The 72,089-nt window shown below is 43.9% G+C and overlaps 1 long non-coding RNA gene across 1 annotated transcript; it reads right to left on the bottom strand.

The window, feature by feature from the left end:
* Nucleotides 1-20,180: 20,180 nt before the first annotated feature.
* On the bottom strand, nucleotides 20,181-41,445 carry LOC139069584 (uncharacterized). Its single transcript, XR_011520260.1, has 3 exons — nucleotides 41,325-41,445; nucleotides 21,629-21,761; nucleotides 20,181-20,330 (listed from the first exon to the last, which is right to left on the bottom strand). It is a non-coding gene; the product is annotated as an uncharacterized lncRNA (long non-coding RNA).
* Nucleotides 41,446-72,089: the final 30,644 nt, after the last annotated feature.

Here is a 72,089-nt window from a genome sequence, read left to right on the forward strand (position 1 = left end):
ACTGGCGGCCGAGCAAATTATCCAAATGTGGCATACTGTTTTCATTTAACATGTGCAACTTAAAAAAACTAAAACTTTGGGTTTTTTGCACTCACGTTTGAACCAATAATTATTTTCTTGTTCCGCAAATGAGAATTAGAAATGTCTGTCTGTCATAACTTTGTTCTATCAAATAAGAAACATCAGTTTGCGATCAAACACTACATAAAGAAGGTAGTGCAGCGATAATTGTTTAGCAGGTAGTTTGGACTACATGTGTGTCCCAGTCTAGAGTTCTGGCTAAATATTTACTAGGTGCTGCTGGTGGTGATGAGGGTTGAAGGCATTGGCCTCGTGTGTGTCTCTGGTTCAGCAGCAAAAGAAAAAAAAAGAGATGAAGGAAGGCTCAGATTGTAGAGTCATCTTCATCAACTAATGTTGTTAGCAAGCCACTGGCGTTCACTGCTGACCCTTTTACCATTTAGGGGTCCTTGGACTGATAGGAGTGTTATTGACCCAGAGGCCGTGTGTGGCATGTTTGGGGTCTGCAGAGTATATCCCAAGCTTTAACCTATACAACTGAGCCAATTATAGCTGTGAAAGGCCAAACAATACAATCCATCAGTCAGGTTTCTTGGGTAAACAGGAGTGGGCGGCCCATGTCCGGGTGTAAACTACTAATCCCGGAGAAGTTAAGGGTCAGCAGAGCTGTTTGATTGTCTAATTGGGGGTTGGCTTGACTCCACGTGTGTGAGAAAGAGTGATAAAACGGGCGTAGTGTGTATATGCATGTTTATATATGTATATGTATTTTAAACTGTGTTTGTGTGTGCATCTGTGTGTGTTTGAATGTGTGAACCTGTGTGTACATCACGGCTCAAACACCGCAGAGGCACAGACACCTAATGAATGTGTGTTTGTTCTTCAGACCCCACACACGTTTGTTTATTTGAACATGGATAGTGTTCCTGAGATGTTTTATCCTCCCCATGTTTGCCACTTAACACTTGCACCACAGGGTTGGCCTGCTCGCCCGTGCGCCTGAATATGTTCTGTTTAATATTAAAGAGAAAATTATACATATCAACAATAAAGGCAGATAAACAAAATGAGTTTGTATTTGTCAGCGCTCCGTTCTAATCCCAGTTGCTCCGGCGCTGACGGTGCCATGGGGCAACGAGCCAGTGGAAGATTGGCGGTTGGTTTAGTGTCAATGATTTGGTGATGTGGGTCAGAGGCAGCAGCAGCAGTGGTCACTGCACAGTGGCTATGAGCTCAGGGAGACCACCAGGGAGAAGGGAGGCCTTCAACGTTTGCCTCAGCTGTCAATCACCCACTCAAATGTACCGATTGTGAGAAAAAAACAAAAAGATGCTGATCCTCATTCCCTATTATTATTCAACATTTTAATAACCAGGAAGAGAATCCCATAGAGATTAAAATATATATTTTTCAATGGAGACCTGGTGAAGATGGGCAGCAGCAAGCATCACACACAAAAAACGTCACGAGTATAAACAACATAAAATGTAGTGGCAACAATCCTAAGCAATCTAAATGAAACAGCTACATGTGGTGGAATTGGCCTAAAAATATCTTAGATTAAGTTTAAAAAAAACTCAATGAAAGCAATTCTGTCATTTGTTATAATTGTATTTTACTCAATATACTATTGTTTAATTACATACATTTTAACCCATTCATTTGTATGAATTAATTTTAATTGCCTGTTCCAGTTTTCATCCAATCAAACGAGCTATGTATTAGGGGTTAGTACTATTTGTACAAGTGTATTATTGTACAATTATGACACATTCTCTACAATTTCTGGTTTGTTATTATGACTTCATTTATTTATGTATGTAGCAGCTCCAACAGCATTTGTAGTGATTCCTGGTGTTTTTCTTCAGGGAAAATTATTTTTAAAATTCTCTATTTCACATGCTGTGAAGAGTTTCCCGAATAATCTCAGTGTACAGAAATTGTGTGTCATAAAGCATGAAGGCCAAAGATATGTCCTAGTCCATTAATTATTTGGTAAGCTGCACAGAAAGAATCAAGATGTCATGAGCCGGGGTATTGTGTGACTTTTTGGAACTCTCGTAACTCTTGGATGTTTTTGAACAGCCTACCTCAGGTCTTGCTTCGCATCAGGAAACCCCACCCTGAATCCGTAGGACTCCACATCGGCTCCTCTTCTTCATTCAGCTATCCACCCATCCGGACCGACTCGCTCTCCAGCTCCGAACCTCCCTCTTGGACAAACCCCCGGCTCACTACCTCCCCTTAAGCCGGGCGTACACTGTGCGACTTTTTCACTCATAGCACTCAGCTTCAGCTCAAACTGTACGACTTCCTCGCAGAGCAGATCTCACGAGCCAGGCGCTCACACTGTACGACCCAGTTCTCGGATGCGACCTGACTGCTCACACTGTACGTCTGGTAGCAACACGTCGGCCCTAAAAATATGCTAAAAGTAGCAGTTTTTACACAACACATAATTTGCCTGTTGTTCTTCGGGAGTGCTGCAGGAGGACACACATGGATTTATGGGGTTGGATGAGGAAAACGAAATAAAGAAAGTAAATCTGTGTTTGATCAGTTTAATTTGACATGAACACAACAAGCACGCTTTCTTGACAATCGTTGTGAGTAAAAAAACGTGTAGAAACAAAAACGAACAATGTGTGTTATTAGGGAAACAGCGGGGAGCGGTGTTGATGCAGGATTGCGCATGCGCCGTGAGCGGTTCTGATACATTTTGGGTCGCAGCTGCTCGCAGCGCCGCTTCAACAGTGCGATACCCTCTCGAGGGACGAGCGAAATATTAAACACGCCAGAAGTCCGTGCGACCTCACGACTGCTGATCGGCAGCTGGTCACGTGGTGTTAATCGCCTCTCGTAACCCCCTGTACACTACACAACGCTCGGCGCAAAACTCGCCCTGATGTCGTGGATTCTCGCACGACTGGAAAATCGGCTCAAAAAAGTGAAAAAGTCGCACAGTGTACGCCCGGCTTTACTCACCTAGTCTCCTCGACCTCTGTAAGTCCCCACTCATTACTCCCCTTCTGGACTACATCTCCCAGGAATCACCTCTGTTATCCACCCCTCTAGACGTTGCCTTCCTGTTCCTTCACCTGCTAGACTTCCAGTGCGCCCTTAGTTAACGCTTTCCTTTAATAAAAGATTGTTATTTTTCCTTCAACCGTTGTCCTGTACTGATTCTGCATGTCTTGGGTTAGACTCATGCCCCAAACCATGACAGAATCATCCGGCCAAACCGCTAACCCCGCAAAATCAGTTCTCACTGACATCTCCCACTGGTTATCTCAGCAGGAACAGACCCTCCCTCTGCTTATGGAGCAACTCGCCACTGCCAACCAACGCTATCAACAGTTGGAGACTATGATTCGACAGATCCATAACGGTCTGTCTCAACCTCGCTAGCCATCTCCTCTAGTGGAACCATCATCAGCCACTACAGCAGCCGCTGTTTCCCCCAGACCGGAAGTCTCAAGTCCCATGGAGGGCACCCACTTCCGTTTAGCTCCGTCTCCTCCATCAGTGACTTTTTGTGGTGAATTTAAGGAGTGCCACAGTTTTCTGCTACAGTGTAAATTGACTTTTGAACGGTGTCCCACAGCTTTCGCCTCTGACTCCGCAAAGATTTCCTACATAGTTGGGCTTTTACAAGGGAAAGCGCTGAGGTGGGCAGAGGCTAAGAGCCACAATGACGCATTTTTACATGGACCTTTAATGATTTTTTATCCAATTTTAAATTGACTTTTGGAAGCTTTGAGTCCAGCTCGGACATCAGGAAGATGCTGTGGACTCTGTCGCAAGGCAGGAAATCGGTGGCAGAAATGGCGGTGGAGTTTCGCATTCTGGCGGCCCGAACGACCTGGAACGAGGACACTCATCGCAGCTTTCTTCGAGGCCCTGAACGATCGGGTTAGGAACCAGTTGGCCCTGTGCCCCAAACCCGGCTCGTTGGAGGAGCTCATCAGACTGGCCATCTCCATCGATAAACGACACCTCGAGTTGAGACGACAAGAACCGGGACCAAGTGCGTCATGTTCTCAGGAACGGTTTCCAGGAGCCATCAACAGAGGAACCCATGCAGATGGGTAGGACTCAACTCTCTCAGGAGGAGAGAGAGCATCTATTGAGGTCTGGCCTTTGCTTGTACTGTGGTGTATCTGGACATTTTGCCAATAACTGCCCGGCTCTGTTAAGAGGCAGAGCCCGCCGGTAAGACTGGGACTGCTGGTGAGCGGTAACTCAGACTCTGTTAGTTCTCGGTGCTCTTTTCCGTGCTCTGTGCTTTTTAACTCAAGGCAGATCCAACTCGAGGCCCTTCTGGACTCGAGCTGTGAGCAGTCCTGCTGGGCCCCCAACTGGTGGCTGAATGAAGGATTCCCACCACCCGGTTGACCACTCCTCTCTCAGTCTCCTCTCTGGACAACCAAAACCTCCACCATCACCCACCAGACTGTTCCCCTCCGTCTTATGGTGTCAGGTAACCACACTGAGTCCATGGTTTTTTACGTGTTCCCTTCTCCTCCATCGCCATTGGTGCTTGGTCATTCCTGGTTGGTTCACCACAACACCATACTAGACTGGAGGGAAAACAAGATCATAGGTTGGAGTCCGGAGTGCTCCCAACGATGTCTACGTTCTGCCTCTCCGACCACCTGTGGGCCCACAACCCCTACAACGGACAACATAGACCTCTCTGCTGTGCCTCCTGCTTACCATGACCTTAAGCAAGTATTTAGCAAAGACCGTGCATCTTCTTTACCACCTCACAGGCCTTTTGACTGTGCTATTGATCTGCTACCAGGAGCCCCTCTGCCATCTAGCCGTCTTTATCACCTCTCCAAGCCTGAGAGAGAAAGCATGGAGTGTTACATTCAAGACTGTCTAGCCGCTGGAATCATACAACCGTCCTCGTCTCCTCTGGCTCACTACCTCCCCTTACTCACCTAGTCTCCTCGACCTCCGTAAGTCCCCACTCATTACTCCCCTTCTGGACTACATCTCCCAGGACTCACCTCTGTTGTTCTCCCCTCTAGACGTTGCCTTCCCGTTCCTTCACCCGCTGGACTTCCAGTGTGCCCTTAGTTAACGTTTTCCTTTAATAAAAGATTGTTATTTTTCCTTCAACCGTTGTCCTGTACTGATTCTGCATGTCTTGGGTTAGACTCATGCCCCAAACCATGACACAAGAATTCTTAAAGAAAAGTCTGCAGAAATGTTTTATTTAAAACATAATATAAATGTTTTCTTTGAATGTGACAAGCAATTGAAATATTGTACATGTTAAAAGGTGCAATATGTAAGAATAACATTCTGTCCATTTCCCAACCCAATAAAATCACTTTCTCACTGCCATTTTGTGAGTTTCATGTCTTGCCAGTTACAGATCAGCACCGGAAGATTCCAGTCGAGTCCTACACAGTAAGTTGATAAGTAGATAAATACATTCTAATATCTGTTTTTAGCACTTTTTGGTATTACGGTAGGGAGCACTTACTGTAGTTTTATTTCTCGTTTTACATGAATATATTTTATTGCTTGCTTTGCATGTTTTATATGATTACATTTTAGCACTGTTTCATTATTTAATATTATTATTTTACTGTCTATATGATTTCATTTATTACTTATTTTCTTACTTTTGTCATTTATATTAGCTCTTATATTTTCATATTTTTACTCCAGTGTTTTCTCTGTAGGGGCCCTCTGCCCCGGGGGCGGTGGTCGACTGCAGCTTCCTGGGCGCCCTATAGGTAGTGTATAAGTGGAGGTGGGGGTCTATGCTCTCCCTCCTCTGAGCGCCCTGATTTAGTGTGGAAGACCTGATGCTGCCGGGGCAGACGGCTCCTCTGATGGTGTTTCCTTGCCTTACCTTACTTGGCTCATCTGGAGTCAGCCGAATATAAATTTTTACTGATGTGTGTGTGTGTGTGTGTGTGTGTGTGTGTGTGTGTGTGTGTGTGTGTGTGTGTGTGTGTGTGCGTGCGTGCGTGTTTGCATATGTCTGTTAATGTTTTTAAATTGTTATGGGAATTTGGGGTCATTTTGTAAAGCACTTTGAGTAGCACTTTGCATGAAAAGCGCTTTATAAATAAAATCTGATTGATTGATTGATTGATCGATTGATTGACTACACCTGTTACGGTAATATTTCTCCGTCATTACAGGTGTGGCTATAACGTTCTTGCTGTTAACTTGTTGTTATATTTTGGCTCATTTAAGGAAGTAAAATGCCACAAATGACTCGTTTTTCACCTCACACAAACATTTCACTGTAATAATGAGTTGTTGGTAATTGAAAACGTAGCTTGAGATATTTTTAGAGCTATTTGATTCAAATTCACCATTAGCATTGTTAGCTCAACGTTAGCCTCTGGCCTGCTTCACCCAATATTAGAGTGAAACGTAAGGATGCCGTGGCTTGTTGGGGGTACAAGAAATAACTTCTGGGTTGCTCCTGTTTACTGGCTTTGGTTCCTTAACACAACTCTGGAACTTTTTGCCAAATCACAAATGCCAGTGCTGCAGCGTTAGCTCAGCGCGGACTCGGCAACCTAACAAACACACGGATTGTAAGCAATAAAGCCTAGTTCATACTTCCCATCAGCAAGTTTGCACTCACATGCATCGATGGAGATGTTTTCCTGTTATACGTCTTTGTTGGTGTGTCAGTGATGTGAAGCAATTCTCGGTCATGTCAACAGAGGATGTAATGCTTTTCTGGGGTACTCTGCCATCATTGCAGTCACGTCTCTGGTTTATTTTGGTATGTATTTCAGAGACTTTTTAACACATTTCTCCATCATTCTCATCCACCTCTTCATGCAATCAGCACCTCCAAACGCACGTTTCCCATAATTTATCAGTTGCTTTGAATGATAGTTAGAATATTGGGCTGTAGTCTATTCGTCCTTGCTCGCCTGTTGGAGAACCTCTGCGACCACATGGCGTTGCGTGTCTCCACACCTCCGCAGACGGAGAAGCTGGCAAGAGAGAAACGTGTTTCAACCTTCCTTTCAGTATGATTGAAACTTTAGACTGTTTTGTGATTATTTCATTGCAGAACATATTGCTCCATTAGCTAATATGATGTTTTATGTGTAATAAAAATAAACTGTGTTGTGCATTGTGCTATGGGTCAATTTCGACAGGAGTTTCTTTAAATTTGTGTTGAAAAATCCCATACGATGAACTTGATGGTGGTGTGAAAGTTAAAAATGTTCATGCAAATGTTATTATTATTTTCTTTAATAAAAATAATAACATCACATAACATAACATTTGCAAGAACTGTGTTAGAAAAGATGGAGCGTGAGATCAACAGGCGGATTGGTGCAGCGTCTGCAGTGATGTGGGCGCTGTACCGGCCTGTCGTAATGAAGAAAGAGCTGAGCCGGAAGGCAAAGCTCTCAATTTGCTGGTTGATATATGTTCCTACCCTCACCTATGGTCACGAGCTTTGGGTAGTGACCAAAATAATGAGATTGCAGATACAAGTGGCCAAAATGAGTTTTCTCCGCAGAGTGTCTGGGTTCAGTCATCTGGGAAGGGCTCAGAGTAGATCTGCTGCTTCTCGACATTGAGAGGAGCCAGTTGAGGTGGCTCAGGCATCTAGCTAGAATGCCTCTTGGATGCCTCCCTGGTGAGGTTTTCTGGGCATGTCCAACTGGGAGAAGACCTAAAGGAAGACCCAGGACATGCTGGAGGGACGAGGTCTCTCGGCTGGCTAGGGAATGCTTTTCCCGGAGGAACTGGCCCAAGTAGCCGGGGAGAGGGAGTCTGGACCTCACTGCTTAAGCTGCTGCCTCCGCAACCCAACCCTGGATAAGAGGCCAAAAATGGATGGATGAAAGAACTGTGTTTAAATTTAGGAGGTTAGAGCTTTGGTTTCAAGTACATTGAGTCATTTTTTATTTTATTTTATTTTTTTTTTTACTTTTTGGCAAAATGATAAAAGTGCTGCTGGATTTGATCCCTGGATGCAACAGATGTTTCTACTGGTGGTGATATTTATACAGAGACTAACTTGATATTTTAAATATCTAATGGCTGGGTTATGAATTATAAACTAACATCCATCCAAAAAATTGGAACTGTTTTAAAACATCAGCAAAATTATTTATCCAAACGTAGGCCATAAAATAATCTATTTACATAAGTCAAAACTCAAAACAATTCATTTATGTATTCAAAACACCAAATCAATGACCAACTGATTTTCTTCTGTTATTTTCATCACATTCATCCTTCTATGAAATAAAGATGCCCACAGTTTTTTATGTGGTTTGATTTTATGGGTCTAAAAACAAAGTTTCTGGGTTTTGTCCTTTTGTTTTACACATCTGCAGCCACATTTAACTTAAATGGATTTGCATGTCCTACCACACACTGTATTATGTGGTGTGTGGGGCAAGCTGCCCTTGTTTAGCATGCCTTTAATTCTTACCAGCACTTGCTGTTCATTGCTGGTGATGTGATGGTTCTCGCCGAGAGTCATTCCTCCTCTTTCAGTTGCCTGAAACACTTCAGCACAAGGCCTTATTGCCCACCCAAAGAGGTTACAGGGATTCTCGACTGCCCTCTCTCTGCCTAAGTGGGTGGTCTTCTGGGGTATGGCTGAGGCACAGGTGGAGCATTGTAGTGGTGCTCACAAAAATAACCCCCCTCTCTCTTCACCAAAAACCCTTTTGCTGCTTTTTTTCCATGCATGCTCTGTGGAAAGGTAGACCTAATGTTCCAGAGCTGCTCATTAGATCATTAGGACACTAACATAGACAAACCTTGGTTTGGATCTGCAAGAAGAAATCGGAGCACATTAATCACTTTTCAAGAATTTCCAGTCCCTTGGCAAATTTGACCAAATAACTTATCAGTAATAAACAAATAGATCAGTGAGTAAATAAATAAGATACCCCCTCGTATTCTCAAGCATTCCCAGGCTCTGTTTTTTGTAAATGATCCGAGTTCTGCTGAAGTCCTTTCATAAAGTTTACATGGGAAGTTCAGTGCACCCTATCAGTTGTTTGGAACCCTGCAAACCACCAGCAAGATGTTGACATATGGCAGCTCTGGTGTAGTGCACAAGGCATGGATTAGCTGGGACCATAATAAACAGGAGCATAAAGGGAGATCTGTGCAGGGTGCCCCGTGAAGGTTGACTCTCCTCAGACCTCCTTGTCTTTACATCACCGGGTCTGTCTGAAAAAGTTCAACTCCCTGGGTGGGATGTGATGCAGGATGTAATCAGGCTCATCCCATACAACCGAGCAATGTGGATCCATTCTGCCAGCCACCTGCTTGTGTGTGTTAACACAGTCATTTCTTGTTAAATGTCCGAACCACACTGATGAAGGTAGACAAAGACTGCTTGTCTTGATAACTCCACTAAATGACACAATTATCTTATCATACAGTTAACAACTAAGAGAACTACAGCAGGTGTTCCTCACCAGTTTCTACAAGAGTGCACAAAGACCTGCCTGTCTGCTGCATCCACCTGCATCTCATTTCAGAGGAGTCTTCCTGTCAGTTCAAGAATAATGTAGATTTTGACCCAAAGAGCGAACTTTAGCACAATAAAACATTTTTTTATCCGGATCACAGATTAGTAATTTTTACCACTACCAGCAGGCAAGGCGGGTTTAGTGACTTGCCCAAGGACACTTTAACTGCCATGTGTATCATGTCATTGTTTTAGATTTGTAAATATTTTTCCTAAGTTTCTGTGAATTTTTCTGTTTTTTGCCTTAACTCATTCACTGCCAGCCGTTTCTTGATCGCTAACGGCCTTCGCTGCCAGCGTTTCTCACCGTTTTTACAGTTTTTTTAAGAGTCACAGAACGTTGCGTGCTAGGATGATGTCGACGCCAAAACAACCAAAACAAAGCGGAGAGATTCACCTCTTACATCAGGAAGAATCCGTGTGTTTTCAGTGTTATCCGTTCTTTCATAATCCGTTGTCGAATTGTGATCGGCAGACGCTTTTCCGGTTCGCGCCTCACTTTTTTTACAGGAACGGCCAAAAACGATCTCCTAACACATTGATGTTCTGCTTCCTGATCACGTGACGTGTGACGTATGCGGATGAAGATCGGCTTCAGGGCTGAGATGTTTGTTCTCTCAGCACGGGGGCGCGTTCCGATTTTCAAACAGTAAAAAATGCAAATGACGACTTTAGTCGTCAATGGCAGTGAATGAGTTAATGGTCAAATGCGGAACCATTTGTATTCACTGTTTCGAGGGGGACATTTGTACTGATGCACGTCATGCTTAGAGAAACAATTAAGAAGGGTAAGCTCCGTTTTGTTTGCAGTATTTTGAAGATTTGAAGAAGTTTCTTTCAACTTGTAAGATCCTCACAAGAAGATTCATTCCCTGTCAGTTGTTTGCAGTCAGCGAGGTATGTTTATAAGCTGTATTTCACTTCCTCTGTATTATTTTATATTGTCATCTCTGATATGAGAGTTTATTTCCTTTTATGCTTATGTACACTGTTTAGTTCAACGGTGGAGTTTGATTAAAGTGCTGTGAATAATTAAACCCATCAGTAACAGAAGAACTAAGGCTTCGTGTATTTCTGGAGGGAGTGACAGACAACAGCAGTATTCTCTGGCAGGAGCCAGGATCGACCCCACAACCTTCCAATTACTGGACAACCCACGCTGCCTACTGTTGTCTGGCTGCAGGATCGTGCCCTGCTCAGTAGGTAGTTGTGTCCTTGGGCAAGACACCTCACCCTCCTAGCCTGTTGGTGGATGTCTGAGGGACCAGTGGCACCTGCATGGCATCCTCGCCTCCGTCAATGTGCCCCAGAGCAGCTGTGGCTACGATGTAGGTCAAGGTCAATTTTATTTATAGAACGCATTTACAGCAGCAAAGCTACACCCAAAGCACTGTATAAGGTACAACAAATCAACAATAAAAACCTAAAATAAGATGAGGACACAACAGTCATAATCTATAATAAAAACTGTTAAAAACTATTAAGATGCTCAAGTCAACCTGCATTAAAAGCCAAATTAAAAAAAATGCAAATTGAAAATGTAGCTCATCATCATCAATGTGGGAATGTGTGTGTAAATGGTTGGAATGATTCAATGAAAAGTAAAGTGCTTTAGCGTCCTCTGACTCCAAAGTAGTATTCAAACACAGGCCATTTATCAATCATCATTTAAAAACAGAAAAAATCTGACATATTTAAAGAGACTGTGTAGTTTTTACTTTTAATCTCTGGAAAGATCCATCAAAAAAATCCATTGAAAATAAATTAAACAATGTTCAGTTGTTGAAAAATATTGGCATCTTCGTAACACCTAAATAGTGATGGGTCCAGCAACGCTGACCCACTGGTGCATGTATCTGGCTCATTAGCGCGACACCATCATTTAGGAAGTAGTCATTTTTGACCCCAATGGCCGTCCGTTGGTAAGGTATTCGAAAACAAAAAAAAAACTGCTTTCTTCCAATGATTTGGGTACTGGCCCCTATTGCCAGGGAAATGGACTTTAAGACATTGTGCGACTAAACTAAGATTTAAATAAATCTACTATACATCTCATAACTTTTGGATTGTGACCCAGCCACATTGAAAACTCTTTCAAGAATGTCATTTAAACCAAGTCAGTGTGATTCCTACTGAAATCGTTCATGTTTCCTTCCAGTTTTATGCTTAATTAGGTGCCAGCAGTCACCCTGCAAGATAACGGCTTACGTAAAGAGCAAGTCACCCCCTACAAGAAACTTACGTCACTCCCACTTCATGTTTGAAAAATGCAACAAATGCTGTTGCTTGGCAGACCAAGAGGGCGGAGCCGCTAACAAATACACACACACACAGGCTCACAATGACATTATGACATCATAATGTACCAGATGACATCATAGCATACCTCTTAGCCAATAGTGGTGGCAGATTTAAATTCAAATACAGTGCAGAATTTTTCCCTGACGACGGCGCAACACTGACAGTTTTAGGCAGAATAGTTGAATTTTAACCAAGATGCACTGAACTGCCAAATTATTGACTACATGTGTCTGCAGCATGATTAAGACACTCCTTTATATAGTTTATCAGCAAAAAAATATGTGATTTGGGGGTGACTTGCTCTTTAACTAATCGTGGTGAGATGGAAGGAGAAAAAAGATCCCAAATGTGATGGAAACCAGAAATGCCTATTGTTTGAGCTAATTAATGTATCTTCTTCTCCCTGAACCATGTTCAACACTTCTTGTAGTCGAAAAAGAGAGGGACTCAAAAACTTAACATCAATAAAAACTCGTTCTTGAAAGTGTTTCAGAAACTTTAGCCAAAAATGACCCTGTAGAGTTGGCTGCTAAGATTTTACTGCAGATGCTTTATAGTGCCATTGCAAGCTGGAGTGATGTTGAAAAACTGACGCAAGCTTGTTACGCATCTAATGACTGGAATCTGAACACAATTTAGACAGATGTTTTTCTAAGACCAAAAGGTAACGTGCCTCAAGTAAACCATTAGCATTGCTTTGTATTAATTTATTGTGAAATGACAAACACAAATAGTTTGTTAAAATTCAGTTATCATAGCAAATAATAAACAAATAAGTATCTAAAATCGGACCGCTTTGACAATCTGCCCTTGTAATGCTAAAAAAAATACTTCAAGTGGGTCTATCAGCGTTCCTATCATCTGACGTCTCACATAACGTAGTCTGATCTCCGTAAAAGACCAGATGGTTACACTGGTCACTTGGGAGAGCAAGAAGCCCAGATAGAGAGTTTTACAATGTGCAATTAAAAAAACAGATAAACTAAAAGCTCAACAAAGCCAGGCTATTCCTGATCCATGGCATTTGGTCCATGATAAGAAACAACCTGCATTCTTTGGTCAGTTTACTGTGCTAAAGACTGAGGCAGTCCCAGACACTTAAACTGTAGCTGGGATCTTTTATCTCAGTGTGAAGAGGGCAGACTGCCTTAGATATACAGTAAAAGATGCTTATCTAATCCAACTGGGAAATTCTCAATGTCAGCCTAGAATGCACATCACTCATACACTATCGATTTTTTTTCTTTTTCGTCTCACATCAATTGATGCTAGAAGGGCTTAGAGTTTCATGACTAACGAGACTGGCTCCGTGTATTGCTGCTCTCCGAGTTCAGACAGTTTTTCTCCACATTAACATTTCACAGATGATCAGGCGCCTGCTCTCTGTGCTTTTCTCCTGGGAGCAAGAATCCCCCACAAACTGACACCGATACAATCTCCAGGTAATGGCTGCCTGCCCTCAAGCCAGTGCTGGTGGGTGTGTGTGTGTGTGTGTGTGTGTGTGTGTGTGTGTGTGTGTGTGTGTGTGTGTGTGTGTGTGTGTGTGTGTGTGTGTGAGTGTGAGTGTGAGTGTGTGAGTGTGAGTGTGAGTGTGTGTGTGTGTGTGTGTGTGTGTGTGTGTGTGTGTGTGTGTCTGTGTGTGTGAGGAGACACTGTTTGTGTGATTACGTGTGTGTTTGCCTCAAGGAGGTTTCCATCTCCACTGGTGTGGTCAGAGGGCCAAAGTTCACTCAAAAATGTGTGGCCTGGGGTCGAGAGGTGCTACAGCCTCCACTGACGGTGAAGGTAGAGTTTCAACATCCAACCTCACCTATTCCTCCAGGCAGCTACTTGTTTTTCTCACCATGAAACACAAACACCCACCTTCTTTTAATCAGATGACAAAGACTTCATGAAGGTGAAGAAATAATGCTTTTAAAAAGATGGATAGCTCTATCTTTGTGAAATGCAAAATAATATGCTAGAAATATCTCTATAGATGCTTAAATGCACATTGACTGAAAGTCACATTCATTTTAGTAGGATTGTGTGTGTTTAGGTGTGGTTTTTGTCCTGGCTGTGGAATACTGGACCAGTCCTACATCCTCAGCTGGGTCCTAGAAGGTGTATGGGAGTTCACCCAACCAGTGTACATGTGTTTTGTGGACTTGGAAATGATGTTTCACCATGTCCCCAGGGCAGTCTTGTGGGGGATACACTGAGAGTGTGGGGTACCAGGTATTAAGGTAGGTCTTCGTATAATTAGTGTCAAAGCTTGGTCAGCAATGCCGGCGATAAGTTGTCCCTGGTTCTGTTCATACGTTTTATGAGCAGGATTTCTAGGAGCAACCAAGGTGCTAAGGGGTTATGTTTTAGTGGCCTAATGATCAAGTGCCTGCTTTTTGCAAATATTAGCTGTGTTTCCGTAACCGGAACTCCAGCGTAATTCCTGAGACTGGGAAATTGACCAGGAGATAGGATGTCCCAGTCCTCTCAGCTGTTGTGTCACCACACAAATTAAGCCCTTTCAGAAATTTGCACAGATGTCAGCATATCGCCACTGCTTTGGCAGTGAGTGATGTCACTGATCAGCACCAAGTGGAGACATGCGCATGTCAGGAGATTGCTGTAAATCCCTGAAGTTTCGATAACGGAAACGCAGCTAATGTTGTCCTGTTGGCTTTGTCAGACCATGATCTCCTACTTTCCAAATAAACATGTAACAGTCAGGATGAAACTCAAGACCTGTAAATCGAAGACCATGGTCTTGAGATGGAGAAAGGTAGAATGCCTTTTCCAGGTTAGAGACCAGGTCCTTCCCCAATTTGAGTTGAGGTGTCCTGGGGTTTTGTTCATAAATAATGAAGTGGAAGATCAATAGGTTGATTAGTACTGTGTCTGCAGTGTTGTGGGCATTGAACCTGTCTGTTATGGTGAAGACAGAGCTGAGCCTAGTCCATATTCCGGAACTGCGCTGCTCTGGTTGGCTGCACGTTGGAGTAGCTCTGTTCACTATTTGTAAGTTTTGCCTTTTTTGGGCATTTTTTCTTGTAGTTTCTCAAGAAAAACGGCATTTTTTTGGACATTTTACTTTTTTGTTTCTGGTGCTGAGAAGCTTAGAGGATTTTTACAGTTAATTTTTCACTTTTTGAGCATTTGTTATGATGTGTAACCATGGCAACAAGCTGGTTTACAATCGGGAGCAGCTGATTAACATTGGAAAGGCTGAAATAATACCTCAACTGAAGCCACAAATCCCAAATGAGCTAAAACACAAGAAGCGTGGGTGCAGAGTGGGAGCAAAACTGAGACAGAGAAAGAGGAAATTCAAACCATCTCTTCCATCAATCATAATGGGCAATGTGAGATCACTGGCCAAGAAGATGGATGAACTCCAAGCCCTTTCAAGGACTCAGCCAGAGTATCGGCAGTGCAGTGGTATGTGTTTCACTGAGACGTGGCTGCAGGACCATATCCCCGATTCTAGCGTCTCTCTGCCAGGATTCCTGACTGTATGAGTAGAGAGAGATCTGAAGAGGAGCGGGAAAAGGAAAGGAGGTGGAGTGGCAGTGGCAGTGCTTGTCAACAACAGATGGTGCCATCCAGGTCATGTTTCAGTGAAATGTCATCTCTGCAGCCCAGATGTTGAACTCTTGGCAGTAAGTTATCGCCCATGTTATTTGCCAAGAGAGTTCACCAGTGTTGTCTTGGCAACCATTTATATTGCACCTTCAGCTACTGCTGAAAGCGCATGTGATGCCATCAGTTCCGTTGTCGCTAAGCTACAAACCTAGCACCCCAGTGCATTTGTGGCTATATCTGGTGATTTTAATCATGCCTCGCTCTCTGTTACACTTCCAACATTTCAACAGTTTGTCAGCTGCTCCACTAGAGAAAACAAGGCATTGGATTTGTGTTATGCAAATGTAAAGAATGCATACATGTCCAAAACAAGACCTCCCCTAGGACATTCAGATCACAATCTTGTTTTTCTCTGCTCAGAATACAAACCACTTGTTCAGAGGCAACCTGTGACAAGAAGAACTGTGAGAAAATGGTCACAGGATGATAAGAAGCCCTGCAGGGTTGTTTTGAGACCACAGATTGGATGACTCTCTGCTAAGGATATGAAGAGGACATAAATGCCATGACTGGATGTGTCACTGACTATATAAACTTCTGTGTGGACAACATCATACCCACCAGAACAATGAGATGCTTCGCTAATAACAAACACTGGATCACCAGTGAACTGAAGAATCTGCTAAATGAGAAAAAAAGATCATTCAAGGAGGGAGACAGGGAATTATTGAAGAGTATACAGAAGCAACTGAAGATCAAGATCAGAGACAGCAAGGAGGAACAGGAAGAAGCTGGAGAATAAACTACAGATGAACTATACCAGAGATGTCTGGTCAGGGATGAAGAAGATCACAGGCTTCAAGCAAAGGAAGGATTGCGCAGATGGCAGCCTGGACACAGCCAATGAACTGAACAAGTTCTTCAATAGGTTCAGTTCAGGAACAAACCCAGCATCCTCCTCGCCTGTCCCCAGCCAATCAGACATCCCATCCCCCTCTGATCCAACATTTTCCTGTCACACGCCAGCTCTTTTGTCCTCCAACACAGTCATGGACTCTTCTGGTTCTATAAATCTGTCTTCAACCAAGTCAGGAGATGCTGCTGCCCCAGTTACCTCCCCCTCCCACCTATCTGTCTCTAGAAGTCAGGTGAAGAGGCAGCTGGAGAGACTGAACAGGAACAAGGCTGCAGGTCCAGATGGTGTCAGCCCCAGAGTACTGAAGGCCTGTGCAGAGCAGCTCTGTGGGATTCTGCAGCACCTCTTCAACCTCTTTCTGGCCCAGGAGAAGGTTCCAGTCCTGTGGAAGACATCCTGCCTTGTTCCAGTTCCAAAGAAAACTCGCCCATCAGTCAATGACGTCTACAGACCAGTTGCCCTGACATCCCACATCATGAAGGTCCTGGAGAGACTCCTGTTGGTCCACCTGAATAAGCAAACTAGGACATATCAGAACCCACTGCAGTTTGCTTATCGCCATGGAGTTGGAGTTGAAGATGCCATCATCCAGCTGCTTCAACCAATCCACTGTCATCTGGACAAAGCAGGCAGCACTGTCAGGGTCATGTTCTTTGATTTATCCAGTGCATTTAATACAATTCAGCCTGATGTACTTTGCCAGAAACTCCAGAAGACACAGGTGGGGGCCTCAACTGTCGCCTGCATTAAAGACTACCTGAAAAACAGACCACAGTTTGTGAGGCTGAAGAACTGCACATCACACCAGGCGATCAGTAACATTGGAGCACCACAGGGGACTGCACTCTCACCATTCCTTTTCACCCTGTACACCTCAGACTTCCAGTACAAATCAGAGACCTGTCATCTACAGAAATACTCAGATGACTCTGCAGTTGTCGGGTGTATCAGAGATGGACATGAAGCTGAGAACAGAGATCTGGTGGAGCGCTTTGTGGCATGTTGTGGAAACAATCATCTGACCTTGAACGTGAACAAAACAAAGGAGATAATTTTAGACTTCATAAGAAACAGGGTGGAGTCAAACACTGTTTCCATCATGGGAGAAGAAGTGGAGGCTGAGGAATACAAATACCTTGGAGTTCACTTGGACAACAGACTGGACTGGAGAAAGAACAGCGAAGCCGTTTACAAGAAGGGACACAGCAGACTGCACTTTTTGACGACGCTTAGGTCCTTCAATGTCTGTAGCAAGATGCTGCACATCTTCTACAAGTCTGTTGTTGAGAGTGTAATCTCTTCAGCCATCGTCTGCTGGGGTAGCAGCATCAGAAGCAGGGACCTGAAAAGGCTCAGCAGCCTAATAAAAAAGGCTGGTTCGGTTCTGGGGACGACTGTGGAACCACTGGAGGAGATAACGCAAAGAAGGATTCTCCAGAGAATCAAGAAAATTATGGACAACCCTGAGCATTCTCTTCACAAGACTGTCCGACAACGGAAGAGTGTCTTCAGTCAGAGGCTTCTTCAGTTTCGCTGCAACACTGACCGCTACTGGAGATCCTTCCTGCCAACAGCCATTGTAATATACAATAACTCTTTGATGACTTGATTATTATTTTTATTCTGAGCTACTACAGCAATCAATTTCCATCTGGGATTAATAAAGTATTTTTGAATTGAATTGAATGGAATTGAACCCGAGGGCGATGCTTTAGATTTACTGGTAAATCTATGTTCCAACCTTTGTCCATGGCGACAAGTTTTGGGTAGTGACCGAAAGAACAAGATTCAAGTGGCCATAATCTGTATTTTCTGTCTGGACTCTCCCTTAGTGATAGGGTGAGAAGCTTGGTCATCTGTGAGAGGCTCAGAGTAGATCCATTGCTCCTTCACATCAAGAGGAGACAGTTGAGGCATCTTGGACTAATCTGGTTAGGATTCCTCCTGGACATCTCTCTGTTCAGGTGTTCCAGGCGTGTCCCACTGAAGGGAGACCTAAGGGAAGACCCAGGACGCAACGAAGAGACTGTCTCTATTGGCATGGGAACACCTTAGGACCCTGGAAAAGTTGGCCCAGGTGACTGTGGAGAGGGAAGAATAGGCCTCTCTGCTTAGACTCGATTTACACAAAATGACAATAATGGAGACTTTTGACCTCACTCTCCCCTTCTGATTAATCTTAAGGTTGTGCTCTAAAGATAATCTTATCAGATAATCCTGTTGTGTGTGGTATGTTAAGATTGCTCTGTCCTGCTCGGAATGACGTTGGGATGGATCCAACCGTAAATTGGGGTCATTCGACATGATGGGTTTTCTTTGTGTGATGCTAAGGAAAATGAACCTGTAAAATGTCACGTGTAAGCGATAAGAAAGATGGAAGGATTCTCCTCCATCATATTTGTTTACTCTGAAGTCATGTTCAATATCTGCAGGATTTGTGAGATTTCCCATCTGACTGGGGAATCTTACTGTGTGAAATCAGTTTGTGTGTAGTTGTTGTGTGGCCTCACACCTCACACAGTAGGACTGGTCAATGCATGATAGCCACAGTGCTGCCACTGTTTCTTGACAGTGGATGGATGCCACGTATATCATTACACTTTCCCAGTCTGTCTGTGACTCTGAATGACACCCTGAAACTTACACACCAACCATTCCACATCCATGAATAGAAACCTTCACTTTCATGCGTGTATCCAAGATCTGATCGTGGAGGAAGCAGGGCCAACAGGAAAAAATCTCCTTGTTTTTGGAGAACCCTGAAGCCTCCAGTGAGTTTTGAGATTTCCTTGTCTTTTCCAAATGGGAAATCTCCAGTAAAACCTCCAGAGGAAGGCAGGAGGTGTAATGTGTAATAAATACATGTCCACAAACAGGAATATTTGATTTATTTGAGTAATGGATGGCATTAACTGACACATTCTGTAAATATAGACCCTGACAGTATTTGATCCTCAGACAGGACAGTGTTTCCTCTGCTTGTAAGGGTCTTGTCTAAAGGATCAGTCAGGGGAGGTCACACAGACATGGTAAGACAGCGTGGATATCTCTCTGTTATGATGCCTTGGAGCCCAGAGGCGATTTCATTTAATTGCTTCAGTTTCTTTTTCATTCATTACTCAGGATATTCTTTTCTTGTCTGTTTGCATGATCATTTTTAATGTTGTTTCTTTCCAGCACTGTGCTCCTTTTCCTGTGTTTTTGTGCTGTTTGCCTCCTCTCCTCTTTCTGTCTTGCTCCCCCCACCTCTCTGTCTCACTGCTGGTGTTTTTCTGAAACATAACAAGGTCTGGGGCTGTGTGTGTGCATGGATGCTCTGGCTGCACTGAGATGGCTTCTTGTGTGGTCCCCCGGCAAACTTTATGATTTATTCAGCTAAAGGCAGAGGAGCACGACCCCCAGTGACCACAGAGAGAGAGCTGCACGTGGGTTTAATGATTTCACCACAAAAATGTCTGCTATGGCTGGGCCTGCTCAGAGCTTGGAGGGCCCTCCCCCATTGGATGGATGAGGAGTTCAGGGGCTGAGAAAGAGAGCCTGGCTGACGAGCCTAAGTAAATACAAATGCTTACCGCTACAATTCTAGATAGAGGGATTAGGAGGGATGAATTGAAAAGACAGAAAGCTGCATCCGCTTCGCATGTTGCAAATGTTTTTGAACTTGCGAAGAGTGCCTTCCAATAAATCCCAAGTGATTCCTCTGTAGGAGTGTTTTTCTTTTACACGCATTCTGATATTTTCTGCCTCTGTCCTTAACTCTAACCCCCTGTTTCTGTCCTGCTGCCAGTAGGAGAAATGTAGACACTGGTAATGATGTAACAAAGCTTTCAGAAAGGTAGAAATAACAAGAGGGGGTGGAGGTGGAGTTGGTACTAGTACCTGTCTGCTGTTGCACAGGTCTGCTGGCTCGGGACAGCAACCGCTGAGGACTTGGATCTGGACGCCACGCTCAGTGCTGCCTTTCTCTGTGTGTTTTGCTTCAGCTCCTCAGAACAAGACGATGTCATTCACAGGGATTTGTGAACATTTCTGATTAAGAAACAAAATCACAGGTCTAACTGTACCATGCTTCTTCCTATTTCAAGATAAATTAGTCCATCTTGCTGAATCACAATTTATATTTAGAGTTTAAATTATTCACGGTTTAGTTATATTTCTTCTACAATCTGCTCTTTAACTGTATTATTTCCTGCAATTTCAGCTGTTAACTTTATTTTTTCTCTAAGTGTTTTTCTCCCAGAAGAAGCTACAATGATGTTCTGCTGAGCTGTGGTGGCCTCATGGAGGGGGCTATCGTCTAGCACACTGCTGCTAACCACTTAAACATTCTCTTTCTCCTGATAGTAACACTGTATATTCCTTGACATCGAATGTGCTACTACTAGTTTACCCATTTAATTATAGATTCACTAGGATAAATACAATAAAGTTTATCTCTCACCAAATAGAATATTTACTAAGAAATCACAATGTAACCAAAGAAACATTACGTGTGTGTGTGTGTGTTCTGTCTTCTTGATCCCCAGTGAGTCGTGGTGGATGGCTGCTTATACTGAGCCAGGATCCTGGAGGTTTCTTCCTGTTAAAAGGGAGTTTTCCTCTCCACTGTCGCTGCATGCTTGCTTAGTATGAGGATTGCTGTAAAGTGCAATTTGCTGGGTTCCTTATATAGGAAACTTTTTTCTGATTGGTTTAATGAACTGACCTGTATTGGAATGTTTATTATGTTAAGTGCCTTGAGACGACTCATTGTGATTTGGCGCTATATAAATAAACTTGAATTGAATTTCATTTTGTTTGTGCTGCCACTGAGTACCCCAGTAGTACCTGACATTTGTGTGATTTCACTCAATAATTTTCAGGTATTCTTTTAAAGCGCGTATATAAATCAAAACTCACTTTTTGCATCCTTTTGTGCTGCCATGCTGGTTTCCATAAACACTCCAAATGCGGAAAAACAGTCTGTTTTCTGTCAGTACTTGGCTTTAGTTGTGTGCCTACAATGAGCGGTTTCAAAAAGTCCAACTGTGACATCACAATCTGGAAAATTATCATGAAACCTCCTCTCAGCTCAATGGCCTAAAGGTATGTGTCCACCCTGAAACTGAGAGATCGTGGGTTCAAATCCATGGTCCAAAGACAAATGGAACCCAATGCCTCGCTGCTTGACACTCAGCATTAAAGAGTTTTGGGGGTGGGGGGGTGTTAAATCACAGACTAGTTCCGAGCATGGCAGTGTCTGCAGCTCACCGCTCCCCCAGGGAATGGGTCAAATGCAGAAAACAAATTTCACCAGTGTATAACGACTAATGGGACTTTAATCTCACCTTTTCTTGGCTGGAGGAGTGATGGCTGTGTTTGAGGCCCTCCTGCATATTGGAGCTTCTCAGCTTATAACAGCCTGGATGGAGATGAGTGGGAGTGGCCAGCTCCAGCTTGTAGCATTAGGGTGACAGAGCCCTGAAACAGAACACTTGTTCTAAATTGTACCATTAATATCATGAATTGCACAGCCATGATAGTTGAGAACTCCATAAACATGTTTTGTACATGGAACTTTTACATTTTAAGTCATATATCTCATTTAAATTTCAGCTCAATTAAAAAAATAAAGCGTCCCACATCTTCTGCGTGCTACAAAGCTTTTAAATGTTGTAGCTCTTCTGTTCTGACCCACCTAACTGGTAGATCAGCCTTTTCCAGATAACACAACATTAATATTTAAAAATACAGACTTTAACTGTTGGCTTTTATAAAAAGCATGAATCAGCTATGGAGGAACCCTTTTGGATTTGATCGGACAAGCCTTTTTTATTCGCTGCTTGACCAGCTTGATTCTGTCTGGACAAGTTATGTTTGGTTATTCTAGCATGTTTCCAAAAATGGGGTCAGTGCAGCAAAAAAACTGGTGAAATGCTGTAGAAATCCAAACCACCACAGAATCAGTCAAATGTTGCTACTGTACACTTATTGCTTTACATCAGTTTACACCTTTCCACCCAGCCCCCCTTTGGGCTCGATCTGTAATGACCAGAGTGCAGAGACCCGTGAAGACAACTGAGACACAGTAAGGTGCTTTAAAGTTTTTATTGTGGAACACGCAGAGGAATGTTACCAGTCTGAAGGAAAGGCTGTTGCAGAGGCTTGGTCAGGAGGAGAGCAGGGGTCAGAGCTGGGGAGATCAGAATAGTTCCAAAAAGGGGCAAGCAAGAGGCAGAGTCCAGGATCCAGCTCCGAGGTCAGAAATCTAGATAATCAGATGCACGAGATAATCCAGGCAGGGTGTAGGCAAAGGGGTAATCCAAAGGTCCAGAACAGGGTCGAGATGCAAGAGCAGAGGGTCAAGAGTGCTGGAGAATCTACTGGCAAATGCTTTCAATAATCTGGCGCTGGCTTGGTGTTGGTCCTGGTGTTTTATAGGGAGCGTTGCAGATGGAGCTGATGAGGAGTTAATGTGAGGCAGGTGGTTTGGATGAGGTTGATGGTGAGCTGGTTGTGGTTGCTGGGGAAACGGGGCTTGGCTGGAGCAGGGGCATGACATGAACGCCCACTAATTGGGGGACTTTGAAGTTTAGCATCAAAATTCATGTTCCAAATATCAATTATTGTTTATTTTCTCCAAACACATTAAAACTAAAGTCAAAACAGTTTAGATAGAAAACAAAGCTGATTTAAATATTAATAAATTAAGATACAATAATACTTGAACTTTTTTAGAAGAGCATCTGGCCCTGATGGTGTCTGCTGGACAAACTCCGACCGTTGAACAAATGAAGTTGAGGATCCCGACTTTACACATTGCAGATTACTAATTTTACGGGGCATTGTGACACTGTGTTACTGAAAGACCTTCTTGACTGTTCTCTAGTTCATCAGCTTGGTCACCCACTGTATGAGAGAGTTCACACAGTTTATTTTAAACATGTAGTGCATTTACACCATGACCTCCTGCCTTACTGATGCCTGTGAAATCATTTTTTGAGGAACAGTTTCAACAGAAGATAAGAAAAGAGTTTTTTTCCCCTGGAATCTTCAGCTTGTTCTAATTCCATCTTTTAGTTCTTTTTAAAACACAGAAAGGTTTTATTTACCTGCAACATTTCGTTTGCGGCTGCAAACACAAAATGTCAGTAATGTCATTATATCACAGAGCAAACATGGTAACAGAAGAAAGAGACCGTAAACAAGAGGACAAACACATACAACACGCTTTAAAAACCTGCGGATACCCGACATGGGCAATAAACAAAGGAAAACAACAAACAACAACAGAAAGAAAAAAAAACAACCAAAGCAAAGAACCAGCAACCCAAAACGACAAGAACCAAAACCAGTGATAACCCTACCATACATCAAAGACATAACAGAAAAAATAAGAGCAACAATGAAAAAACCCAACATAAACACACCAACAAAACCATACACAACAGCAAGAAACAGACTAGTACACCCAAAAGACAAGACACCAGCTGGACTTAAATGTGGAGTTATTTAAGAAATCCCATGCAAACTCTGCAATAAAACATACATAGGAGAAACCGGACGCCAACTCAACACTTGAACAATAGAACATAGAAAGGAGAGCGAGAAAGAGGCAAGTCGAAAACACACAAGAGCAGCAAAAGAAGAAGCAGAAAGCACAATAAAGAAGTCAGCCGTAACAGATCACTGCACAAGAGAAAACCATGTAATGGACTGGGACAACACAAGGATCATAAACACCGAACAACAAAAATACAAAAGATGGATAAAAGAAGCTATCGAGATAAGGAGACATGGATGTAGGACCATGATCAGGGACAATGGAGTTTACATGTTGGATCGCGCATGGGACTGCATAATTGGAGAGGGGATAGCGGGCAGTAGAGGGCGACAATGTCCTCTGCTGCCCCGCGGATAAACGGAGAAGGAAGTGACGCGCCACCATCAGCGTCAGCCTGACAAAGTTTGCAGCCGCAAACGAAACGTTGCAGGTAAATAAAACCTTTCTGTGTTTTAAAAAGAACTAAAACATGGAATTAGAATTTCAACACAGCAAGAACACACCAAAGATGTTCAGTTTGTTCTATCCAATGGTTCTATCAGAAACACAGCAAAGAGACTTCATTTCACCCCTGTTCTGATTTAAAATCCTGAAGGAAAAAAAAGAACACTCTTGACTTCATCCACCCTCCCATAGACAGAAGCTCATGTGAGGTGGTATCACTTACATCACAGCAGGTTTTTGTCTGTGTCTGCATGAATGTCTCCTGAGTGTCTCCGCATGTGTGTCAAAGAGTGAAACCATATCAAACCAGTCATCATTACAAGCTCATTCCACTACCCCAGAAGAGATTACACAGCGGTCAGTACACAGTGTGTGTGACACAAGCTCCTCCGTCGGGCACAGGGCTTACAGTGAGTAATGATTCCACCCAGCAGTGGCTAAGCAGACGCCCAAGGCACTAGGAAATATATGTGCTCACTATGTCTGGTATGACAACCCCGCCTCCCCACCTTGCAGACTAGCCAAGAGCAAAAACTCATATCTGCTTTCATGCCTTTGATCCCCAGCAATCCCTCCCACAGAACTTATTATAAAGCAAACTATGTAAGAGTAATGGCTTAAAGCATCTCATACCATAGCAAATGCCCAGCTTTACACAAAATGTTTGCACTATTGAATGCTTTTTTCACCAAAACAGAAGTTCACATTACAAGGCCTAGGCAGAGACCCTGCACCGAAACTGTCGTGTGTTCGTGCGTAAGGATTCCGTCGACATGTTGTAGAGCTTCTTAGCATCCAGCTTTAATCATTTTCCGTTTGTTCCCGAAACCCCTTCCGGGTTGAACCCTTTCACAATAAAACCGGTTACAATACATTGAACCCACCACATCCCCCCTTCTTCAAGAACAAGACAAAATTAAGAGAACATTTCTTATCATTAGGGAAACACAAACTATTTATCTTTAACGTTTTCTCTACATTAAACTCTTGTTCTTTTTATAAGTTCAGTCTCTGTGGTTTGATGACAATCCTGCCAGACCCAGTCCTGACCAAATCTGGATCAGCTGCCTGTGGCGTCAGAGGTGCAAGGTGCAGATTAAATGTGGGCAGGGCGCCCTCTGTTGGTACAGAGAATCGGTAGCATTGGGCTGCACCGGGCTGTACCCATTAGCCAATGGGGTTGCTCTGAAAGCTAGGAGTGCGAAATATGGATCTTCTGCTTTCTGTAGAAGTCATATTCATTAACCAACTAGGATGGAGTTCAATATTAATTACACAAACAGTTAATTGAGAAACGAGATAGGTTGGCTAACACAAGGTAAAGGTATTTACAAAACTTCTATACTCTTCATAACTTTTAAGAACTAGATTCTTCAACTATGCAGTTAATTTAGCATCTTCATATAGAAGTAACTGATCATAAATCAACGTTACTGGTCATGAGCACTAAATCATGGTTTAGGTAACTTCATTCATAAATAGGGAGATTTGTTTAGAAGACTCATTTGTAAGGAAAGTTTCAAGGTTATAAATGGACTTGACCCATGGTTTGAGTAATAGCCTTTGACCTCTAAGATGCTAATGTCATGTGATAACATAATGGAAAAGAAAACACCATGGTAACCTAGAAATCCATCTGTCTTCAATAGATAATGTTTCTGATGATACTAAATAATCTCTAATGATATTGATTAATGATAGTATTTAAGAATTTGCTCGAGGGAGCAAACCAGGTCACTTATAGATGATAATTTAAAAAGGCACAATCAGTACTTTTGAAAGTGTAGGACATCGTACATTATCCCTTATGTCCTAATGATAAGGTAATTTAGAATCAAAAAACAAAACATTTATCGTCACTCCTAAATTTGACATTTCAATTCTCCTAACAGGGGTTACACTCTGCTTAATATTATTTTTGTTCACTCTCATAATCAAGTTTTATTGGTATTCAACAGATGCACAAGCGTCAGATGGTTAGCAGATTATCAAGAGTGATCACCTAATTATCTTACTCGGAGAAATGTCACCCCTTCTTTCCAGAGGAGCCGTCAGCAGCACGTCTTGCTCGCCTAAGCTGCTGCTTGGCCCTTCCCACGAGACGCGAAGCAGCAGGGGAGCAGCTGTCACCGACAGAGCACGAAGTCACACGAGTGACTTCGTCAGTAAACACAGCAGCAAGCAGGAGAAAACTACAACACGGCTCCAAAAGGTTTGTGTTTTATGTTCTGTCCGTTTTATAATCGCCAATACGGACCTGAAAAACAAAGGAGACCGTTAGCTAGGTGACAACTTCTCACGGGGCCGCACAGTTAGTAACTTTTTTTTAAAGTAAAGCAAACGGAAGGCAGTGCGTTTCTTTATTCTGAAAATCTCATGAGCTTCGTTCCTTTTCCGCGTCCGATTTCCTGTCTTTCCTTCCCCAAAAATGTCGAACTTGACCCGTTTCAGAGGCGTCGAGCGTAGAAAATAGAACCGGCGTGTGAGGGCCGCGACATGCTGCTCCTGAGACGCGGCCAACTCGCGCTGCTGACGACTCCGGTGGAAAAGGTTCTGTTGACCACAACGGTTCCTATCAGCACCTATGACGTGCTGCTGCAGTAACGTGCTGCTGCAGTAACGCGCTGCTGCAGTAATGTGCTGCTGCAGTAACGTGCTGCTGCAGTAACGTGCTGCTGCAGTAACGTGCTGCTGCAGTAACGCGCTGCTGCAGTAACGTGCTGCTGCACTAATGTGCTGCTGCAGTAATGTGCTGCTGCAGTAACGTGCTGCTGCAGTAACGTGCTGCTGCACTAATGTGCTGCTGCAGTAATGTGCTGCTGCAGTAACGTGCTGCTGCAGTAACGTGCTGCTGCAGTAACGCGCTGCTGCAGTAACGTGCTGCTGCAGTAATGTGCTGCTGCAGTAACGTGCTGCTGCAGTAACGCGCTGCTGCAGTAACGTGCTGCTGCACTAATGTGCTGCTGCAGTAATGTGCTGCTGCAGTAACGTGCTGCTGCAGTAACGTGCTGCTGCACTAATGTGCTGCTGCAGTAATGTGCTGCTGCAGTAACGTGCTGCTGCAGTAACGTGCTGCTGCAGTAACGCGCTGCTGCAGTAACGCGCTGCTGCAGTAATGTGCTGCTGCAGTAACGTGCTGCTGCAGTAATGTGCTGCTGCAGTAATGTGCTGCTGCAGTAACGTGCTGCTGCAGTAACGTGCTGCTGCAGTAACGTGCTGCTGCAGTAACGCGCTGCTGCAGTAACGTGCTGCTGCAGTAATGTGCTGCTGCAGTAATGTGCTGCTGCAGTAACGTGCTGCTGCAGTAATGTGCTGCTGCAGTAACGTGCTGCTGCAGTAACGTGCTGCTGCAGTAACGCGCTGCTGCAGTAACGTGCTGCTGCAGTAACGTGCTGCTGCAGTAACGTGCTGCTGCAGTAACGTGCTGCTGCAGTAATGTGCTGCTGCAGTAACGTGCTGCTGCAGTAACGTGCTGCTGCAGTAATGTGCTGCTGCAGTAACGTGCTGCTGCAGTAATGTGCTGCTGCAGTAATGTGCTGCTGCAGTAACGTGCTGCTGCAGTAACGTGCTGCTGCAGTAACGTGCTGCTGCAGTAACGTGCTGCTGACAGCTCCGGTGGAAAAGGTTCTGTTGACCACAACGGTTCCTATCAGCAGCTATGACGTGCTGCTGCAGTAACGTGCTGCTGCAGTAACGTGCTGCTGACGGCTCCGGTGGAAAGAAGGGGTCAGTCCACACTCTGTGTGCGTGGATAGGTCAGCGCAGCCTATCCGTTATTTGGGCCAAGATAAGGAAACCGTGAGGTTTTGGCACTCAGTCACAGGGGAAAAAAAACCAACTGAATCTTCAACATTTAAAGTGCAAAAATGATACTAAGAAATGGCCAAATCACTCATTAAAGCCAAATGATCATTCATAATCTAAATCCCATTTATAAAATAAATGTAGGTGTGTAACAAAGATTTTTTTAGACTTTATCATGTTTTCTGGAATCCGAGCTATGAAATGTAGTCAAGATCATACAGTATGCCCATCAATAAATCAAATATTTGTTCATTGACAAAAATTTACTATTTGATGTGTTCCGCAATAAGTCTATTCATTTATTGGTTTAAATTTTACCAGTATTAAATGTTTCAGTCAGAAACTACGTAACTTTATTTCTCCAGATTCTAAAGTGTACAAGGTTGAACAGCTGTGTCAACATTAGCCTAATCTCAACCGGTCCCGAAACATGCTTACTTTAGACCAAGGTCTGTTAGGATGTGTACGTATTTCTGATACGACCTTGCTGTTTAACCCAGACACAGAGGAGCATGAAATTCTGTGTCAAAGCATTTCAAAGTTCCCAATCTGGGAATACATGAAGAATTAAAGCAATAAAAAAAATTTAAATGAAAATTCCCTACAACAGCTTTAATCTGCTGTCTCATTTTAATTTGACTTCCAGACAGTTTCTCCCCTTGTTCTGATCACAGTGTCCGCTAATTGGAGATCTGAGCAAGTTCCTTCATTTGACAGACACCAGGAGATTCAGTTCATGACAGCTGATATTTTTTTGAGTGTTCAAAATGCAGTTTTTGAATTCAACAGGTACTGCCCACCAGATTATCTCCACCCGGGTGCGATTGTCAACCACTGAACTCACTTGTCTTGATTTTAAACGTCAGAAACAAAGATTTAATTTTTTTTAAGAACCTGTCCATTGTAGTGACCATTTTGCAGCAACAAGTTAAATTTTTCATCTTTATGCTCTAGTTATGTAGCCTCAGGCCTCAATTGATTCGACCTTGGTGGCTCAGATAGAGCACAGCAGCTGTTTTCATTTCTCTCCTTCACAATCTCGACTTTCAAATTACATTGCAAATGTAACACGTCAATTGTTATCAAATTACCAGAAAAATCATGTTCTTTGATCCATCTCCTGATCATTTCCTCATTTCCTAGATGTCTCCTCCTTGAACCGTCACCTTATCGTGGTGGAGGAGTTTGAGTGCCCTAATGATCCTAGGAGCTATGTTGTCTGGGGCACTTAGTGCCCCTGGTAGGGTCTCCCATGACAAATTGGTCTTAGGTGAAGGGTGAGACAAAGAACGGTTCGAAGGATCTTTCATGGCGGTTAAAACGAAGAGTCGGAGTACCCGGCCCGGAGGGTTACCGGGGTCCCACCCTGGAGCCAGGCCTGGGGTTGGGGCCCGTGAGCGAGCGCCTGGTGGCCGGGCTTTCGCCCATGGGGCCCGGCCGGGCCCAGCCCGAACCGGATACATGGGCTCGTCCAACTGTGGACCCACCACCCGCAGGAGGAACATGAAGGGTCCGGTGCAATGCGAATCGGGTGGCAGACCAAGGCGGGAGCCTTGGCGGTCCAATCCCCGGACAAGAAAACTAGTTTTTGGGACATGGAACGTCACCTCGCTGGCGGGGAAGGAGCCGGAGCTTGTGGAAGAGGTTGAGCGGTACCGGCTAGATATAGTCGGACTCACCTCGACACATTGCATTGGCTCTGGAACCCGAGACCTGGAGAGGGGTTGGACACTCTACTTTGCTGGAGTTGCTCCGGGTGAGAGGCGGAGGGCTGGGGTTGGCTTTTTGTTAGCCCCGAGACTCTCTGCCTGTGTGTTGGGGTTTACCCCGGGGGACAAGAGGGTAGCTTCCTTGCGCCTTCGGGTCGGGGAACGGGTCCTGACTGTTGTTTGTGCTTATGGGCCAAATATCAGTTCAGAGTACCCACCCTTTTTGGAGTCCCTGGGACGAGTGCTAGATAGTGCTCCATCAGGGGACTCCATTGTCCTGCTGGGGGACTTCAATGCTCATGTGGGCAATGACAGCTTGACCTGGAGGGGTGTGATTGGGAGGAACGGCCCACCTAATCTGAACTCGAGCGGTGTTTTGTTATTGGACTTCTGTGCAAGCCGCAGTTTGGCCATAACGAACACCATGTTCGAACATAAGGATGCCCACCGGTACACTTGGTACCAGGGCAGCCTAGGTCACAGGTCGATGATAGATTTTGTAGTCGTATCATCTGACCTGCGGCCGTATGTTTTGGACACCCGAGTGAAGAGAGGGGCGGAGCTGTCAACTGATCACCACCTGGTGGTGAGTTGGATCAGATGGCAAGGGAACATGCCGCGTAGACCTGGCAGACCCAAACGCATAGTGAGGGTCTGCTGGGAACGCCTGGCAGAAGAACCTGTCAAGACGGTCTTCAACTCCCACCTCCGGCAGAGCTTTGACCACGTCCCGAGAGCAGTGGGGGACATTGAGTCCGAGTGGGCCTTGTTCCACTCTGCGATTGTCGAGGCGGCTGTTGCTAGCTGTGGTCGTAAGGTGGCCGGTGCCAGTCGTGGTGGCAACCCCCGTACCCGCTGGTGGACACCAGAGGTTCGGGGAGCCGTCAGGCTGAAGAAGGAGGCCTACAGGGCGTGGCTGGTCTGTGGGTCTCCGGAGGCAGCAGACAGGTACCGGATAGCCAAGCGGGGTGCAGAAGTGGCAGTTGCCGAGGCAAAATCTCGGGCGTGGGAGGAGTTTGGTGAGGCCATGGAGAAAGACTATCGATCGGCTCCAAAGAGGTTCTGGCAAACTGTCCGGCGCCTCAGGAGAGGAAGGCAGCAACTCGCTCACACTGTTTACAGTGGGGATGGGGATCTGCTGACGTCAACCGAGGCTATAGTCGGACGGTGGAAGGAATACTTTGAGGAGCTCCTCAATCCCACCAATGCGCATTCCGAGGAGGAACCAGAGCTGGGAGGCCTGGGGATGGACTGTCCGATCTCGGGGGCAGAAGTTGCTGAGGTAGTCAAACAACTACACAGCGGCGGAGCCCCGGGGGCGGATGAGGTTCGTCCTGGGTATCTCAAGGCTATGGATGTTGTAGGGCTGTCATGGTTGACACATCTCTACAACATTGCGTGGTCATCGGGGGCAGTTCCTAGGGAGTGGCAGACCGGGGTGGTGGTCCCCATCTTTAAGAAGGGTGACCTGAGGGTGTGTTCTAACTATAGGGGGATCACACTCCTCAGCCTCCCTGGAAAAGTCTACTCCAAGGTACTGGAGAGGACGGTCCGATCGATAGTTGAATCTCAGATAGAGGAGGAGCAATGTGGTTTTCGTCCTGGCCGTGGAACTGTGGACCAGCTCTATACCCTTGCAAGGGTGATGGAGGGGGCATGGGAGTTTGCCCAACCAATCCACATGTGCTTTGTGGATTTGGAGAAGGCTTATGACCGTGTCCCCAGGGGCACCCTGTGGGGGACGCTCCAGGAGTATGGGGTGGGTGGCTTTCTGTTAAGGGCCATTCAGTCCCTTTACCAGAGGAGCGTGAGTTTGGTCCGCATAGCCGGTAGTAAGTCGGACCTGTTCCCAGTGAGGGTTGGACTCCGCCAGGGCTGCCCTTTGTCACCGGTTCTGTTCATCACTTTTATGGACAGAATTTCTAGACGCAGCCGTGGTGTGGAGTGTGTCTAGTTTGGTGGCAGGAGAATCTCGTCTCTGCTTTTTGCGGATGATGTGGTCCTCCTAGCTTCATCCAGCTCTGACCTTCAGCTCTTGCTGGGTAGGTTCGCGGCCGAATGTGAAGCGGCTGGGATGAGGATCAGCACCTCCAAATCTGAGACCATGGTTCTCGACCGGAAAAGGGTGGCTTGCCACCTCCGGGTCGGGGGAGAGGTCCTACCTCAAGTGGAGGAGTTTAAGTATCTCGGGGTCTTGTTCACGAGTGAGGGTAGGAGGGATCGGGAGATCGACAGGCGGATTGGTTCGGCGTCTGCAGTGATGCGGACGCTGAGCCGATCTGTCATGGTGAAGAGGGAGCTGAGCCAGAAAGCCAGGCTCTCGATTTACCGGTCGATCTACGTCCCAATCCTCACCTATGGTCATGAGCTTTGGGTAATGACCGAAAGAACGAGATCGCGGATACAAGCGGCCGAAATGAGTTTCCTCCGTAGGGTGGCCGGGCTCAGCCTTAGAGATAGGGTGAGGAGCTCGGACATTCGGGAGGGACTCGGAGTAGAACCGCTGCTCCTCCGGATCGAAAGGAGCCAGTTGAGGTGGTTTGGGCATCTGGTCAGGATGCCTCCTGGACGCCTCCCCGGGGAGGTGTTTCGGGCATGTCCTGCCGGCAGAAGGCCCCCGGGTCGACCCAGGACACGTTGGAGAGGTTACATCTCCAATCTGGTCCGGGAAAGCCTTGGGGTCCTGCGGGAGGAGCTGGTGGACAAGGCCGGGGAGAGGACGGCCGGGAGCTCCCTAGTTGGGATGCTGCCCCCGCGACCCAGACCCGGATAAGCGGAGGAAGACGAGACGAGACGAGACGAGACGATTTCCTAGATGTTTCCTTTCATAAATGCACCATCATTCCTCAAAGGTGTTTGTGAGGCTTTATTTCCCATTTATTTTACACCGTCTTTCTTTGGTATAAGATCAGATTTAGGCTTACGGATCTGCCCTTCAACTGTATTCTAACACAGCGAGATCAGATTTATGGCGTGTCCGCCAACCTGTTTAAAAATCTGACCACTGATACGTCAGACAGATGTTTAAATGATTTGCAATATCCTTCTTTCTACAAGAATAAGGCAAGTCCAGGCACTCTCAATCATTCAATCAACAATTAAAGAAGACAACATTTAAGACAAACAAACAACAACAGAAAACTAGAGCATGTTTCTATTTCTCCAGCTAAAGCTCTCAAAAACCAAGCCAAACTCAGACAGCATTCAGGGAATCCGTCAAAACTCGTCTTATTTATGGTAGACGACACCAATTTGAAAACTCATAGTTACCACACCCGTCTACTTATCAACACCAGAATTACATTTCTACTTTCAGCTAAAATGCACAAAACCAAGCCAATACAGCATTCCCGGAATCTATTTATCTTTTTCTCCGCCGCTCTAGTGCACTCATGTAACCATACCGATACAGCATTCCAGGAATCTGTTCAACATCCTTTCACCGTGGACTAAACCAATTTATTTCTGATCACCTAGGATTTTCGAACAAACAACAATCTTGTCTCACCAAATCTCTCCACTCAGGTCTTGAGTAGTTTGTGGATCCGCATTTCCTCCCAGTGACGTCAAGACCCTCACACTGACGCCACAGCAAAACTCAGCACTGGAGGAGATTTAGGTTGTCGACAGTCCTCCGGCGTCGGTTCTTGGCGCCGCGAGGTGACGGGACCCCGGCTCGAAGGATCAAATTATTTCATGGATTTTATCAATATGTTTATCAACAAACCATTTCCTGTAGTGAAGAGAAAAGGAGACAATGAGCAGACAAGTCAGCTAGTTATAACTGTGACACATGCACGAGGCAAAATGCCCCGAACATCTGATCACAGAGTTTATTCAAACAGAGGGATAAGAGAGGAATGGGAGTGGATAATGTGTGGGAGAGAGTGAGTGAGTGTGTGTGTGTGTGTGTGTGAGAGGACAAGAATGTGTGTGCGTGTGTGTGTGTGTGTGTGTGTGTGTGTGTGTGTGTGTGTGTGTGTGTGTGTGTGTGTGTGTGCGTGCGTGTGCGAATGCTTTCAGGACATTCAGTTAATAGATCTGTTAATAGGACTAAAGTAATGAAATATGAAATTTCCATAACAGACAGACAGTCCAACCTGTTTACATTGCCAGCTGACACAGCCGTACGACTCCTTAAGAGTCCATCCATATTAGACGCAAAAACCTTCATGTCCAACACATTTTCACTCCCAGCGCATCAAAAACAAATGCTTGGTCAGCCACCCTCTGCGTCAGAACCTTGAAACAAAAAGTGCCCTTTATCGTCACTTATGTGAGACAATGGATTTTTCCCTTTTCTGACTGCAGATCCCAATGCAGCGTAAAACTGACGCGATGGGATGTCCGCTGATGCGGCACTGAACCAGCTCATTTAACCAAACCTAAACCTTAACATTTTACTATTCATAACCTTCCCCTCACCCTCATCCTAACCTTGACTCTCTTGCTACCTAAAACGTTACTCTCACTGTGATCAAGCGTTTGTTTCCCATGCATTCTGACCGTGAATTTTTGTATTTGCCGCCCAAGGTGAACGTTAGAACATGCCGTCTGGTGAGGGGTAGGTTACAAGTACCCTCTACTTTTAACCTCCACCGTGGTAGTTGAAACCTCTCCCTCACGTTGCCTCGGTCCCAACCCGACCAATGACAAGGTGGCTCCCGCCGTTCACTTCATAGAGCCGGCTTTTAGAGCGACCAACACATCACTAACGTGTTCGCTAGCAAGATGGTTAAGGTTAGAATAGGGGTGAGGGGAAGGTTAAATAACAAGAGGATAAGGATAAGGCTGCGGACATCCCATCGCATCAGTTTTACGCTGCATTGGGATCTGCAGTCAGAAAAAAGGGAAAAACCCCTTTTTGCACATAAATGATGAAAAAGTATCGCGTCAGACCTGTGTCACAACCCGTGCACGCGCATTGGGTCCACAGCGCGCGTGTGAACGGGACTCGTGAGCGAAAATATACATGGCAGCGCGTGCGTGAACGGGACTCGCGAGCGAAAATATACATGGCGAGAGGTCATTTGTGCACTGAGAGGGAGCAAACTGTGTCAATGAGCGCACAAGGATGTGCACAAGTGACAAACCTGCGTGCGCGCGTTGCCAACGAGCACACGGCAGAGGAAAACGTGCGCGCGCGGCAGCCTCTCTGCGCGCTCGGCAGCCTCTGCGCGCTCGGTTCCTAATTCCGCTCGCTCGGCTGTGAGGAGTTTTGGCACTCTGGAGGCGTGGCCTGTGGCAGATCTTCCCTATCCTCTGATTGGTTAGTTTACCCCGCACTTTACTCTCTAGCTATCTATATAAAAAAATCTGATATTCAGCAGTTGCTGGCATAGCTCAGCTGGGAGAGCGGGTGACTCTCACTCTGGAGGATCCAGGTTCGAGTCCGGCTAAGTAACATAGAGTTGATGTCATATTATTCTTTCCTAATTCCTGTGATATTATTTTACAGTTGTGACCGTTCAACTGTCATTAAATGTCCGAATGTTTGCTGGGCAGTGTTTTAAAAAGTGCACATAAGCTAGATGGTTTAAACCAGGTAAAAATAGACTTGTGGGTGTAGGTATGTTCAAGTTTAAAAAGTTCTTGCCTCATTAATGTATTGTTTATTTTTTTCAGCATTTAATTGACAAATTATCTTTTCAAATAATTAATTGATGAGTTACATAATTGTCCATTTAGAATTGTTGAATGGACTGAGTCAAGTTTGGTGCACTTTATATATTTCAAAACATGTTTTTTTTATTATGCATATAAATAATTTTAATGTTAATTTATTGAAATATTTCTATTTTTTCATTACCTCACCCTTGTTTTGACAAAAACAAGACCTTGCTGGATAATATCACGGAGAAACTATTTGTTCACAGTACTTGGCTCAGTGAGGATCTGTATACCAAAGGAGGAGATGCTCAGAAATCTGTCTGCAGATTATTACAACCCAGACTGGAAGTGGTGGGCTGTGATAAGAAAGGAGACCAAACAGAGGAGTGGGGGTTCAACAACTGATTTATTTAACCAAAGTAAGGATTTACTAAAGCAGATCAGTGCAGTCAAGAATTACTGGTGTTTGGGTAGTCCTGAACGTGTTGTGATGCCCCCACCGTCTCATTGGGTTTTCATTTGTGTTTAATTGTGTTTTTCTTCTGTTGTAGGCAGCTCGTTAAGCAGCCTTGGAGGCACCTGGGCTCAGGGTGTGGTGCTGCCTACAAAGCCTACTGTTTTTCTGCTTTCACTGGGTCTCTCCTGTGTGGTGGAGAGTCCTCACTGGCCATTTTCTGTTCACTAACTTGCTTTAGTAAATCCTTACTTTTGTTAAATAAATCAGTTGTTGAACCCCCACTCCTCTGTTTGGTCTCCTTTCTTATTACAGCCCACCACTTCCAGTCTGGGTTGTAACAATCTGCAGACAGATTTCTGAGCATCTCCTCCTTTACACAGATCCTCACTGAGCCATGTACTGTGAACAAATAGTTTCTCCATGATATTATCCAGCAAGGTTCCGTTTTTGTCAAAACAAGGGTGAGGTAATGAAAAAATAGAAATATTTCATTAAATTAACATTTAAATTATTTATATGCATCATTAAAAAAAACATGTTTTGAAATATATAAAGTGCACCAAACTTGACTCAGTCCATTCAACAATTCTAAATGGACAATTATGTAACTCATCAATTAATTATTTGAAAGGATAATTTGTCAATTAAATACTGAAAAAAAATAAACAATACATTAATGAGGCAAGAACTTCTCTCTCTCTCTCTCTCTCTCTCTCTCTCTCTCTCTGGAAGCCCCACTCTAAGGGAGTTTGCAGTGTATTAGTGAGTCATATATTGTACAACCACAGTCATAAAGTTTTCAACCAGTAGTTTTATTTCAGTATGTATTTTTCCAGTATCACCAAAAATGTAATTTTATATGGTTAAAACCATCTAGCTTATGTGCACTTTTTAAAACACTGCCCAGCAAACATTCGGACGTTTAATGACAGTTGAACGGTCACAACTGTAAAACACCTGAAATTAAGAAATATTAACATGACATCTAATGCATTTTCCTTGCCCGAACTCGAACCTGGATCCTCCGGGCCGAGAGTCACCCACTCTCCCAGCTGAGCTATGCCAGCAACTACTGAATATCAGACTTTTTTATATAGATAGAGGGTAAAGTGCGGGGTAAACTAACCAATCAGAGGACAGAGAAGATCTGCCACACGCCACGCCTCCAGAGTGCCAAAAGCCCTTACAGCCGAGCGAGCAGGAGTCAGAAACCGAGCGCGCAGAGAGGCTGCCGAGCGCGCACAGAGGCTGCCGCGCGCGCACGTTCTCCTCTGCCGTGTGCTCGTTGACAACGCGCGCACGCAGGTTTGTCACTTGTGCACATCCTTGTGCGCTCACAGACACAGTTTGCTCCCTCTCAGTGCACAAATGACCTCTCGCCATGTATATTTCCGCTCGCGAGTCCCGTTCACACACGCGCTGCCATGTATATTTTCGCTCGCGAGTCCCGTTCACACGCGCGCTGTGGACCCAATGCGCGTGCACGGGTTGTGGCACGCTTTAAACGCCATAAAAAAGGGCACTTTTGGCGTCAGGGGTCTGACCAAGCGTTTGTTTTTGACGTGCTGGGAGTGAGAATGTGTTGTCATGCCTGTTGTGACCTGGAGACAACTCGAGACCGGTCTGGTTGTGCTGCGGTTATTCTACGAACTTCAATGCTTTGAGGTCCACTTGACTTCCTGACATTCCGGATCTGAACGGGGGTCTCCGATCAGGGTTCATAGACACAAGAGATTGTATCTGATGCTGTTTTATTAATAATCAACTCTCTAGTTTATAGCAGACCAAAATTCTTTACACCCAGAATTCACAATCTCTTTCAGGCCACAAAGGTTCTGATATACATCCACTTTACACCACCCCACCCACAACTCACATTCCATCACGACATATAAACTCCATCACATATCGTTTTTCATAGCTTGTCATGTATTATAAATAGTTTTGAAAAATATAATTTTTTTTTTTTTACTATATAATTGACTCTGTCTGAATTAATATGAACTGTGTTTATGGTCCCTGAATAAGCAAAGAAGAATTCTAAACTCTTCTGGTTAAACACTCAAAGATCAGTCGGGTTGATATTTCATATTCATATGGAATCATCAAAAATGCAGTCTACAACTGTTGTTATGCTGATTCTGGGTGTTGTTTATGATTAAGGTGATAATTGAGACATGTGATGTGTGCTTGCTGGTAGAAAAATGTTTGGAGGTCCAGTGGTATTTTTGATGATATGGGTGGGTGGTTTATGTGTTTGTTGATTATATTGTTTAAGTGTTTTTCTCCCCAGGAGAAGCTACACTGGTGTTCTGCTGAGCTGTGGTGGCCTCATGGAGGAGCCATTGGCTGGCACACTGCTGCTAACCACGCACATTCTCCTTCTTCTTATAATAACATTTAACTTACTTCAACATGGAATGTGCTACTACTAGTTCACCTGTTCAGTTAATTGTAGATTCACTAAGACAATGAAGTTCATCACTTACTAAATAAAATATCTACTAAGACATCACATTATAACCGTAGAAACAGTACTCGGTGTGTGTGTGTGTGTGTGTGTGTGTGTGTGTGTGTGTGTGTGTGTGTGTGTGTGTGTGTGTGTGTGTGTGTGTGTGTGTGTGTGTTTGTGTGTGTGTGTGTAAAAAGCAAGGTATGGATGTCTGATATTATCATTCTACCATTAATATCGGCCAGTATCGGCATTAAAATTTAATATCAGAAAATATCTGTATCAGTCATTTATTTTTTGAGCTCTCCCCACAGTGGGTCAATGATATTGAGGTCAGGAGACTGAGATGGCCACTCCAGAACCTTTACTTTAGTCTGCTGGAGCCAGTGGCAGGTCCACTTGTCCAAAAGTTTTGGATCATTGGAACATCCAAGTAATACCCATGCACAGCTTTCAGGCTGATGAGCACAAATGCTCCTCCAGTATCTTTTGATAACCTACTGCATTCATCTTGCTATCAGTGTTGACCAAGTTTCCAGTGCGTTGGTAACTCACACATCCCCAAAACATTGTAACGTACCCAAAGGCCACGTATTTGCATCAAAAATGACCAGAAATTCACTTTTAATTTGCAGACACAAACTGCGTCACACATCCAGGGACACATTACATCCGTCTGGCCTCCAAACAAGAAAAGCAAGGACCTACGACCTTGCAACCAAATAAGGGAGCCATAATAAGTGCTTTTCCTGAATACCCTTTATCTTTGCGGGAAGACAAGGCCCATGCAGAAGACGAGACTTTTTGCACTTTCACTGTGAATGAAGTTAATCTTCCTTGAGTATAAATGACTTTACGACTTGAACAACAGGTTGAAATAATCAAATGTGTTGAATGAACAAGAGGTTTCAATCCAAAGTGTTTTAATTATGTGTGCATTAATCAATGATGTGTTAAAATGAATATTTTTCCTGCAACGATTCATTTCAGATCTTCAACTACACCAAATCAGTGTTTGTCGATTTAACAATCTGATCTCAGTAAATTCCCAATTTGTAATAATTGTTGAATTAATGTTTTAACATTCACTTCACATATATGTGTAAGAACATATTCACTTCACACTAAGAGTTAACCTCTCTGAGTATTTGAGTGAAGGCGTGACTTTCTGAGGACTTTGTTGACGCCCTGTAAAATGTGTCAAATTCTGATTTGTCTAGAATTTGTAAACAACATTTAATATACAGGAGTCACTTCCTGATTCCTCAGCGCTGCTTTCTGGTTTGGCTGACCAGTGAGCAAGCATTTGGAACCATCCTCTCTTTTGACCCCTGGGTCAAAGCCTGTCTGCAACACCACAACGGCTCTTTTAAGAGCCACCGAACAGACTCAAACGCAAATTAGACAATACAGCTTCCTGCCGTCACCTGAAGATAACCCAGACTAGACGGGTCATACTCTGAGCTGCCTACAAGCTCCAGTGCCAGAGGTCCACGCCATCGGCAGTGTCCATCTCGACCTCTTGGCCCCCTGGATCGCATGGGGAACTTCACACAACGGTGCGTGGACTCAGCACAAATTGCGTCGGATGTTTTTATAAATAAAGTTTAGCTTATCAAACCATACAGCCAAACTGATTTTACCACCCAGACTTCACAAGCTCTCTCTCAGATACTCACAAGGTTCTGCTAAAACATCTAGCTCACATTCCATCATTCCATTCATCATTTTTTACCTGGACAACCATCATTCCATGCCTACTTTTTCATGTACAATCATTTAGTTTAGAAAATAGAATTAAAATCATTTTATAAACTATATTCTTTAATCTTTCTGAATTAATGTGACATGTGTGTTCCCTGAATAAGTCAAAGAAACTTAAGTTTTCTGATCAAACATTCAAAGATCAATCAGATTTCTATTTCATTTTTATATGGAATGTCACATCTTATTGATCGTTTAATAAATATGTAGCCAATCCTCACCGCTACAACATCAGCAAACCACCTCCATGTTTCACAGTAAGAATGGTGCATGTTTTATAGGCCTTGTTGAATCCTTTGCAAACACAATGTTTATGGATGTGGCCAAAAGGTTCAATTTTGGTCTCATAACTCAAGTCTGAAAAGTTTACTCTTTCACAATAAGTGGCTTCACAACATCCCAGACTATGAGTCATATTCTTTGAGAAATGGCCAAAAAATAAAAGAAATCACCAGGGTGTGTAAACCTGTTGGCACAACTGTAAGGTATATCGTCAAGAAGCATTTTTTTTACTAAAGTGATAATCAACCAAATACAAATTCCCTTCATGTTTGAGTTCAGTTTAGTAATGCAGCACCTACTGTTAACTGAAATTGTCTGAAAATGAGGGTGCAAAAAGATGGATTAGCCACTCTTTCTTCAGAATAGGTGCACGTTTTTGTACACAGTGTGTCTCCGTGTACTATGGTACAGCCAGAACTTATTGATTGAGACTGGGAGAAGCCTTCAGCTGGGTGTGAAGGATTGGACACATCCCGTAGTGTTAAAGGAGACATGCTGAATGCTTGGAGTGCATGCAGTCTATCTAGCAAACGTTTCTTGTCTATGTCTGCCTCTGCAAGGAAAAAAGTGTTTCATCCTGTTTGTACCCAAAGATTTAGATTTGTGCGATATAAAAGGGAATGCAGCTGATCAGCAGTCCACACACACTGGTGAGACCAGCGAGCCCCTTTGCAACCAGGACTTCCGAAGATGTGAGAAATGTTGCTCCCCTCCAAGGTGTTAATTGATCTCCCGACACGACCCATACCAGAGTAACATGATTCTTTTCCTATGAAAATGAATATTCATGTATTTGTTTCAAGTTTTTCCCAAGCTCTGCAAGCCTAAAGTCTAGCAAAACTCGAGGAAACATAGTAGGGAGTTCCTTCAACAACAAACGGAAAACTCAAGAGGAAATTGCGGTACACATATACATCCCTGCAACTTTTATTTGTCTTGTGTATTTTCTTTGTCTCACCTCTTTTCACTCTGGTTTCCTCATCCCCTTTTCTCACTTCCTTTTGCCCCTTGGAAAGATGTGGTAATACAGGTCAGCTCCAAGTGTTCCTGCTCTCTTACTCTTTCCTTCGACGCCCCCCTCTCTTTTGCCCCTTGCTCCCTCAGTAAGACGCGTTTGTTTTGGGCCCTGTCACCACCACACACCACCGTGCTTCCAGGCACGATGGTGGCAAACCCATTCATGCTAATTATTGCACTTTAGTTGAGTCACACAGGGAGAGGGGGAGCAAGAAACATTCTCCGCTATTTTTGGCCCCTGACATTGGCCTTGTAATAGACTTTCCTCTCCTCACCCACCCTTCATTATGCCTCTGATCTCTGGACCTCCTCAACAGATGAAACAAGCGCTATGAGGAGGGCCTGAATCACTGGACCCACGTCGCTGTTCGCTGGTCTGGTGTGAACAGCTGCTTGTTTTGGTTTGGGTCATAGACGGAAACATTCTCACACAGCGTTAGAGTTCAGAAGCCTCTCTAGAAAGGTACTCTGTGAGGTATGACAAACGTCTTTATTTTTGTACATGCTGTCAAAAAAGATGGCTGTATTTTCTGTAAGTGTGGGTCCTTGTTAGTGTTTGAACAGCTGTGGTGAGAGCACTCATTGGTAATGACTATGCCACTCGTTCAGCCAAAAGAAAACATGCCCATTCAGTAAATCAGTATCACATTTGAATCCATGGGAAACAGTTTGACGGATGTTTACAGGTGATGTGACTGAATCTTTGTGTTATAAATATTATGCTATTCTCACCACGTTTTGTCTTTTTCCATGTGTTTGCAAACTTTTATCTTCCTTTCATGAGGGGCAAACATGAAGCGTCAAAACTGTAGTAAAGGTCAAGTCTTGTGATGCAAAAGAAGAAGAAAAGATTTTCTATACAGCGCTTCCCAAGATAAAAAACACAAGGTGCATTACAACAAATAACAACAACAAAAGGAAATGATTACAAAAGATCATAATAAAAACAGGAGAAAAAGAAAAAAATAATATGAGAAAGGAAATAATTCAAATAGAAAAATTTAACATGGGAGCCTGAAAAATACAGAATTCACCAAAGCAGCAGCTTGAAAAGAAGCTTGTGAGGAAACATGAACAAGGGCGGCAGTAGCTCAGGAGGTAGAGCGGGTTGTCCAGTAATTGGAAGGTTGAAGGTTTGATCCTGGCTCCCACCAGAGAAAGCTCCTGTTGTGTCCTTGGGCAAGACACTTAATTCACCTTTCCTGCTGGTGGTGGTCGGAGGGACCGGTGGCGCCTGTATTAGGCAGTCTCGCTTCTGTCAGAGTGCCCCAGGGCAGCTGTGGTTGAGTTGCAGCTCATCTTCACCAGTGTGTGAATGGATGAATGACTGATTTTGTTGTGAAGTGCCTTGGGGGGTTGTATTAGTATAAGAAGACACTATACAAATACAGGCTATTTACCCTTTGCAAGGGTTCATGCAAAAGCCAGCCTGAACAGGTGAGATTTCAGCTGATTTTTAAAGGAGACCACTGAGTCCACTGATCTCAGGCTCAGGGGGAGAGAGTTCCAGAGTCTGGGGGCCACAGCAGCAAATGATCTGTCACCTTTGGTCTTTAGCCTGGTGCACTGCACAACCAGTAGGCTTTGATCACTGGACCTCAGGGACCTGCTGGGGGTGTAGGGACTAAGAAGATCACCAATGTAAGATGGTACTTGTCCATATAAGGGCCCATAGACCAGAACCAGGATCTTGAAATGAACCCTGAAGTTGACTGGCAGCCAGTGAAGCTGGAGGAGAAGTGGGGTGATGTGGGAGTACTTTGACAATTTGGTCAGAAGCTGAGCAGAAGCATTCTGAACCACCTGCAGACCGTTCAGAGAGGTTTAGGCAGCAGTCGTAGCAGTCAGACAGGTGAAAGGCAAGTTGCAGTGGTCCAAGTGTGAGATGGAAGTGTGGAAAACAGGTTGAGATTGTCACAGAATGACAATTTTTACTCATGATAAAATAACATGAGGTGATCAGTAAACAGTGTAAGGTAACTTGTATGCTCCACAAAAACACAGCTGAGCTGAAAAATGTTGGTGTCGCTGCCGGACATTTAGCTCAGTTTTATGGCTTTTTTTCAGACTCTGAACCAGAAAATCCAATCTAATGTATCCTAGTACTTATTGCATTATTAGTATTATCATTCATAATTGCAAATGAAGACATCAACATTTTTGTTTTTTAATAGAAATTACAGTTAAGGATATCCATAATAACAACTGCATTAGAAGGAGTTAGGTCTGAGATATCTCAGAGTCCCTAAAATTCTAAGGTAGCCTTTTTACCATTTATTAGGCAGACCGGATATATATTCCAGATATGTATAATTGTATGTATTCCATTGGAGGGAGAATGCATCATATCCTGCACAGCCTTTATTGGCAAGAAGCCTATTTGTTTCATTTTAATGCACATGTCGGAAACGGTGGGAGTAAACGGCTTTCAAGCTGTTAAAACACCACCCAAATTAGACCTTGTGTCCATGTAGTAATCACTATCTCAGCCCCCAATTTTACTCTTTGCGGATTTAAATAGAGATCCATTTGCTCTGACATCAGTGGTATAGGTAGCAGAAGCAGCAGGCCAGGCATGTGCTTTCAGCCAGAACAATCTATCATTACCCGAGCAATAGGGGTAACTTTCTGTCTTACAAATGAGACCAAAATGAGAGCTTCCACCCAAAGTGATAATCAAGAAGGGTTGCCAAAAGCACGCTTGCCAGAAATCCACTACTGCTTTCTATTTTGTGTCTTATTCCAGTGGCTTAGAGGGCTCATTGTTGGCAGACTGCTGTCTAATTTACTGCTGACGTTTATGAAAGAAAATCCTGTGAGGTTGCATATCTGCTACTATATATAGAGCTTTTAATGAGAGGGATAAGGTTATGGCAGCAAATAGGTTGAAAATAGTGTCCAGGCAGGGTGAGGCCGTATTAGACAAGGTGAGAAGCAAAGTCCTGAGGAGGAAGCTCAGGGTAGAGAGTGACAGTGAGATCCTTCCAACACTCTCAACAAGTACATGATCAGAATTTCTACAGAGCACTTATTCACTTGTGTCTGGGGAATTTGTAGGGACACAAATATGCCATCTAGCTAGGAAACTGGATAAAGAAAAGTCTGGGTTCTGACAAAGGAAAGAAGATGTTAGCGAGATGCTTTATCAGGTATCCAACACTTGCTCCCTAGGAGGGGGAAGTTGGCTGTCAGAAGGGAGCAGAAACAAATGGGAGAAACGTAGACCCTCTGGCCTCAGCTCATCCAGGTCTCTCACCAAACTCAGACATGGGCAGTGGCGCAAATTTGTTGCTCGCTCTGATTCCGACTGATTGTCCATGAAGTGTCACAGTCAAGACCTCAGATCCAAACTGTTGCCACAAATAATCCCAAAGACATGAAAGACAATTACAATGTAATTGGGCAAAATGGAATATAGCTGCTAATTAACTCCATAGATGTAGATGTTGAGTCCTAACCCTAAACCCTAACCCTAGCCCTGTCTCTAGATCCCACTTTTCTGTCAAATGAAAGCATCTGTTGGTTTCAAATTCTGAATTCATTCTCATCTCGTCTTAGTTTCTTTTTATTTAAACGTATGTGATTATGCTATTCAGATTGCCCATTTAGCCCAAACATATAATAATATATAAATATTATATTGTAATATATCCTCAGTACTGTTTGACACTCTTACATTTATCCTCAGCTGACCTGTTTGACCTCTTAAGACCCTAATTTAGTCCGTTTAATAGTTCAACATCCTCTATACCCCCACCGGAGCTATACTGTTTTCCAATGAGTGGGGATTACAAGCATCCTGCTAAACGTGTTCTAGACCCATCTCTTTATTGAACGAGTGCTGTTGATGCTGAAGTTCTCTGTCGACTACCATTGAAGACAAAAAAAAGACCAAAAAAATGTCCTTTTGGTTTGAGTAGAACAACTGAACAGGTGATTGTTTATCTTCTTGATCCTCCTGGGTTATCGGGGGGCTGGAGTCTCTCTGAAAGTCACTGAACAAGATGCAGGAGACTTCTTCAAGTCCATCACAGAGACACACAAAGGGAGCAAACGGGAGAGGATAAAATCCATGCTTGAACATGAAAACCATGCCAACTCCACAAGGAAATGCTCCAGCTAAGATTTAGACTGTACCATCCTGCTGTGAGAAGAATCACCACACTGATGTGCTGCCCATGGGACACATTGAGTACGTTTACATGCAGCCAATATCCGGGTTATGATCGGGTTAAGGTCGGTATTCGGGTTTCTGAGTTGATCAGAATAACCCGTTTACAAGCATAAATAGAAAGAGTTACCCCTAACTTGCATAACCCGATTTAAATGCGGACGTTGGGGTAGCGTCAGGACGTATGAACTACGTCCAGACGCAATATGCGTCTTTTCCGGTTCTTCTTGTTCCGGTATCCGTGAAAACAACAACATGTTTCCCAGTTCGGAAGAGATAGCGACCGCGTTTGTTTGCGCTTTAGTTTCTTCGTCACTCCAAAAGTGTGGTGCTGTGCCGCGACTCGCCATTTTGCTCCCAACTTGTTGTTTACTTCCGGTGTTCTGGCGCATACAAGACGTCTCGCTACTCAAAAGACCAAGATTCCTTGCGAACAGAGCATGCGCAGAACACACGCTTTGATTGGGATATCCCGATATGCGTTTACACGACCAAACATTCGGGTTAGAAAAGGGTTACCCCAGGTGTAGTAACCCGGTTTTTAAAAACCCGGTTATGAGCATATTCGGGTTTTTGGTGGTGTTTACATGGCCGTGCGGAACCGGGTTATTGTGAATATTCAGATTTTAAAAGGGTTACTGGCTGCATGAAAACACACTGACTCTTTAGAGATGTAGAGGTAATTGCCTCTATCTCTACAACAAGCCCCAGTAGCTTGAGTTCGAAGCCTGGTTCAGGTTCTGCCGGAAGTTCCTTGCTTCCAGGTCGATAGAAGTTTTCCTTTGCCTGGTAACCTGGTGATTGCCCAGAATGAAGTTAGCTTTTGTGGAACAGTGATGCTGTTTGAACAAAGCAAACGGATCTCATTTAGATAACAGTTTTTAGAGAGTAAGAGATTAGGCGAACCACTAAATGACTAATTAACACAAACAATAAAGTGCGTGTTTATTTTAAACTGATTTCACCCAAGCCAAAAGAACCTTGCGTCTTTTCGGTTCATGTTACACAACACTATATAGCTTTAGATAGTTATCTTTTGTGTGTTTTTGTATTTAAATTCAGAGTTTAAGTCAGCCACCATGTTGAAAATCACTCGTTAGTGTGTGGTCGCCCTCCCGTTTTCCATTGTGTGGTCAAGAGAATTGAGGAAACCTTATGTAGCCCTCAATCTTGCCCAGTCAACAGACGGGCGGCCTCTTTCCCAACCAGCAGTCATTTGAAGATGAGGTCTGTGGCTACTTTCCCCCCCACAGTGCCAAGCTGTATTTGATTAGACCTGGGATTTCATTTGAGAAAGGAGCTAACAGCGGGCTTTAGGTGTAGAGGTCTGTATGGCGCTGTGATCCTCACCATCAGTGAAAAAACTTGTGTTCTTGACTTTCTCTCAAGACCCTGGTGGTGTGAAGAAAACAGCGATGAAGTAACCAAGGAAATTCCTTCATAAAAATGTCACACAGCAATAACGTCCTGACATACACATTTATATTTATATATATATACATATCCTAGTAACCATGACGCTGGCTGACCTTCTGACCTTAGCAGTGCGTTTCTGTGCAGTGTACCACCTCCCTAAGCAAGTTCTGGCTCCAGTCTGGGGCACGCGTTTCCAGGAATGTTGATGAAAAATGACAGACCAATATTACATGCCATGGCTGTCCCCTTCTTTTTCCCCAAAGTCTCCCTCTTAACAAAGTGATATTTCTGAATAACAATCAAGTAGTAGCTTAGAAATGGTGTTATCTGAGAGGGCGCGACTCTTTTCTTTATACATTTAAATAAAAACTTGACCAGATTTTGCACATTTTCTGTCTTTTTTTAGATGCTATTTCCCCTCTTCTTCTTGTTTTTCCTCCCACTTCATTAGGGTCTCATGGAATCAAGTTTCTCCATCGAGGTCATTGTAGTGCTAATGTTTTGCACGGTGTTGAACAAAGGACAGAGCATGTAAAAGAAGCCCAGGTTCCTGAGGGAGGAGATGAAGCAGCTGTGAGGAAGGGGCGTTACGGTTTAGGTTACCTGCTCATTGCCTAAACGCCCTGAATCCACTACCCACAACTCAGGACTGCCTGGGTGGCCTGTGCTGCTCCTCAAGAAATCTTATAGTGTGGATACACACACACACACACACACACACACGCACATGCTAAATGATCGTCACACACTCTCTGATGTGATGAACCCCCTCGTCTCAAGCCTTCACTGACCCATATCTGCTGAGCACAACTCCCAGGGTATTGGGTGGATGTCAGGAGGTGTGGTGGCTGTCAGCAGTGGTTGACCCTGTACCAGTTCTCTCATATCTCCTGTCACACATCACCGCTCAGGAAGCACTTTCTCTTCTCTTCTGGCCTCCACACACTTCATCATGCTGTCTGACTACAACCACAGACCGCTGACCTGTGTGTGTGTGTGTGTGTGTGTGTGTGTGTGTGTGTGTGTGTGTGTGTGTGTGTGTGTGTGTGTGTGTGTGTGTGTGTGTGTGTGTGTGTGTGTGTGGTGGATGGAGGACAAAGGCAAACTGCTCTCATCTGAGGAACATTAAGTATAACATAAATAAATCAATAACGATAACGAGCGTTGAGGGATTATAAAAGGAGCAAATTGGTGAATCCAGGCCTCCAAAAGGATTAGTTTGGGGTTAAGGTTAGGTATTCTTCCAGAGGTACATTGTACATTGTCCTCAGATCTCAGGAAAATAAATGATAAATGATCCGCACTTGTATAGTGCCTCTCAGAGTAAGGACCCCAAAGCGCTTTACACTACAGTGTATCATTCATCCATTCACACACACTTTCACACAAAATAGTGTCAGACATCAACGCATAGAGGAGAAAAAGCATCAGAATTTATTCAAAGCCCATCAAACATCTGAGTAAACGGCGTCGGACCAATGGTACTCAGGAAATAGTTCCTCAGACAAAACAGACTCAGGAAAAGCCTCCTCCTGGGGGTGCTGTTGTCAGCAGTTTTTTGTCTACTATTATTATTATTTAAATCATATTTTTTACACACATTTCCCAAAGTGTTACACACCTAAGAAGAGAAGAAAAGAAAAGCAATATTGTCACTGTTTAAATGTCCAAATACGTCTTTAGCATGCGACAGTAGCGGAGCGTAAGATTCAGGCTCCTAACATGATGTAAATGTCACATAACTGTAGCAAAATATAAGGTTCATGGACATTAAGTTAAATTTACACCCTCATCTGACCTTCTGACACTGTTTCACATTGACGACCGTCAGGGTGGACGTGGGACTCTAGGTATCATCAGCAGGTTTGAATGCAGCGTGCTGTTTGGACCCAAACGCGGAAATGCTGCTAGCGCTGGAAGGTTTGGGCACACAGTTTAATCTAGTAACACCAAATTCCTCATAACAGAGTGGGAGCATGAACTGATGTTGGAAAGATCAGTTCATGCTCTGAAGATCTGAGATTGACACGGATTGTATAAACTGATGACTGAGCGGCGAGCCGGTGAGTGTCTCTTCCTGTTATGGAGTCCCATGATGACGGCCGTGAGAGCAAATTGACAGGCATGATATGTATTTATCAGACAGAAACATGCATCGTTGCATACCAAATCAGATCAGTTACAAACATTCCTGTACTGAGTAACGTTTTAGTTAATGAGCAGCTAGCTATACACACACGGGCTAAGTAAATAAACACACACATGAAGAAGAAATCAGAAACACTTTATTTTCCTCAACCACAATTTCTACTCAGAGTCTCAGTGAGCAGAGTTTTCTTGTCTTAATATCTGGAAGCATTTAGATGTTGTTTTAGCTCAGCAAACACTTTAGAGTGGAAAGAGCGCTGTGGTTGACCATGGAGGAATAAATATGGTTTCTGATCAGCTCACTAATTGCCCTCTACTGGGGAAGCTGGAGCAGAGAAGAGTCAAACGGTGAGCCACCCCGGTGCTCGTGTTCTCTGACATAAACAGTGTGCTTTCTGATTGTGAATGTTCTGTTTGTGGGTTCCAACTTGAGTGTTGATGCTACATAACCCAGTGATGTCATCATCATCCTGGCTTCCCCTCCCTGTTGACAAATGCCTTGTATGACTCTGGTTCATTGATGCATCCTTTTTTTTGGTGTTTTGCTGTGTATTTGCCATCCTGATGGCTTCTTTTCTGACACTAATCTTGTAAACGTTTGTCACCTTCATGAACTAAAGTTACCGATTAGTCTGTGCTGATGGCGTAACAGGTTTTGCTTTTCTTGCCGACAGTTAGATTCCAGATGTTTCTTGCCTATTCTTCATTAGTCTTTTGACCAGGATCCAGTTTGAACCATGTGGAGTGCGGCTTGACATCCACTTGCGCACGTGTCAGGATCACAGGTCGGGATCGCAATGTGCCTGTCGTGCACCTTCCACTTTCTGCAGCACAGTGTAAACATTTCCAAGTGCATCGCACTGCGCTGCTTCCTGCTGCTATGTGTGTGGCATGCTGCGTACGTCAGCTGATGAGACTTAAAGTGAGTCTGTTTTGCACAGTTATAAATACACAGACTTCGAATGGAAGCTGCCAAATTACCAAGGACTGTTTTGATTTAGCTGTCAGAGTGTGGGGTGGAACATTTTTGCAGAAATTGATGATGACATGAAACTGACAATGACATGAAGATCATATTTGGGAAGAAAAAAAGCAGTTTTTTTTTTCATTGAGCACCAGCGCCAGCACTGAATATGTCGCAATGTGTTTTCCACGCAAAGCTGATGGTATCAACAAAGCCCAAGAGCACTAAGATGAAAAGGTTGGTGTTTTCCTAACACAAATGGACTTCAGGCTCCATTGGATTCCCTCCATGCTTGCTTCCCCTTTGTGTCTAAAGCATAAAAAAGGCTGAATAAATTAGAAGAAGTGGAGTCCAACACAGGATTTTCACTGAGAACAAGATTTCTGTATTGGATTTAACATAATCAACAAAAAACTCTGTAAATAAAAATGTATTAGCTTGATCCAGCGTGTCTCCAGTCGTCCAACTTATCACCACCTCTGGAAATCTGTACAATGTCATCATTAAAGCCACTGAACGGCAGCTTTTTGATGGCAAATCTCACGACAATGTTTCCTTAATGTTTTAAAGAACACTGAAAAACACTTTTTACTTTTTATTTTTGAAAAAAGAAAAACTTTGGTCACTGCGGGGTAGCATGTTGGCTGAATGTGAAAATAGTCTTCTACCCTTATTTCCTGCATGGAAAGAAAATAGATGGTGAAATGCAGGGGCGGATTTAGGACTGAAGAAGATCCGGGGCTTAACACACGCGCGTGCGCGCACACACACACACACACACACACACACACACACACACACATGACACGCACTAGTCAACATCATATTTGTCTTGTACCACATAATTTTTAATCTGAAGCTACATATTAAGCATTTTCAGGGCAGAGTAATGTTCCTGTTAGTGTTTAGTGTGAGATGATAGTAAATATTCCCTTTCTTTCTCCAACAACTTTACCTGATAAGCTTATGTAACCGGATTACAGGATACAATAAGATAATTAAAAGAAAAAATAAACAAATGGGCCAGTAATTAGGTTCGGGGAGAATTGGAGGTTGTTTAAGAATGACTGGAGTCACGGGTATAGCATGAAACGGTTTATATACTAAATTTTAATAATAATGGGAGATATAACACATAAAGATAACACATAAAAACAGATGAAAACAATCGACAATAGTAAAATGGTCGGTATGAGATTTGATCATATGAGTCACAAGTCAGCCGGCGTCAAGTCAAATCCCCACGCTTGGGGTGAAAGTCAGAGTCCGGTGGTGCGATTTTTTCCTACCGCACCGTTGAGATTGTTCACAGAAGAGAGCAGTCTGCTCTTCAGTTACTTGAGATGTCCTGGTTCGTTCAGTGGTTAAGGCTCGCCATCTCCCTCGTCAGGAAGAAATCCAGTTCTCGTTCCAAGTGAGTGATCATAGGAGTCGGGATCAAACCCAAGGGAAAAAAAAACCCAGCCTGTAAACAACAGGACTGTTAGCGAGTTGGCATCGACCCTTCTCGTCACATCACAGCATAAAGTCTTACAGACTTAAACAAATGCTTCACTCTATTGGCATAGCCAATCATGTTTGGGTTCACAGTTCAACTAACATAACATCAATTTGATTGTCTATTAAAATAATTCTCAGTAGCTCTGGAAATATAATTACATATGACAACAATTGTTCAGCTCAATAGGCTCAGTTAGATTCTATTACTCTACACTATTCAACAAGAAATACATTCATGACAACAAGGATACATTTAGTTGTGTTTCTATACAGCATTGTGACACCTTGTATATCTGTAACACAATAAATAAATAAATAAATAAATAAATAAATAAATAAAATGTTCTATAACAAAATTCAACAAAATATAAATTCTGGTCCTTTGGTCCACCTTTGTAAAATAATTCCTCCCTAATCAGTTAGCTTTTATTTATTTTTATTTATCTATTTTTTTTATTATTAAATGTTTGGTTAAGGGACGCATTGCTAATTCTATGGCGTTAGCTATAACGCCCCTGAGGACCTTGTACATCTAGGCCGTACCACCATTAACTGGCGGTTTGAGCCGTTAACTCCTGGGAATCCCATATGCCCTACCGCCGTTAACTGGCGGTTTGAGCCGTTAACTCCTATATGCCCTACCACCGTTAACTGGTAGTTTGAGATGTTAACTCCTGGGATCTAACGTCTAGCAGCCCACTGCTGTCACCTCGGTTGCTGTAATTAGCTTTTTGAATTTAATAATTTACTGAATTTAATCTCATTCACTCACCAACGCGCTCCAACGGTTCCCTCCTACAGAGGATTGGTTCACTCTGTCGTCTCCACACAAATCTATAAGAATGGAATTAATTTGATAAGCTATTTAAGTTTCCTTTTTTTTTTTTAAGTTGCATCGTTAGCTTTTTCTCTTCTTTTTTCTTTACTCACCGCGTTGGTTCCAAGTTCCTAGCTCTTATTAGAAGGAGTCAAGTCCGCCTCTCCCTCTATCTATGCGGCACCCAAATCAGGGTTCTTCACGGCCTCGACCGTTGTTTTTTTTTCTCTCTCTCTCTCTCTCTAACCGCTCAGTCTTTGCTTTCTGTATCTGCGTGCTGCACAGCCGTTTGTCTCTCCTCTCGCTCAGCTGCGTCGCACGGTTTTATTTCGCGGAGGCGGGACTTATTTCTCTCAGCCAATGAAATTTCAGATTCCCACCTGGACCAATAGTATACAGCTTTCCTCTTCTGTTTCTGTTAGGGATGTTCAAGATTCTTGTTTTAACCGATGTTTAATATTAAACTCGTTATTTTAGTTATTCACCCTTCCAATAATTCATTATGAAATTATCTATTAGTTAATTAGATATCTATTAATTAGTATTGTTAATTTCCTTAATTTATATTTTATATTTTATCTAAATTGAGGATAGATCATATTAGTAAGCCAATTAGTTAATACCTCATTAAGGTTCTAGCTTCTGGGTTACATCCTCCCCCATTAAATATCATGCACGTCCCTGTGCATTGTTTCTACGGGGTACACAACTTCTTGAGTAAGAGAGTCAATAAAAGCTTTATTAAGTCCTTGGAAAAGGGACCTAACTACGGTCACTAGTGGACTGCCCAATTGAGAGTAAGTTAGTCTTTGAGGAGGCTGACTACTTCGTTCAGATCTCCTGACATACATCTCTGGTTGCACAGTATCATGCTCATCCGTTTCGGTTTGATTCTCAACTGAGACAGGACGAAGTGAGCTCTCTGTTTCCGACAGAGCTGATGAGCTATTCTCTAAGACTTTGGTCTTTTCAGATGTATGTGTCTGATCGTGTATGATGGGTTCAAAACTTACATCACGTTGCTGCGACTTTAGGACACCATCCAATTGAGGTAGGTTTGTGTTAGTTTCATCCCCCGTTTCTACGTCAGGTAAGTATACTTCGTTTTTTTTCGTTTTTTCAGGTAAGTATGTTGCTGCTTCTTTCACTCTTTCAGGTAAGAATGTTTCGGTGTTGATGCCTTTGTCAAGTAAGGACAATTCAGCATTTTCATTACCAGCTAAGGTTGGTTCCTTGCGATCCCCTGTGTGTAAGGATAGTGTGTTTTGTTGTTGAATATTATTTACCGGTCCTGAATCTGCTATGAGTTCCCTATTTGGCAAGGTGACCGCTATTTGATAGGATGGTCGGTTTAGCACTTGTGGAAGATCAGAGTAATAAAACTCATCTACCTCTTCGTCAAGTGGCTCATCTGGGTCAGGTTCTAAGGCTGAACTCTGTCTTGTATGAGGTCTGCTAGGTTTCGTAACGCGTTCTGTTTCATTTTCTAATGAAGAGAGAAAACCACAAGGCAGTAAAAGATCTCTGTGGAGTGTTCTGTTGGGTCCTTCTCCGTTCTCTGGTTTTACAGTGTATACTGGCAAGTTTTCCATCTGTTTGAGAACTATATACACTGTTTGCTCCCATTTGTCTGCTAATTTATGCTTTTCTCTTAAGCGAAGATTTCGGACTAAAACACGATCTCCCACACCTAGTGTGGACTCACGAATGTTTCTGTCGAACCGTTCTTTGTTCTTCCTCGCTGTTTTTTGAGAGTTTTTTATGACAATGTCATAACTCTGTTCCAGATGACTCTTCAGTTCTTTAACATACTGAGAATGAGTTATAGAGGGCTTGTTCAAATGCGGTAACCCAAAGGCAATATCTATAGGCAACCGAGGCTGCCTACCGAACATTAGCTCGTAGGGAGAGTATCCCGTCACGTCATTTTTTGTACAATTGTACGAGTGAGTAAGTGGTTTTACAAAATCGCGCCAGTGATGTTTCTCAGTGGCTTGTAAAGTTCCCAACATGCTGAGTAATGTACGATTGTACCGTTCAACGGGGTTGCCACGAGGGTGATAAGGGCTCGTTCTGACTTTACGGATACCAAGTAAAGAACAAAGTTCCTTGATTGTACGTGATTCGAAATCCCGTCCCTGATCACTATGAAGACGCTCAGGAAACCCGTAGTGGACTAAAAAATGTTCCCACAGGTTCTTCGCGACGGTGGTGGCTTTCTGATCTTTGGTTGGGATGGACACTGCATACTTTGTAAAATGGTCTGTAATCACTAAGACATCTTTAGTGTTCTTACTGTCTGGTTCTATGGAGAGAAAATCCATGCAAACTAACTCCATAGGTCTGGTGGTGGTAATACTCACCATTGGAGCAGCTTTGTCAGGGAGGGCCTTCCGACGGATACATCTTTCGCAAGTTTTAACTTTGATTTCGATATCACTAGCCATTCTTGGCCAGTAAAAACGGGACCGAATGAGATCTGTCGTACGTTCAACCCCAAGATGCCCCATATCATCATGTAGGCTTTGCATGACTGTTGAACGTAATGAATCAGGCAAGACTAACTGCAATGATGTCTCTGGTCCTAATTGGCATCTCCGGTACAGTAAATCATTTTGAAACTCAAACCGTTTCCACTCTCTCAAAAGGTTAAGAACCACCGGGGGTTCTGCAATAGTATCAGTTGGCGGTTTATTGTCAGTCATAAGCAGCTGAATGACTCGGCCAATGGTTGGATCTTTCCTCTGCAAGGAGACAAGGTCAGCATGGTTATACTTGGGCACAGCAAAGAAACTGTCACTATTGTCTTCCAACTGGAATAGGTCTGGAATGGCCGCTGCAGACATGGCAAGTGACTGAACTAAACCACAAGGAGAATCAGTCTCATCCAAGACCATGTGCTTTTGGCATGTTGCCTTCACTGCTTCGGCTTGAAGTTGAAGCTCGACTTCTTTGACAGAGGATAAAAGATGAGATCGGAACTCATCTAGTCGTTGGCATTCCTCAGTGAATTTTGAGTTGTCTTCAGGTTTATCATGCAGCCTCCTAGACAGGCCATCCGCGTCAACGTTCTGTGTACCTGCACGGTATCTGATGTCAAAATTATAGGTGGACAACGCAGCTAGCCAACGATAGCTCGTTGCATCGAGTTTTGCCGTTGTTAAGAGGTAAGTTAACGGATTATTATCAGTAATGACAGTGAATGTGTTCCCATACAAATAGTCATGAAACTTATCTGTTATGGCCCACTTTAAGGCTAGAAACTCCAACTTGTGCGCAGGGTACCTAGTTTCACTAGAGCTTAAACCGCGACTTGCATAAGCGATTACCTGTGTGACACCGTTTTGCACTTGGTATAGCGCTGCACCGAGTCCGGTCGTACTAGCATCTGTGTGTACTAGATATGGGAGTTTTGCGTCAGCGTAGCCAAGAACTGGCGAAGTGGTAAGTTTTTCAATAATAGTTTGAAAGGACTTCTCACAGTCTTGGCTCCAACGATTCCCAAAGGGTTCTTTGGGGTTCAAGTACTTTGATCTACATGGTGGTGTTTTAAAGTTTTTCCGTTTGGGTGGATAACCAGCCGTGAGAGATGTTAGTGGCTTGACAATATTTGAGTAATCTTTAACGAAGCGTCGGTAATAACCGGTAAATCCTAAGAAAGATTGGAGTTCCTTCAAAGTCTGAGGCTTCGGCCATGTTTTGAGTGCTTCCACCTTATCTGGATCGGTTTTTATGCCATCTCGAGATACTATATGTCCAAGATAACGCACAGATGTCTGGAAAAAACGACACTTATCTGGTGATAGCTTGAGTCCGTATTCTCTAAGCCGTTCAAGAACGTGAGAAAGTCTGGTTTCGTGTTCTTCCAAGGAGTTGGAAAAGACGATCAAGTCGTCTAGGAAAACTAACACTTCCTTCAGATTAATGTCCTTCATACACTTTTCCATAACCCGTTGGAAAGTGCTTGGAGCATTTGTTATTCCTTGTGGCATACGGTTAAATTCATAAAACCCAAACGGGCAAACAAAAGCAGTTTTAGGTTTATCCTTTTCACACATCTCTATTTGATAGTAACCTGACTTGAGGTCCATCACAGAAAACCACTGTGATCCAGCGAGAGCAGAAAAGGACTCCTCCAAGTTAGGCAGGGCATATGCGTCGCGAATGGTTTGCAGATTAAGCTTTCTATAGTCTATACATAGACGTACCTCACCATTCTTTTTCCGAACTACCACTATTGGTGAGGCAAATGGAGACTCCGACTCTCTTATTATACCGGTTTCCAAGAGGGCTTCCAAATGTTTTCTCACGGCTTCATAATCATGTGGATGGATCGGCCGAGATTTCTGTTTGAATGGGGTCTCGTCTTTTAAGTTGATGTGATGTCTTATCTGTTGTGTATGACCAAAATCAAGATCGTGGTGCGAAAACACATCGGAGTAAGTGTTAAGTTTGTTGGTGATCCTCCCTTTCCATTCTTCGGACAAGGGCGAAGTACCGAAGTCAAAACTGAGAGGAGGGTTTGAAGGTGAAGTCTGTTGCTGCGAACTACACGCCGCAAGTACTTTCTGATCACTTTTGTCAGGTTCTGGATATGGCATAACACGATCGGCTTTAACTAACTCAGCGATCACACAGTTAGTGGGTAATGTGATGTCATGGTTAGTTTCGTTTCTTAGTACAACAGGTACTTTGTATGGACCATGTGAAGGTAAGGAAATGAGGCAACAGTCTACAATTATACCCCCTGGTAGAGAACCATTGGTGGGTTGTTCAATGAGTGCATAAGGCTCATGCTTGTTTTGGCTGGGTTGCATAAACCCTTCTAGTAACAGTTTTTTATTTGCAGGGAGAACTTCTTGGGTTCTCCCTCGAAGCTTCACCACACCAACTCGTCCATCTTTGCTTTGTTTTTTTCTGACTGCTAAGGCTTTTAGCACGTGTTGGTACCCATAAGAGAGTGCCTTGGAATCAGGTAAGTTATTGGCAGACAATTGCTCATACAAAGGATCGAGTGTGTTTGTGCCAATGAGTAGTGGTGTATCAGAGTTTGAGCTTATATCCGGAACCACTAACGCAAGGGTAGGTAACTCAAGTCCAGACTGATCGAGCTCTTTTGGAAATGTGACACTTATCTCTATGTATCCTAAATAAGGAACTGCTTGACCGTTTGCGCCCTCGACTTCTAACAGATTACTGATGGGTTTAATTGAGAGGTCAGGTAAGTGTTCTTGGTAAAAAGAATTGGCAATGGTGGTTACCTGGGACCCTGAATCCAGTAAACAATTACATTCAACACTGTTAACTGAGACTGTAGCTGTGCATCGCCCACCCACTAATCTTTTGGGAAGTTTTGGCACTGAATGAGCATGAACTGGCTTGCAAAAAAGTCTCTCTGTCCTTTCCTTAGAGGGACTTGGTTCTACTTTAGCACCTATCTGTCCCACGATAGGAGCTTCTACCGGTTTAAAGGAGGAGACTGAGCAATTGGCTTTGACATCTCCCACTCGCGCTGCTTCTGTCTAAGAGCAAGTCTTTTAGTTGCAACTAGTGCTGGATTTGGCTCGTTGCTACAGCTAGAAGCTATGTGCCCATCTTCTCCGCACTTAAAACAGTATCCAGGCTTTGGTCTGGGCACCACTGCTGTTATCTGCTGAATCTGTTTGGGCTCATCTGGAATTTTAGTCCCCACACGGGGTTTTGACTCTTTTTGAGTTTTCTTTGCCTTTTTATCTGTGTTGTTAACCTTAAGCTGTGCAATTTGGCTCCTGAGCTCAGCGATTTGTTTGCGTAAGTCATCACAGTTATCATCTATTTCCAGTTCACAAGTGTTTTTACTCTGAGAGCATGTTGTTTGCACATTTGAATACACTCTAGTTCGTTGTGCCCCTAAGTGTTGTTTCATGCGTGCTGCTTTAGTAGCCTGTTTGTCTTCTTCAGTGCGCAGTTTGAGGAGAAGTGCTGTAAAATGAGGCGGGTTGTCTTTCTTTTGTTCGAGTTGCAGGTTTGAAATCAGCGAGCTGTCCCAACAGCCTCTGCAAAACTGCTTGAGCAGCTGCTGGTCGGCGTCACTGGAGGAAATTCCATTCCTCTGAATAACTAGGTTTAACAAGGTGTATAACCTCTGAAAGTAATCGGAAGGTTTTTCACCACTGTCCTGGTTTGTGTTTAAGAAGCGAGCAAAGAGCTCGTCGCCGTCTTCGACAGCTGCGTAAGCTGAATCGAGATGTTCAAGGTACGTTTCCGGGTCGGATTTTGGACTAAGAGCTTTAACGATGCTCGCTGCTGGGGCTGACAGACTCTCCACGATTCTTCGTACAATTTGGGACTTGGTGAGTGAAGGATCATTTATGCATAACACTACACTACTACGCCAAGTATCATAGTCAGTTTCAAAAGAAGGGTGTGGAACTCGCCCTGAGAACGGTTTTAGTCTGTATTGTGAAGTAGGCGGAGGGATAACCTCACTGCTTTTAACAATGTGTTCCACAATAACTCGCTGAACCTCAGGTGTGTTTAAAAGATTTGGTGGAATGCAAGGGTTTTGTTTTCCAGTCTCTGTAGGTGGACAATTGTCCTTTGAGTTGTTCATATAGTTAACTTCTGGTGTTAAAGGCAGGGAATATGTAACTTGGTCACTATGGAGCATTGGCTCTGGTTCAGTGACTGGTTCAGATGCATGGGTATCCCTTCCTAAAGATTCCCCAATTTTTGCCAGTTCCTCCATTAGAAGGTCTTTAAATGATTGATTGCTACGCGCAGCTATGTCCCTGAGCTCTGACAGATAGGCATCAGTGGCAGATGTGCTAGTTTCTAGACTGTACGCGCTGGCTAGGTCTTGAATATGAAAGAAAACATCTGGGTTCCTAGTACAAGGTTTGTCATAGGGTAAACATTGTTTCTTTAATTCCTTAACAGTGGCTTCATGTTGAAACTCCACAATAATCTGATCACAGTTTGGTAACTTAATGCGCCTGTTAACTGGTCCGAATCCTTCCATAAACCCAAAGACTTCGTTATCAAGGTCTGTATCAGTTAACCCACTGATTAAAACAGCATTTGAAACTTTGACCTTTTCTGTTTTCACAACTTCCATTTTAAAACACTCAAAAGTACCAATAATGCCAAAATGGCAAACCACTGTGACCTCCAGGCACTCTTATGATGTCAGTCAATGGTTAGCTAAGGTAACAACTCTACAATTCTCCTGGCTGGCTCGCCAAGTTTTATGTAACCGGATTACAGGATACAATAAGATAATTAAAAGAAAAAATAAACAAATGGGCCAATAATTAGGTTCGGGGAGAATTGGAGGTTGTTTAAGAATGACTGGAGTCACGGGTATAGCATGAAACGGTTTATATACTAAATTTTAATAATAATGGGAGATATAACACATAAAGATAACACATAAAAACAGATGAAAACAATCGACAATAGTAAAATGGTCGGTATGAGATTTGATCATATGAGTCACAAGTCAGCCGGCGTCAAGTCAAATCCCCACGCTTGGGGTGAAAGTCAGAGTCCGGTGGTGCGATTTTTTCCTACCGCACCGTTGAGATTGTTCACAGAAGAGAGCAGTCTGCTCTTCAGTTACTTGAGATGTCCTGGTTCGTTCAGTGGTTAAGGCTCGCCATCTCCCTCGTCAGGAAGAAATCCAGTTCTCGTTCCAAGTGAGTGATCATAGGAGTCAGGATCAAACCCAAGGGAAAAAAAAACCCAGCCTGTAAACAACAGGACTGTTAGCGAGTTGGCATCGACCCTTCTCGTCACATCACAGCATAAAGTCTTACAGACTTAAACAAATGCTTCACTCTATTGGCATAGCCAATCATGTTTGGGTTCACAGTTCAACTAACATAACATCAATTTGATTGTCTATTAAAATAATTCTCAGTAGCTCTGGAAATATAATTACATATGACAACAATTGTTCAGCTCAATAGGCTCAGTTAGATTCTATTACTCTACACTATTCAACAAGAAATACATTCATGACAACAAGGATACATTTAGTTGTGTTTCTATACAGCATTGTGACACCTTGTATATCTGTAACACAATAAATAAATAAATAAATAAATAAATAAATAAAATGTTCTATAACAAAATTCAACAAAATATAAATTCTGGTCCTTTGGTCCACCTTTGTAAAATAATTCCTCCCTAATCAGTTAGCTTTTATTTATTTTTATTTATCTATTTTTTTTATTATTAAATGTTTGGTTAAGGGACGCATTGCTAATTCTATGGCGTTAGCTATAACGCCCCTGAGGACCTTGTACATCTAGGCCGTACCACCATTAACTGGCGGTTTGAGCCGTTAACTCCTGGGAATCCCATATGCCCTACCGCCGTTAACTGGCGGTTTGAGCCGTTAACTCCTATATGCCCTACCACCGTTAACTGGTAGTTTGAGATGTTAACTCCTGGGATCTAACGTCTAGCAGCCCACTGCTGTCACCTCGGTTGCTGTAATTAGCTTTTTGAATTTAATAATTTACTGAATTTAATCTCATTCACTCACCAACGCGCTCCAACGGTTCCCTCCTACAGAGGATTGGTTCACTCTGTCGTCTCCACACAAATCTATAAGAATGGAATTAATTTGATAAGCTATTTAAGTTTCCTTTTTTTTTTTTAAGTTGCATCGTTAGCTTTTTCTCTTCTTTTTTCTTTACTCACCGCGTTGGTTCCAAGTTCCTAGCTCTTATTAGAAGGAGTCAAGTCCGCCTCTCCCTCTATCTATGCGGCACCCAAATCAGGGTTCTTCACGGCCTCGACCGTTGTTTTTTTTTCTCTCTCTCTCTCTCTCTCTCTAACCGCTCAGTCTTTGCTTTCTGTATCTGCGTGCTGCACAGCCGTTTGTCTCTCCTCTCGCTCAGCTGCGTCGCACGGTTTTATTTCGCGGAGGCGGGACTTATTTCTCTCAGCCAATGAAATTTCAGATTCCCACCTGGACCAATAGTATACAGCTTTCCTCTTCTGTTTCTGTTAGGGATGTTCAAGATTCTTGTTTTAACCGATGTTTAATATTAAACTCGTTATTTTAGTTATTCACCCTTCCAATAATTCATTATGAAATTATCTATTAGTTAATTAGATATCTATTAATTAGTATTGTTAATTTCCTTAATTTATATTTTATATTTTATCTAAATTGAGGATGGATCATATTAGTAAGCCAATTAGTTAATACCTCATTAAGGTTCTAGCTTCTGGGTTACACTAACTTGGTGGTGCAGTGGTTAGCACTGTTGCCTCGCAACACGAAGGTCGCAGGTTCGAAACTCGGCTGCGGCCTTTCTGCGTGGAGTTGCGTGTTCTCCCCATGCATGCGTGGGTTTCCTCCGGGTACTCCGGTTTCCCCCACAGATCACAACATGCCCTATAGGTTAAAAAAAATTGTAAGTCGCTTTGGGTAAAAGCGTCTGCTAAGCACATAAACATAAACTTTAGGCAAACCAGCAGCACCACAAATATTTTCAAATAAGACTCTCAAACCTGAGTCAGCACCAGTCTCATCAAAGCTGGGGTTCTGTCGCGATACTTTTGGTATAAAAAACGTCCTTATGTCCATCTTCACTCATGCGTTTCAGGCAGAGAGTGTAGAAGAAGCTGGCTGCTGAAGGGCTTCTTCTTCAGTGGTGGAGGCTCAGGCAGGCTGTATACAAACTACTGCCAGCTGCTCCCTCTCTGTTGGACTTTGGTACTGCATGTTACTTCCACAATTTAGATCCGGGGCTTTCCATGAAACATCCCGGGCTTCAGCCCAAGTAGCCGGGCCTAACGCCGCCCCTGGTGAAATGCTGGGAAAAACCTGACAGATCTACGTCACACTGTAAATCAACATTCATGACCTTGCCCATCTAGGATCAGGACGGAAAAGGCTGCTGTTGGTTTACATAGAAACGACCAGTAGAAGGTAACTGTTAGCATGAGCAACTCCACCACACAGCAGAACTACTCCAGGCTTGTGATATTTGTGGAGATGAAAAGAATCAGTGGTAGAGTGGTGTCACTGTTAGCCAATAAGAGACGTGACGTCCAAATATCAGGAAATAAGTAATCTTTTGCTCCTCTCTTCTCTGGCCAACATCTACTTCCTGAAACTGGAGCGCCAGAGCTTTTTTCCCCACAGAGACTGACTCACAAGGCATTCATTTATACCAGACCACTGCAAATGTGTTGAAATAATGAGTGAATGAGAGGTTTCAAACACTCACAAGGGTTTCTGGTTTTCTCTGAAATCCGTGTGGAACCCCTCTTTGTTGGTCTAAGTGCAAGAAACGTGAAGCAAGTTTGTGAGAAGTTGGATGAAACTGGGTGATGACTTATTGCAGATTGAAAAAGGAAAAGTTGGCATTTTGGGTCAAACAAAAGTACAAATAAATTACAAGCAAATTAAGAACTGCATTATTGCAAATTAATTGTGATTAAAAAATTGCATAAATGTCTATTTTTGGCAGTTTTAACTTGTATAAAAGTATCTTAACTACCAAGTCAATGTATTTTCATTTTTGGATTTGCTTTTTTCCTTGCAATTTTGTTCTAGTCGCCATATTTGATTAAAAACCTACTGAGCTCATTTCCAACCCTTCATTTTCATTCCAGGGATACCGCTGGAGAAGATTTGCATGATTCCCTGTGATAAAAACAAAACTTGTTTCTCATTGTTATGCATTCCCTAAGATGAGCCACAATTTATGGGAGCATTTAAGGCATTTTTTTCCTCAAAAGCCAACTTTTTTTTTCCTCGAAGGCAGGCTTTGCAAAAGAATGCGAAAGGCGCTGGCACCCAGCTCTTTTTAGCACAAGCTGATCGTGATTCCAAGGATCTTGGAAGCAAACAAAAAAAAAACCTTGAAGTAACATCATTCCTCGTTTGTGATTGGTAATGGCAACTTCTCAGATCCGTTCAAAAACGGTCAAACAAACCTGAGAATCAACAGAGTAAATATCTGCAGCAACAAAGTTTAGCGCAAGTTATGTCAAAGTACATCACCAGTTTCTTCTGTGACAGAAATCTTGATTTGGTTTTTCAGTGGTAACAGGAATAAAACTCGTTCCATGCATCTTTCACTCAACAGTTTGCACAAGCAGGAGGCTCGCTTAATTAGCTGAAAGCATTGAGCTAAAGTGTTATTTAGATCATGTAGCAATAGCTTCTTTAGAGTCGGTAAAGGCTTAAAGCTGGGGGAGTATATTTGTGGCCGGAAGGCTAATCAAGAGGTGAAAGTGGCAGAGAGCTTGGCTCCGTGACCCGGAGGAGGTTGGTAGTAGATAATCTGCTATAAGCACAACTGATAGCCTGCCAGTAATGTTGGGGAAGGGGGGTACAAGTACAAACCTGCGGAGAAGCCCCCTCTGATTTTTTCTCATCTGTGTGCCAAATCAGGTTGGGGGGGTGAAAGAGGGAGTGCAGATGGACCACACCGACTGGCTTGTTGGACTAATGTGGACATTTTCTCTCCAGGGTCAGATATTTACTCTTAATTAGCTGGAGGAATGCGACGCATGAGAGCGGAACAGATACGTTACCGTTTTGGTTGTAATTTCCTTTCCTTCCGTGGCATGCGCTGCTTTAACCTGATTAGGTATGGCACTTATCAGGGAAGATGAAAGCACGGGGGAGATGGGTGATGCATTGCTGGACACCCCAGCTCTGCAGCCACTTCACCCCCCATTTCCAACGTGACCCTCCTGACGGCAATTACGGACTGAGCACTTTGTCGCGTTGCTAAGGGAATCCAGGTCTGTGATTAACTGTAAGACCACCGCTTTGACCTCCGAGTGGCACTTATTGTGGAGCCAGATCAAAAACACGTTTGAAGGGAGAAAAACAAGCAGGGGGAGCTTGTGATAAAAACAGTTCTCGGTGAAACGGTTAGCATGAAACCTACCAGCTCAGTGTGCGTAATGGTTTCAGTGCATGGTGGGATAAAGTCAGAGCAGATTTTGTGGTCGCTCCAGCAAACATCAACACATGTGGTACTGCTAGAACCAACCTCCTGCTCATGATGGATCACAGCGCTGTAAGTAGCAGATGAAGCTAGTTGATATTGGCTAGTTTGGTGTGGTTTAGCTTTAATCTGCCACATTCATGAGTTTCCCAAGAAAGATGGGTGATTCGGACTTTGGGCAGGGCTTTTTTTTCTGGTTTTAAAACATAAAACCATTTGGTCTGAATTCAGATGTGTTAGATACAAAGATTTAAAACTAGTTTGTCACCAATTCAATAAGGAAGTCAATCTATGTTGCAAAATGAAATGATTTTTTTTTTTTTCATTTTTGAGAATGACCTTTGACCAACACGTGTTTAGTTGGTGCTCCAGAACAATCCTACCAGAAATTCTGCCTTTCTCTTTCATACTACAGCGACATACGAGATTTTTCGTCTTCAGCCACTATGGCCTCTCTGCTTAGGCTGCTGCTGACGTGACCCAACCCCAGACAAGCAGAAGAAAATTGACGGATGAAAAAAAAAAAGAAAATTGACGGATGGATGGATGGAGGATGGACGGATGGATGACTTCACAACTCCAATATATAGTGTCATGATTTATTTTTAAATGTAACTTCCTGTAATATTTCAGCTTTGAAAATGTTCTTGTTTTACATCATATTCAGAATACAAGTCACATAATCAGGGGTACAAAATAACTAATTTATATGGTTTTTCAGAGCAGTTACATATTTAAAGATAATAGTTGTCCCTCCTTTCTAGGTTATTATGACTTAAGCCTCATTCCCTCCGAATGCAGAATGAATGCGGTCCGGTTTCCGTACGGCTTCCACACAGGCAAAAATCACTGAGTCCAATCAAACCGGTTGGGTTACATCCAAATGTGGATCGGCAGAAAGTTACTGCATATTCCTTATTTTTTCTGTATGCTGCATAGAGACTGCCATCAAGTTAATGGGACATTGTGCTACTTTTTCATGTTTTTAAATAATTTTCTTGAGCCAGCATGTGCTAAAATGACCCTTTACAGGGTGAATAAAAAGTCCGCCTCCACCACTCCCTGTAGCCAGAACACCACACTTGCAAATTCAGAGTATCCGGACTCCTCTCCTGAAATCACATATCTTGCGGGAAGCAGTAACACTTTACGGCAGTCCACGTTAACATCTCAGAACAGAAGAGATGTAGCTGGTTAGCAGTCATTGTAGCATTGTTGGGGTTATTAGGAGCGAACAATTCGTAAGCTTCAACTTACTTTTGGATTCTTCAATAAATTCTGTAAATATGTAAATATTTACTGATTTATTAATTAATTAAGATATTCTTAGATATACGGGGCACCATTCCCCTTTAACCGGGGAAAAATTGAATCCAAAACTCTTATCAGTCTTTCTTGAAGTTCGTAGAATCCTCGGAGCAGAGACTTCTCTTCGACACAACAAAGCTACTGGAGACGAAAATCTGAATTTTATAACGTTTAATTAACAATTTGTCAAATGAATAAACAGTGGCATAAATGAATAATAACCATGTGATATAATAAAAGGATGTATATTCAAAATAATGTTCAAGGTGTTTTGTGTGTATGTATGTGTGTGTGTTTCTAAAATGGAGTCTGTATGCAAGATGGCTGACCCCTTTGTCTGGCTAAAGTGTGAGTGGCAACTTGCACTTTAACTTCCAAGGCACTTAGAATCATAAGTAACTTAACCTCACATTCACTCAAAACATTTCAAAGGATCATGAAACAACACAAAAGATTAATCACGGTTAATATCTTTTAGTTTATCAGCCTGGCCATGGCCGAAACATTTAAAGATATTCAAACAATGATAAATAAGCAGTTTATTCTTTCAAAATGACCTGACGGACGTGTTTGGGAACGAAAGAGGAAGACACGAAGCTACTTTTTAAGCAATAGCGCGGTTTTATTGCTTATTCTGGACTATAGAGGAAACGGGAGAAGAAAAGGAGAGAGAGAAATGAGTTTTCTGATCACCAGAACAGTGAAGCGTCCCTCACTGTTTTGATTTGACGGTTCTCCGTGTTTCTCCGCAGTTTGGCGTCATCCGTCGGTTTGATGCTTTCTCCGTTGTTTACCTCCACGAGTGTTTCTCCACGGGCTGGACACAAAGAGAACGAAGTTTCTTTTGGGCTGAGTTTGACAACTTACAGCGTCTCTGAGAGCTGGATGGAGCTCCGCTCGTTCCCAGTCAGGTCCCGATGGAGTTGGAGTGGTTTCCAGCGGTTGCGTGGCTCAACTTGGGCACTTAGAGCTTCCGCGTGCTCAAGTTGTCGGAGCGTTCGACAAGCGTGTCCTTACCGCCAGGTATCCTGGGCAAAAGAACGAGGTTTCTTTGTCTCTGCTGAAGATTTATGGTCTTAGTTCGCGGGAAAAGCTCCACGGCCTCCCGCACATGCGCAGAACGTGTTTCTGGTATTAGGCGGTGACATCATCCCAATGCTTCCGTGTGCAAAGCATCATGGGAAATGAAGTTTCTTGGCACTGATGTGGTTATTTGCTTTTCAGAGCAATTTAAGCACAGTCATTTTGGAGAAAATCACTGCATAGTTATTTCCTCATGAGGTCAGACCCTCAACATTCCCCCTTTTGGTTTCGGGGATCGCGCCCAAAGCTCGATCGTCGGAAGCACAGATGGGTTTGTTCCTCATGAACGTAGGTCGACTTGATTGTCGGAAGCACAGGTGGGTTTGTCCCTTAGGACGTTAGTCTCCTTGGACGCCTTTGTCTTTGGTCTTTGTCTTGGATCCTGGCGCCTTTGGTCTTTGTCTTTGTCTTGGATCCTGGTCAGGCACAAAACAAAAGAGGATAGGAAATGGGATAGTCCCCAACGCGCATAACGAGAAGAAGCCACTCACGCAGGTGGTACGCAATGATGATGTCGTCCATGCGAGAGGTAGTAGTGTAGAAGGAGGAAGGTCGGTGGGCGGTTAACTCCACGAGGGGACACAAAGGCATCTCACCGCCGGCCATACAGTTCAGTTTATGGAGCACGCGGTGATGTACGAGGTCCATAGTTCGCAAACGCGCATTGACCTATGTGGTCCCAAGATTCCCCCCTTTTTGGTCCAAAGGGTGGATCAGGACAGTCTTTGGGCTAAAACAAGGACCATAAAACTAAGAGGTACTACAATGTGCTGGTGCGTCAGACAGAGTCAATGACAGACTGAGCTGGGCCGGCACATAACCACTAGTTAATATGTGACCAAGTACGAAACAAAAATACAGAAAACCCCCCAAAAAAAACATATAACATCCAAGAAAATTCATAGCAACCTTGAGGTCTCATACAATACATTCTTAGGTCATACATTCAGTGTGTAGCTTATAAAGAATGTGACATACTGCAACACTCAGATAAATATGTGAGGTAGACTAAAATGAGAACTACTGTTAGGGTTACAGAATAACAAAGAAAATGTTGCTCACCCCCTTTAGACAGGTGTGGTACATTCGCGCTTGGAGTCTCCCCGAACACAGTTACGAGGCACACCGTAGGTGAGCAAGTGCATCTTATCTTGGAGTTTCTTAACACGCCTGTAGGCGGAATAAGCCATCACGGCCGTGATGAGCCATCCCATCCCCAGGGCGACCAATGTGCAGATTAAGGTGGTATAATCTGTGTCAATGTAGCGTCTTGGGTATCTATTCATGGGCGTCAAAGTAAGTTCACGCGGGGTTTGTGTGAACTTAACAAATTTGGTTCCTTCAATCAGTAATTGTTGGTCAATTTCTAAATCGAAGGCAAAGTTATAACCCTGGAAAGCGTCCATGATCTCAATCTCTGAGTCATGCTGTTCGAGGTTGAGATGATGGAGTGCCAGGTTTCTAGTTCAAAGTGGAAATGCCTACCGTCCTTTCAAATACCAATGTTCAGCATCGACTTAAACCTATAGATGTGAGGTGTCACAATTATGGGAACATGTAACAGGAAACAGAGTTCTAATTTTCTGCATCAACGTGAATGGGAATTGCACTACCTAAGCTGTACGCTAGGTGGATTTGTGAAAGGTGCACAGTAGAGGGGTAAGTACGGGGAAATATGACTTTCAACCAAGCTGTCTAGCGTGGAACTTACTTCCCTGAGCAGGTCCTGCACCAAATCTCTCACCACTCGTGTGTACACAATATCCTGATGTATGGTTTCAGACAAAGTCTTGATTGCACGTAGAGATTCATTAATCAGAGCCTAGTATAGGTACCAGAGTACCCTGTAAGGTTTTAGTAAGTACTTCCTGTTAGCGTTCTAGGAGGAGTTTCTCTTGGTTAGTGAAAGGGACAGCGGGGGGGGGGGGGGGGGGGGGCTGGGGCTGGTTCTTTGTGGGTTAGTACATGTTAGTGGGTTAAACGTGCACTTTCCCCCCCTTTCCATTTCCATGCATAGAACTATGTAGAGACTACGTCTACCTCCTGCGGGGAGTCTGGTCTCTGTACCCGCGGGGACGGTTTGACGTAGGGTTTGATTTGGTTCGCATGCACCCATTTGTAGACAGGCTTTAGCGCCTTCTACGTTGGTCTCAAGTTTCTTCTGAGCGTGCGCGAACGTAGCTCTGAGGTGTGTTTTCAAGTCTGCCACATACTGATGAGCGGTATAAGCAGTGGCAACACTGACATCCTCTGGGTGATACAGGAGGTGCAGTGGTAGAGTCATCAGTCTGCCGGTCATCATCTCAAAGGGCGTAACCCCCGTGGATCGCTGGGGAGTAGACCGTATGGCCATCAGGACCAGAGGGAGCTTGACGTCCCAGTCCTTCCCAGTGGAGCAGACGTACTTTTTGAGCATAGAGACGACCGTGCGGTTCATCCGTTCGACCTGTCCGGATGACTGTGGGTGATAGGGGAGGTGGAATCTCACTTCCACTCCCAGAAGTTCAAACAGGGACGTCATTACACTGGATGTGAAATGAGTTCCCCGGTCAGAGTCAATGCAGAGTGGAAGTCCCCATCGACTGAAAACGTGGTTAATCAGCAGTACAGCGGTTGTGACGGCTGTATCGTTTGGCGCTGGAAGGCATTCCACCCACTTTGTGAAACTGCAAGTTACAGTTAGCATATATTTGTTTCCTCTTGCCGATTTGGGAACCGGTCCAACCCAGTCGATCTGCAGGTGGGACCAAGGGAAGGTTATTCCCCTGCGTTGCAGTGGTGCTCTAGCAAGCGGCTGGGAGGGTTGAAACTGGGCACAGACGAGGCAGCCTTGGACATAGCTGTGTACGTCCTTGGACATCGACGGCCAATATGCTACTTCTGTCAGTGACGCGAGGGTAGCTTTTGCTCCGCGGTGACCTCCAACCGGAGTGTCGTGGGCGTAGGCAAGCATCACTCATCTGTGGTCGAGTGGAACAACCCAGCGCGGCGGGCTGTGATCATCACGCATGTAAACTAACAAATCGTTTTGTAGTTTCAGATGCGCGAGTTGACGATGCAGGGTTACCAAATCTCGGCTTGCGCCAGTAGGTGGTGACGGTTGTTCAGGCATCGGGCCCTTTTGGAGAAGCTCGCGGATGAGCTTCAGGTCAGGATCTTGTTCCTGCATGGTGACTAGGTCCGCGTCATGTGGTTGTCTGCCTAGAAACACGGGTACCCCAACGTTCTGAGGTTCGTCTGCCTGTTTAGCATGGCGACGAGTAATCGCGCAGACCTCGTGAACGGCCTTGGGTGGAAGCCACTCGTCTTTGAATTCCCAACAGGTTCCCTGGTCAGCACCGAGCTTAGCAAGGCGGTCAGCTTCGTCATTACCATCTTTCTCCGGACCTAGGTCCTGGAGTGACCTTTGACCTTTTTCCAGTAGACCATTATGCCTTTCTCAGTGGTGAGCAGATCACACGCTAGGAATAACTCCGAGTGTTTCACGTCTCTGTTCCTGGCATTTTTCATGTTGTTCTCCTTCCACATGGGGAAGTGAGAGATGAAGCTGTGTCTAGCGTAGTTTGAATCTGAGCAAAGGACGATTTGAGTGATGTCCAAGGCTGCCGCCTGCTGGAGGGTTATCAACACTGCAGCAATTTCGGCGTACTGACTAGACTTTTGGCCCAACCGGTAGTGATTTGGTTGCTTAGTGTCACAGTCCACCCAAACAACTCCAACCCCAGCACGGAGCTGGCCTTCGTGAAGGTAGGCGCATCCGTCAGTGTAAACTTTCGGAAGCCCTTGGCAAACATTCTCATCAAAGTAGCGATGATTGGATGCGGTTGGGTAGACTGCGGCAGGTGTGTCCAGGGGGCCCATGACGGAGTCAGAGTCACAGTGCTGGCAGCATGCTAGCCCTTGTCCTAGCGCTAGCTTGGTGTTCTGACCATACTTGACCTCAATGTTGTATCCTTGGAGCACCATCATCCACGTCGCAATGCGGCTGTTTGACACTCTTCCTTCGCGCAGACGCTGGCTGTTTAGGAAGGTGACAGGCTGATGACACGTTTCAATGATCACTTTCTGTCCACCGATGTAACTACGAAAGTGTTCGACGGCCCAGACAGTAGAGAGGAGAGCTCTCTCGCAGTCTGAGAATTGGAGTTCCACCTTGCTCAGAGGCTTGCTGGCGTATGCCACAACTCTCATGTCCTGATCGTGTTTCTGCTTCAAAGCAGCGCTCAGGCAGTGAGAGGAGAAAGTCGCCTCTATGAAGAACTCTTTATCCTTGTCTGGGTAAGCCAGACAGGGTGCGGACGCCAACTTCTGTTTTAGGAACTGGAAGGAGAGTTCTTGGGGTCTGTCCCACACGAAAGGTGTGTCGTTTCGAAGCAGCTCAGTGAGGGGCCTCGCTATTTCAGCGTACTCCTCAATGAACTGCCTGGAGTAGTTGCAGACTCCGAGGAAGCTCCTGAGTTCGGTCAGATTAGCTGGGGCTTTGATGTCCTGAATGGCCCTAATGCGTCCCGCTTGGGGCTCGACTCCATTAGGGCCCACCAGCAGTCCAACATACTCCACTTTGGTTCGACACCACTGTCCCTTGAGAATCGCCAATTTAGCTCCGGCGTCAGCGAGCTGTTGCAGCACGTGACGGAGTTCGGCCAAGTGCTCCTCGAAGGTTCGACTCCTCATCAAGATGTCATCGACATATATGAGGTTCCCTCTGGAAGCAGCATCTGACATGGCTTTGTGGAGGAAGATGTTGAACTCGGCAGGTGAGTTAGAGTAGCCAAAGGGGCAGCGGTTCCAAGTATATTGGCGATTTCCAAAGGAGAAAGCCAGTTTATACTGGTCCGCCGGGTCAACCTTCATGGTCCAGAAGCCGTTGGCTACGTCAACCGTAGAGAAGAAACGAGCATCTCTGACTCTGGCTAGCTCCTGATCTAAATGGATCATAGGCCACCTGGAGAGAGGTACTTGTTTGTTCAGTGCACGATAGTCTATGGTGAGACGCCATTTCCCAGTCGGTTTCAGAACCGGCCAGATGGGAGAGTTGTAAGTGGAGTTACACTATCTGATGATGTTTTTCTCCTTCAGCTGATCGAGGATCTCCTGGATCGACTCATAAGCAGCGAGGGGAATCTTGTACTGACGTACATAAGTAGGAGGGGCATTCGGGTTCGTTGGAATGCGAACCGTATGCAGGTTTGTGAGTCCACAGTCCAGGGAGTCCCTGGATAAGATGGACTGAAACTCATAGAGCAGGCTCTTAAGCGCTGCTCTCTGCTCCTCTGACTCCAGCGTATCCGCTTTGTCAAGCTGCTGGCTGACTTCGGCCTCGAAGCCGTCAT

This window comes from Nothobranchius furzeri, chromosome 4, assembly GCF_043380555.1.
Source record: "Nothobranchius furzeri strain GRZ-AD chromosome 4, NfurGRZ-RIMD1, whole genome shotgun sequence".
Taxonomy (NCBI): Eukaryota; Metazoa; Chordata; class Actinopteri; order Cyprinodontiformes; family Nothobranchiidae; genus Nothobranchius; species Nothobranchius furzeri.